Source organism: Cnephaeus nilssonii (genome assembly GCF_951640355.1).
Source record: "Cnephaeus nilssonii genome assembly, chromosome: 13".
NCBI lineage: Eukaryota > Metazoa > Chordata > Mammalia > Chiroptera > Vespertilionidae > Cnephaeus > Cnephaeus nilssonii.
Window position 1 is genome coordinate 12,662,405 of NC_137084.1, and position 72,089 is coordinate 12,734,493.

Sequence of the window (72,089 nt, forward strand, 5' to 3'; positions counted from 1 at the left end):
GCCCCCTCCATCACTAGTCCAAGTTCTCATGTTAAAGCCAGATCCCCAATGCAATAGTATTTAGATATGGGCCCTTTGGGAGGTAATTAGATTTGGATGAGGTCATAGGCGGTGAAGTCCCCATTGATGAATGAGTGCTCTTATCGGGGAATGAAGAGCCCAGGGGTCTCTATTTCTGCTATGTGAGAATACTAGAAGTTGGCCGTCTATAACCCAGAAGAGGGCTCTCATCAGAACCTGAGTACACTGCCACCTGATCTAAATTTTCAGCCTGCAGCAAAGTGTGAAATAAATTTCTGTTGTTTGTACAGTGCCCAGTCTATGGTACTTCAGGTCAGCCCAAACTGACTAAGACACAATGGTTTACAGACACAGAACAACAAACAATGTCGGACGGACAGTGATCTCTGAAAGAAGATAAATAATGAGATGATCCCAAGGACTAACCCAACTGACAACTTGGAGAGAGATTCCAAGCCACAGTACAGGGAGAAGGAATCCAAGCAGAGTCTCCTGTTCTTCCCGAGATGAAGACAGTTTTAAAGCCTGGGGAGGCAAAAAAAAAAAAAAATGTCTAAAAACTGACAGGCAGAATACCAAAGAGGAGAGTAGCCCAGAGAGCGTCAGAGACCCACTGAGGTTTCTGTGCAAGTCATTAGATGTGTACTGCTCAGTACCCGAGTGTCAGGAAACTACCGAGTCTGGAAAAAGAGTCAGCAGAAAGGAACAGCTGGACAAGTCCCTGTTGCTCACACAGGAAGAGGAAACTGTGTTCCCACCATACCGAATGGAAAGACTTCCCTGCAAACGGGTCATTGAATAGGGATGGCAGAGAGTGCTGTACAGTAGTGAGGTCCAATGAGCTGCAGACTAATGGCTGCTCTATAACCACTAACCAAAACTTAAAAGCTTCAAAAGAAGTTAAATATTTCTATGTTTTGTGCACAAAAACAATAATCAACAATATCAGAAGGAACAATAACGAAAAAAATCCCACAACCATTGACATAAAATTTGCAATGTTTGACATACAAAACAAAGAGAGAGAGAGAGAGAGAGAGAGAGAGAGAGAGAGAGAGACAGAGAGAGAGAGAGAGAGAGAGAGAGAGAGAGAGAGAGAGAGAAACCACCAGGCATTCAAAGAAGCAGAAACAAATGACTCACACGGAAAAGAATCATCAGTTAATAGGAACATACCCTAACTTGACACAGATGAAAGAATTGATAGACAAAGATGTCTAAAATGCTATTATAAATATACTCCATATGTTCAAGAAGATAGATTAAAAGCACTGACATGTTAAGAAACATTGAAAATATAAAAATGACCCAAGTTGAACTTATAAAGAGAGAAAAATGTCAGATGACAAATATATTGGATAGGACTAAAAACTGACTAGACACTGCAGATGCAAGTATAACTTGAAAACATAATCATTGAATCTATTGAGAATAAAATCTCAATTTTAACAAACTACAAAAAAAGTATCAGTTAGCTATGAGGCAACTTAAAGAGCCTACTATATATGTACCCATGTCTCAGAATCAAAAACCATGTACAAAAATATGTAGAAATAATTACCAAAAATTTCCAAATTCATTAAGAACTATAAACCCATTAGTTAAAGAAGCTCAACAACCCAGGAGAAATATAAAGAAAATAGCTCAACATCCCATCATAATCACATTATTTAAAACTAGTGGTAAAAAAAAACACCAAAGAAAAACATTACCACAGAGGAATAAATTATTTACAAAATAAAGTAAAAAAGATAGAGACTTTTATTGAAAAATATGTCAGAAGAAAGTAGAGCAAAGCTTTGAAGTACTGATGGAAAAAAAGAAAACAACTGGTAAACTAGAATCCTATATCCAGCAAAAAATATATTTCCAAAAATGAAGGTAAAATAACATCATTTTCAGGAATAAAAAATCAAAGAGTATTCATCACTATCAGACAGGCACACCAATAAATGTTAAGGAAAGTGCTTTAGGCAGAAGGAAAATCATACCAGACTACAGGCCCGACGCACAAAAATCGTGCAAGAGTAGGCCTTCCTTCCCCCAGCTGCCAGCACAGGCTTCCCTCTGGCAGCTGGAACCCGGCCTCCCCTCGCAGCCCCGGCTTCATCCGGAAGGTCATCTGGAAGAATGTTCAGTCTAATTAGCATATTACACTTTTATTATTATGAATGAAAATCTGGTATACACACAGGAAAGAATTATATAGGGAATGGTAAGTACAGAGCATGGCAAAAGTAGGCTTACAGTTGTGAGTACAGGAAACACAAAGCTCATTCTTATTATTCTTTATTAATTATTGCATTATTTTTCATAGGGACAACTATAAACCTACTTTTGCCCCACCTGATATATAAGAAAATTTTAAACTTAATTAGCTGTTTAAAACATTGTGATGTGTCTAATACATAATCCTATTTTTTTTTTCCTGACTTCATTTTCATGAGGAAGTGTTATATTTAAAATCTTGAAATCAGGGGCCTGACTTCTTTTCCCAATTTTACATCCAACTCTGTCATCTTAGAGGAGATGCTTCTTCATTCGGTGTCTCCATTTCTCATGCTAAATTTGGCCTTTACTAAATTCAAAGGCTCTCTTACCCTACAGACATCCACCCTAATGTCTTTTCTTGGCAACTTCTTGTTACATGGATTCTAACAGAAAACTGAAGGCAGGCTTGGGAGTTTCAGTGGGATTTGTTAAAGCAGGGGGATGCATTAATCAAAGAAAGGAGGAGGACACTTTTTTTTTTTTTTTTTTTTTAACAATAGTATGTTAAGAGTAGAAGAAAATGTCACGGGTGGTGACTCAACCTGATGATTGTCAGATATTCATGACACAGAACAAAAATGCCAATCTTGACATGGTGAGAACAATTAACTTCACTGTCACCATGATTTTTTCAAATATTTATTCTATTTAAAGTGCTTGAGTGGGTTTTATGAGCTATAGACTTAACTCCATTTTAATTATTATTTGCAAGCAGATACATACTATTTTTTTAAATGTTTTTATTGATTTCAGAGAGGAAGGGAGGAGAGAGATAGAAACATTAATAATGAGAGGGAATCATTGATCGGCTGTCTCTTGCAAGTCCCACACTGGGGATTGAGCCCGCAACTCGGGCATGTGCCCTGACCTGGAATCGAATCAAACCGTGACCTCCTGGTTCATAAATCGATGCTCAACCACTGAGCTACACAGGACAGGTCAGATACATACTATTGATAACATTTTAAATTCATCCCAATAGGACTACATATTATATATACATGAATGCACACACTATAATGTTAAGTTTATTTCAACAAATATTCATTGAAAATCAAGAAATTCAATATTGTGTATCAGAACATTATGAGACCAAAATTTTAATGTCAGCACAAACAACTACCTTCATTACTTTAGAAAAAGCCTTAGTTGTTTTTTTTAAAAAATTGTCTTCTGTAAAATGTGGAGACTAAATTAGATTATTCTTAAAGTTGTTTCCAGTTACAAAGTCTTATGTGTGTCTATGAAGTCACAACTATACCAGAAACTGTGGAGAAAATAAACCAGTATGATAGGCTTCCTATCTGTGAGAAAATAATGTCTAACTGGGTAATAAACTGTATCCACATTTAACTCATAATTAATTTATTGAATGTTTATTATGTTCAGGTACTAAGGTCTGTGCAACTTGAAACAATTAGAATAGGCCTAAATGTCTAGACAGATGCCCTCAGCCAGGATTGCAGGACTAGCTTTGTAAAGAAGTTGAGATTCAGGATGGAATTGGTAGGATGAATGATAATAAACTTGAGGGTATTCTGAGGATGTCTATCAGGTGAAGCTAAAACAACAGAGAAAAACTTTAAAAGAATAATATTTACCCATTGTATGCATATAAGTGGAAGTTTTGCAATACGTATAGGTTACTTAAATCTAGAGAGAGAGAGAGAGAGAGAGAGAGAGAGAGAGAGAGAGAGAGAGAGAGAGAGAGAATGTGTGTGTATAAATTGTGTACATCCATACACATTTCTGAACTAAGCCATTTTAATGGGGAGTAGAAAGAAAAAGACAGACACAATGGGATAATATCAGACAAAGAGCACCCAGATGTTCTCATTTCAAGTTCAAACACTGCTACTACCCAGGTCTCTCATATTATGCGAGCCTATTTACATTTGTCAGTATTGTTAGTTCTAAAATATGGTGGCGTAGATAGGCTAGATTTTTCATGTCAATGCCAGCTCTATCATGGCATATTGGCAATGTGAATTGAGTTACCCACTCTGATTGCCGCACTAGTTCAGGTTTTCTTTTTTTTATTTTTAAATGTATTTTTTATTGTTAATAGTATTACAGATATCTCCCATTTTCCTCTTCTCTCCCCCTCTTCCCAGCCCGCACCCATCCCCCAGTCTTCACTACCCTATTGCCTGTGTTTGAGCTATGTATGTAAGTTCTTTGGTTTATCTTTTCTCATCCTCCCAACCCCACATGGAGGTATGTCAGTCTGTTCCATGCCTCCCTGCTTCAGGTCAATTCATTTTGTTCAGTAGATTCCACAGATAAGTGAGACCATATGATATCTGTCTTTCTCAGTTTGGGGTAGCCCTAAGTCTTATTCATTCACCCAGTGTTCATTGATTCATTTTCTATTCTATGCCACGTGTTGGACTCTGAAGATGCAAAGATAAATGGAAATAGTGTTTGTTCCTGGGCTCATACTGCTTATTGTTTAATAAGATTAATCATTAGTTTCTTTTTTAACTTCAAGTTTCCCCATACAAATTCTTATAAAAAATATTTAATACCTATAAATTTTTGAATACTTAATATGCACCCAGAAAACAAAGGTGATATTAGCAAAAACACAGGTTCTGGAGAAGCGTAAAGGTTTAAGAATTTTTATCAGATGCTTTCACATTCTTATCATATTTTCCTTTGAAATTCCAGGCAGCCACTTTTAGGAGTTCACTTCATACCCAGTAAGCCTAGCAGAAAGAAAGAAAATCAGAAAGGGGGAAATTTGCTAAATCTCTCCAAGATTTCTCTCCAGCCTGTACAAAATGCTACTGTGTTATTAATCAGGGGGCAATATTTTCCTCTCTAAGTGCCTCATTTATCACCAGGCAGTACATTTTCACATCTTTTGAAATCTATTGATGGGGGAAAATAAAACCTCAAATACTTTGCGATCACTTCTTCAATCTCCTCGAGGAGACTGAGTGAAAGGTCAAAAGTCACAGAACTGGCAAGCAACTATGTGATAACTCTTTAGACTCCTATTATCTTAATTTTTGAAAAATTACAGGAATTATATGTATGGATCCCCTGAGATGCCTAAGACATTTTCTAGTGGAACAGAATTTTCTGGTAATAGAATCAGGTAACAGATTGGTTTCTAGGCCATATAGCTGCCTGAGTTATTAAATATTAAATTTAAGGCTCTGTAGTCATACATCGCAACACAGTTTTTAGTTTATTACCAACATGCCATCTTAGAAGAGGGAAAATAACACTGGCAAACAGATTCCAATATCTCTTCCTCAACAGCAGTCATTATAATAAAGTACTCTCTATAAAAGAAATAGAGGTCGCACATTCCAAATAGGTAAGGTCTCAGGTATTTTGAGGATATAACCAAGGTGGAAAATGAACCTTTTCTTTAACAGCTAGGAAGGAATAATGACTAAGTATAAATCAACAAATCCTCCCTGATACTGCACAATATTGGGATGAAATAACTATAGCCCACCAAATTAGCCTAATACCTTCATTTTTTTCTTGTAAGAAGTACCAGATCTACATTCTTAAAATGTACTAATTTTTTGCCAAGGTATGGCTTTCTGTGGCATACAACTAGTCTAGAGACAGGTGGATATGAAAAGTCAGGGCTTGAAATATGTGACTTCTCATGAAGTTTAAATATTTTATTTTTTGAAATATATTTTTTATTCATTTCAGAGAGGAAGGGAGAAGGAGAGAGATAGAAACATCAATGATGAGAAAGAATCATTACTTGGCTGCCTCTTGCATGGCCCCTACTGGGAATCGAGCCCACAACCCAGGCATATGCCCTTGACCGAAATCAAACCCGGGACCCTTCAGTCTGCAGGCTGATGCTCTGTTCACTGAGCCAAACAGGCTAGGGTGAAGTTTAAGTATTTTAAAACTAAATATTTTATTGTGAACACACTACAACGCTGTAATGTTTCTGGAATGATTTTGATCTCTCACTTGACCATGCATAACAACACAGACAGACAGACCCACATGTACACATAAAGACAGACAGTTCCCGTCCTCACTAAACTGACAAGCTATTGGGAGTAGATAGGCAGAATAGCATTGGGGTTAAATAAACAATCTATAGCTAGGAAGCCTGGTTTCAAATCCCAGTCTTCATTTCCTAGCGATGAACGTTACTCAAGTCACTTAATCTCTAGGTGCCTCAGGTACCTTTAAAATGGGGAGAATAGCTCTAGTTGATTTGACTAAGTGGGTAGAGCCTCTGCCTGCAGACTGCAGGGTCCCAGGTTGGATTCCAGTCAAGGGCACATGCTCTGGTTATAGGCTCATTCCCCAGTAGGGGGCATGCAGTGGGCAGCCAATCAATGATTCTCTCTCTTCATTGACCTTTCTATCTCTTTCTCCCTCTCTCTTTCTCTCAGAGATCAATAAAAATATATATTTAAAAATGGGAGAATACAAATATTTATCTGGGTGCCATTACAGTTGAATGATTTAACTTATTTAATGTTTCTAAGACAGTTGAAAAAGTTTGAAGAGTGTAACTGTTATTATCAACAAATACTCTTATGTGGGAAAGAGAGATATGAAGCAAATAATTATTAGTAACATAATATGTTAATTAAAGGTGTCTTATGTCATTTTTACTTTTGTTTTCACAAATATGCTTTATCTTTGGAATCATGGTTTATAAAATTAAAAAAAACAAGATTAAAATAATACAATATCTAATCATGGGAACCCCTCTTGTCGGTCTTTTTGAGGCTGAAATGGAGCTGTAGTCAACAGCCTTGAACACGGTAACTTTTTAGTTTTCCAGGTCAAGAAACCGAGTACATATCTTATAGATCTGATTCCCTGGTGCCTTTTATACAGAAACACAGAAAGGAATAGAGCAGAAGAGAGAAGAAATCTGTTTGAATTTCTTTGGAGTGTGAGAAAACTTGAGAAACTGGGGAAAAATGTACTTCAGCTTCCAAAAACTATAGGAGTTTATACACATCTGGTTTTGCCGTATTTTTATATGATTGTTAGTCATGGGTTTGAACCAATAAGCTCCCAGAGACATTAAACAGCTTTGTTATCAGATGCTGTAGCTCCTTGCTTGGGATGTAGGGACTAACTTCTAAGTGAGCAGGCGAGTTTGCAAGTGTTCCCTAGCATCCAGACACAAAAACAAGGACAGTGAGAGCATTTCAATCTGTGTGTGTGTGTGTGTGTGTGTGTGTGTGTGTGTGTGTGTGTGTATTTGGGGCAGGAGTGGGGGTACTTAAATGGATCTTTTACCTGCACAGTGGTCTGCATCCTTAGGCTAATCAGCAATACAAGCTTGCAGTTGAGAAGGGCCTGCAGGAGAAAATTATGAGAATCACTGAGGAACAGAACAGATACATGCTTAGAAAAGTCAGTGTTCCCAATCACGTATCACGTTGGCCTGTTCATGATTTTCCCCTCTAAAATACAAGTGCCTATGACCACTGGCTATGCTTCACATTATATTTATTAGCACATCTTATTTCCCAAATAACATTCACAAGCACTCACCATTCATTTAATGTTTCATAAATGAAGTAGTATGAGAGAAGCCAATGAGAATATAAGCCAATGAGAAGACACGAGGAAGGAAGACCAAAGAGGTTGTTCAAATCAGGGCTTTGGGTTAGAGTTGATTGCCTTCAAGGCAAGTAATGTAGCCTGGATTTGGAAATTCTGAGCAGAGTCTAAGGGCACACAATGATTGTTTCTCAGAGGCTCTTACTCTTGTCAGGAGTCTCTCCATGTCACCAACTACACAGTTGAAAGTAGATGTAGCTCATTATCCTTATTACAGAAATCGATTAAAGGCACTTTCTGAGTGGTTAATAAAATTATTCCATCAACAAAATTTCCCCCACCTATCTTTGGGTTACTTGCTTGTTTCTTAATGTTGGTTCACATTTCTCTGTGGGTCATGCATGTAACATTTCTCTTAAACTGTGTCATCAGATTAAATTTTGTTACATTTTTGGGGAGGATGGGGAATAAGGAGGTATACTAAAAGTTTAATTAATTTCATAGTCATAGTTCATATTTTGGTGATTTAAATCTAACTTTCATCATTTTTTTATTTTTTATTTTTTAGTATTGAAGTAGCCTATGAACTGAAATACTATTTTTTTTTTCTTCTGGGAGAAATTTTTACATACACATCCTAATGGTTCGGGGCTGGGGGCAGGGGGTGGGTGGTATAAGTTGCAAAAAGAATCTGGAAGCTTTTTGAGAAAAAAGAAAACAAGAGGACATACCATTCTTTAACATGGTACTTCTCAACCAGAAGGATTTTGTTCCCTCAGGGCAAAATTATCAATGTTTGGAAACATTCTCAGTTGTTACAACTGGAAAAGTGCTACTGGCATCTAGTGGGTAGAGGCTAGTGATGCTACCAAACACAGTACAATGCATAAAACAGATCCCCAAACAAAGGATGATCCTGTAGAGAAGGCCAATACTACTGTGGTTGAGAAACTTGGCTGTCATACAAAGTTAAAACCTGATGGAGTAGTTTAGAGTTCCTATGACCTATAATGAACCCAGTAAATAGTAATAAATGGAGCTTTTGCTAATCTGGGCCTGTTAGGTTTTTGAGCATTCTCCTCTGGATTCGCTTGGCAGGACACCAGACTTTAAATCTAGACAACCAATTGTAAAGCATATCACCTCAGATCGTATACCAGGATCTGGAACATCATAGGGCTGTTGCCTGTTGGGATGATTGAGAAAACACATGTAATGTTATCTGCCACCCTTCCTGTCTCTTTTAATCTGTAAGGTTCACTGCTGAGATTATATCAGAATATATTCAATAATCCTATCTGCTATATATGTCATGGAATATTTATTAGAATCTATGCACTTTATATTGACAAATACCATTAATACAAAATATTATCACTGTGAACAGAAAGCATGCTGAGAATTTAATGCAAATGAAATCTGTGTTCACATACACACATACACATGCACATACTTACACCCACACACATAATTAGCAATGCCCTAGGAGAGAAAAAAATTTATTCTCTTTACCTGCTGCACATTTTACAAACTGATTGACAGCAATTGTGTGTGTGTGTGTGTGTGTGTGTGTGTGTGTGTGTAGCTCAATATTCAGCAGATTGAATATTCATTTTGTTTCCCTGACAACCACTTAAGCATTGTCTAAGTACTAGTATCTCATGGTATGAATGATTGTGCAGTGCACATTTCATCCTATGGTTAAAAGAATGAGCATCCACAAGCCAAAATCAATGGATTAATTTGACTGGGGAGAGAATTAGTCTCTGCTGGGAAAGCATTAACCACTCAGTAATGTGCTGGGATAGTTGAAGCCGATTTTAAAATGGAAAAATAAATTAAGAGAGTAGAAAGAAACAATGGAGCCAATCTAAGGTTCATAAATTGATTTGGAAAATACAACCATAAATTTGTCACTAGCCACTCTGTCTTCCTTTAAATTCTATTTCATAATCCTGTTGTAGAAAAACTGCAGCCCAGGTGAAATTTAGTGCATTGGTATGTTTAACACAAGTATAGAGAGATTTAGCATGTTGAAATCTGCTATCAACTTTTAACATTTCTTATCACTGTCAAATAAATATTGTCTCTGGTTTTAAAAATTGGCTGGGTAATTTCATGTCATAACAAGTATTTCATGAGAGAAGATAAAGAGAGTAAGCAAGTCTCAGTCTTTGGGCATAAACCTGATCTCTAGAACTCATAGAATGATGCTGTGTGTGGGGAAGGCTGCTGTCTGAGCTTGGAAATTCGAGTCTGTTCCCATTTACTGATGACAAAGCCATCTCTGTGCCACTGATGACTCTTTCTTGGTGCTGATGCTACTGTTATATCATTGGCCAAGCATAATACTGAATCTAGTTGCTCTTCAGAAATTCAGCATTCGGGCATTGGGACACTGGATGAAGGTACCACCGGCTTGAAAAACATATAATTAGAAATCATTCATTATGCAAATGACCATCTCTTGATTCTTATGCTACAATTTTAGATAACAAATTCCTGAAAGCTCCAAATAAGCTACCATAGCATTGGACAAAATGGATCTCAGCTATTGTGTGTTCTTAGACTTGTTATGTTAATAACGGAATTTTCTAGGAATATCTCTGCTCTATAGTATGGATGGAAATGTAGAGATGATGGCTATAGAAACAGAAAATCTTAGGATCAAATTAGGTTAAGGGAAGGAGTGTAAATCAAAATATTGAATTCTTCTTGCTTATAAAAATCTATAATAATAAAAGCATAATATGCTAATTAGACTGGACAGCCAAATGAACTTCCAGACATCATTCCGGATGTCCTTCCGGACGAAGTCTCCTTAGAAGGGGACAGGGCAGAGGTGGTTAGGGGAGATCAGGCAGGCAGGTGAGCAGTTAAGGGTGATAAGGCAGGCAGGCAGAGTGGTTAGGGGCAATTAGGCAGGCAGGCAGGTGGTTAGGGGCGATCAGGCAGACAGGCGAGTGGTTAGGGGCAACCAGGCAGGCAGAGTGGTTGGGGCAATCAGGCAGGCAGGCAGAGTGGTTGGGGCGATCAGGCAGGCAGAGTGGTTGGGGCGATCAGGCAGGCAGGCAGAAGCAGTTAAGGGCTATCAGGCAGGCAAGCGAGCAGTTAGGGGCATCAGGCAGGCAGGCAGAGTGATTAGGGATGATTAGGAAGGTAGAGATGGATAGGGGTGATCAGGCAGGCAGACAGGTGAGCAATTAGGATCCAGTGGTCCCAGATTGTGAGAGGGATGCCCGACTTCTGGTTTAGGTCCGATCCACTGCCTAAACCAGCAGTCGGACATCCCCTGAGGGGTCCGGGATTTTGAGAGGGTGCAGGCCGGGTTGAGGGATCCCTCCACCCCATGCATGAATTTCGTGCACCAGGCCTCTAGTATCTACACTAATAAAAGAGAAACATGCAAATTGACCATCACTCCGCTACTCCCACCAGCCAATCAGGAGGGAATATGCAAATCAGAAGGACCAAAACGGCGGCCGCCTAGCTGCTCCAGGCATGGAATGGCAGGGCGGGGCAGGATGCCTGCTATGAGAGAGAGGGCAGGGGGGGAAGGGGGCGAAGGGATCTACAGGAGCAGCACTCTGGCCCAGCGAAGACGAAGACTGCAGACTCCGGAGTCTGCAGCTAAGACGAAGATGGCAGTCTACAGCGAAGATGGCAGACTCCGGCCAGAGCCTGCAGCAAAGATGAAAAAGGAAGACTCTGGCCAGAGTCTACAGCAAAAGTGGCAGACTCCTGCCGGAGCGAATGCCTGGGTCCCAGGTGCCGGAGGAAAACTGGTGCTGGAAGCCAAGGGAAGGAAGGCCTATTGCACGAATCTCTTCATGCAACAGGCCTCTAGTTACATATAATTATAGCTAAAATGTATTGGTAAACACTGGAAATTATACCTGCTTCTATCTATTTGATCTTGTCCTGTGACATAGGTGCTATTATTATCCTTGCTGTATAACTTAAGAAATGAATTTAGACAGATGAGGTAGTATAGCAGAGCCAGATTCAAGCTCATGGCTGGTAGATCCAACACTCAAATTGTTCTCAGTATACCAGTACCATTCTATCAGAAAACCATCTGGCAGGAATACTAAGTGTGTCCTAAAATTAGATATCTCCAACCATTGAGGAAATAGACTTCCTGTGCTTGATCTCTTCTTTCAGCCCTCACATTTTAATCTCTCTAGAGTCAGACCATCTCAATTGGTATAGCCTCAACCTTTCTCATTTTTTAATTTTTTTTTTTTAAATTTTGTCACAAGGGATTGCTTTAATCAAATTAGAAATCCACTCCTGACAGGTTTATTATATTTTTCTATAAATAATATGACCCTGGATAATTCATTACCTACTAGATTTCCATTGGGCATCTTTTAATAAACTCTGGAAATTTCCAGGCAAAAGTAAACAACAAGTGGTAAATCCCCCAAATTAATCGAATCTTAAACACACACACACACACACACACACACACACACACACACACTATTACCACACTCTTTTTGTGTATTTGTGTTTAATTTTGTTCATTAATTAGGTGTGTTTCCAAAAATTGGCAGCATATATAAATAAACATGTTTAATTATACCATCTGTCCAATAATACTTCAGTATAAACACTTTCAGCACTATGCTCGAAGTTATTCTCAGAAGCAGAGGTAGGTTTCCACAGACGTGGGTTTCTAATACATGCTCACATGGCAACAGGTGTGTATTTCTGTCATTTTATGTTGATGCCTGAAAAGTTTTTCTTCTGAATCTGAGATGGAAATCTAAGAGAACAGTGATTGATTATTTTTACTTGGGGGGAAAAAATTGTCATCTCAAGGAGAACGACATTAATAACCAAACACTGATTAAAACAGAGAAAACTTTTTTCATCTGTTTAGGGAGCTTCCATTAGAGTTTTCAAGCCCTATCTATCTAACTCAAGTCATTCTAAACATATGTCAACAGGATTAAGATTCAGGGACATTTAGAAAATTGAAAAACTACAGGAGTGAATTATGTCAAGTGGCAGTAAATAAGGTTATCCAAATAGTCCCTAAGATGTTTTCAGCATTTAGATCTGGCATTTGACAATCTCTTGAAAAATCCAACAAGAGCAAGGAGGATGTAATTGAAGTTCCTTGAGCTCGAGAATCAGACCGACGTGTGTAAATTCCAGCACTTCCACTGAGCAGCATTAGACTTTGATTGATATTGTTAACTCAACATGTGTTTAGATGCTTTGAGTTGGCTCTGACTCCTAGCAACCCGGTGAATGAGTGATGTCCACATGTCCTATCCTCTCCAGTAGATGCATACCTCTGGCTTCTTTTATAGAGTCAATCCATCTCATATTTGGTCTTTCTCATTTCCCGCTGCCTTCTAGTTTCCCAGCAGTGTTGTCTTTTCCGAAGGACCTGCCTTCTCATGATGGGCCCGAGGTTGTTTGAAATAATTCTGCCAGTATCTCATCTACCTATGGCGATTCTTTCTACCCAAACTTTCAGTACAGCTTTCACTTCATTTTCTAGAAATACAGATTTTTTCCTCTTAGGAATCTTCTTTGAAGATATCTGTCCTCGCAGAACTGGCTCTTTATCTATAATGTGGAGGCAAGAATACTCACCTTATAGGAACATTGTAAAAGTTAAATGATATGACTATACAATTACTCATCCATTTTCCTACTAGTACTTCTGGGAGGCTGCAGGTATGATAGGCACTCCAAAGGCAATTTGAATTAGCAATTACTTGCTACTATTATCCCTTCTATCATTTCTTTCTTTCTTTTTTAAATTCTCATTCTCTCCTAGTTTTCCTCACTTTTATTTTTATTACATCAGATGTGGCAAAGTGTCGGCATAACACTTTAGGCTCTTTGAAATAAGAATATTATATAATTGTAATAAACAACTATGTGGTAATAATACCAAAGTGATTTTTTTAGCAGAGGGGACTTATGAGCTACTCTTTAGATTGGAAAGCCCACATATATAATTTTAATGTGGGTGTTTCCTTGGGTTATTCATTCTGGAAAGCCCTTAAGTTCCATCTGGGTTAATTAAACTCTTCTATATTATCATGCCATATATCTCTGTGTCTAGTGACTCACAGATTCAATTTTCAATTAAGAAAAAATGCACTTTATTACCCAGCAATATCTGAGGTATCTTGTAGATCATTATTTGCATACTCTTTGTTTCAAAATATAATCTATATATATAAAACCCTAATATGCAAATAGACCAAACGGCAGAACAATCGAGCAACCAGTTGCTATGACGTGCGCTGACCACCAGGGGGTGCACGTGCAGAACATGGTTGGCATTGGCCCTAGTGGGATGGTGGAGCAGGTGAGTGGGGGCGCCAGACCAAGGCGGGGCACTGGTTGCTGTTATCGGGGCAAGATTCTGGCGGTTACTGAAAATTCTTTGCTCCCGCATGCTGTGGTTCCACCCAGTGCTTGCACCCGCTGCCGGCACCAGAGCCACTACTTGCACCTGCTGCTGCTGACAGCCCCAATCACTCTGCGGGTGTGAGCGGACTGGTGCTGTCAGTGCATGGGAGTGGGAGTGGCAGCGGGGCTGCCGACAGACAGGGGGCATGGAGGATGGGCCGAGACCCACACCTGTGTCCACCGCAGCCTTGTGGCCCACAGTTCCTTTCAAGGTGCACTGGGCCCCTAGTTCTATATAAAATGGAGAGTTAGAAAACAAAAGCATATCAAATTGGCCTTTTTTCATTCTTATTATCTCTTCCAGCTTTCCTGACTTTTATTTTCATATTAGTTTATATAAACTGATGTACAATGCATATACAATAAAACTACCTAATAATACTAAAATGATGGAGGTTTGTTTCTGGCCCGAGTTTGAATGAGTCATTTCTCCTAATAAAATACCCCAAATTTGCCCTAGCCGGTTTGGCTCAGTGGATAGAGCATTGGCCTGCAGACAGAAGGGTCCTGGGTTCAATTCCAGTCAAGGGCATGTACCTTGGTTGCAGGCTTCTCCCTGAGCAGGGCCCTGGTCGGGGCTCATGCAAGAGGCATCCAATCAATGTGTTTCTCTCACATTGGGTTAATTAAACTCTTCTATATTATCATGCCATATATATCTGTGTCTAGTGACTCACAAATTCAATTTTCAATTAAGAAAAAACGCACTTTATTACCCAGCAATATCTGAGGTATCTTGTAGATCATTATTTGCATACTCTTTGTTTCAAAATATAATCTGGATATTTCTCTTTGTATTTCCCTCTCTCTTCCACTCTCTCTAAAAATCAATGGAAAAATATCCTCTGGTGAGGATTAAAAAAATAAAATACCCCAATTTCCATACTTGGCTGGGTAGCTCAGTGGGGTAGAGCATTGTCTGATAAACCAAGGTTACATATACATTCTCTCTCTTTTCAAAGTAACTTTGTAAATGGTAGTTATAATAATTGTAATTGTTGTCCATTTTGGATGCTGTCCTTCAAATCTTCAGTTGGACTGGCTTAGTGTTGGCAACATTTTGTTTTCTCAAGACTTTGGAGGCCATGTTAATTTCCACCAAGATTTCCTTTGGCCTTAAACTCCATCTCATTTTGCCTCCTGTACTTGGTGCTCATTACAGCGTGATTGACTGAAGGATGAAAGATGGTAGCTCGTAAAGGTATTTTTATTCCCTAATAAACTTCCTCAACCTTGATCTGATTTTATATATATAGTAAAGTTCAAATTGAGAAAAGTGGCCTACAAATGATCTGATTCTACCTGAGTGTTGCTGACTTACCTAAACTTCATTTGGATAGAGAGACTGCTTTTCCCAATTAGACACATTTTTCATCTATAAAAATGGGTGAAAAGAGGCTCAGGTAAGATGTATTATCAGCCTATCTGTCGCTTGATCCAGGGGTAGTTCCTTGGGGCCTTTCAAAATGTGACACCTCTCCGAAAGAAGAAATTATGTCAAGTTCAAGTGCCCTGGTTTTATTGAGCTCATGGCACCTATAAGTACACTATAAAAGTGTTATGGGTTGATGGGTCTGCTACAAAAGCTATTACCTGGGCCAAGAAGCTGGACATTCAGGTTATGCTTGGAGGGATGAAAGCTTTGAAGTCCCTTTTCCTGATCGCCCTTCCCAAACCTCCAAGCTTTCATGCAGAATCACAGGAGAGGCTAAACACCGTGTGGAAGAAAGAATTCACTTGGAGCCTGATGCCACTGCTGGCAATTGTATGGCTGATTGATATCCCTGTGAGTGTGAGGGGCTAGTCAAGGAATGCCCAGGTACCAAATCCCAATACTTACATTAACATACAATTTACATAACATTATTAACATACTAAAAACAATCTGCAAACTGGGCCAGATGGGAGGCAACCTGAATCGATCTTAGAGAATTCTGCAGATTGTCCCCATAAATTTAATGTGCGCATTGAATCAGCGTGAGACTGTTACTTGTGCCACCGAGTCTCATTTATTTGTTTGGCTTTGGGTCAGTTGTGTCTGTACTCAGACATATTCTGAAGTCCAAGGATGAGGTACTGATTTGAGCCTCTTCCCATTTCTTGAGGGACCCAGAGTTCTTCAGTATGTTTATTTTGCATTGTTATTTATATGTTCACTTGTTTCACATTCATTCCGGCTTTTCAATTTCTTAGCTTATGATTGAGAGAAGAGGAGAGCTGCAGTTGTATTTTTTCTTTTCCTTGAGCTATACTTTGAGTGCTAACTTCTGGGTGTGAATAAAAGGAGAAAAAAAGAGTGGGCCATTCATTATTTAGTAAGCCGAAGGTATACAGTGGAGAATTCGGAGCTGCAGGAGGATTTTTGAAAAGGGAGATAAATCAGAGATCCCAGCAGGCACATTAAACATGGGAGAAGTTACTGGGACCACCAGAAAGCAAAACGATAGAGACATTTTAGGGCCTAGAGGAAAGCACTCTGTGAAACCCAGAGCAGAGCAATGCGTCATGGATCCCACACGCGCCCCACCTCTGCATCTCTCTAATTTGCTTTGAATCCTGGGGGTGGGTTAGTCATCAAGAACTCCTGAGGGAATAAGTAGGGGACATTTTTTTCTTTTCCCGTGTACCAAAAGTATATAAATTATCTCATGTGTGTCTCAAAAAAGAAAGAAAGAAAAAAAAGCCTTTCATTTTGTATCCCTGTTTTCCCCATTTTAAATACGTAGAAACTAGGTTAATTTACTGTCCAAGCTTTCACCATGTTAGCAACACAGATGGGATTTTAACCCAGGTGGAGTACTATCTTATCCTAGGCCCAAGAATGGCAACAATCAGCACTCTCCCTTCCTTCCTAATACCCAGATCATAGCCTGCCAGGGTGTAGGCTCATCTGAGAAAACCTATAGGTCCAGCCACAGTGCCAGGCTCTGTATTTGACTCATGCCCACTTCTTAGCTCCTCAGCAGAACCTTGTTATATGTGTCTGGGACAGGTACATATTTATGAAGGAGAAGAATTAATCCCCAAACATGTAGGTGAGGGATTGTCTGTTTGTTTGTTGGTTTTGATAGGGGCAGATATAGAATATTGGGGACCCGCTAGAATTGTAAGAAATATTAATCATGCTCTGTTAACCGTGATTGTTTGGTTCTGATTAAAGAAAGCAAATTCTAACCTGGCTGGGAATTGCATGAGGAACCTGGGAGCTCACCTGGAAATTCGGCCCACTCTCTCCATCCAGGAGCTGCCTATTATCATGGAAAGATTAACAACTTTGTTGCAGAAATCAGGGCTGCCAGCCCTTTGAAGACCCCCCAGCCTTTGCATACCTGCAGGCCTTTGCAAATCTCCAGCCTGCATTACCTGTAAACTGCCCATTTGGCATACCCTTTTGCCTACTTCCCATGTCATCTTTGTCCTTCTACCCAATATAAGCAGCTGGTTTATGGTGAGGGTGGGGGTGGGGGGGCCCGGAGCAGATTTTTGTGGATGACCTGCTGCTCTCCCATATTGCTGGCATTATTGGAGTAAATGCTCATATATGATTCAACCCTGTCTCTGCTTAATTGGCTCAAGTAGTGACAGGCAGCATGGACCCATTGATTGTCTGGTTACAATTTTACAATAGGACGAGAGGGAAAAAAAGGATCTTTGCACCAAGAATTACTGGCTTATAGAGTTTTGGAGACAGAGGTCACCCCTAGTGCAATGTTCTAACTCAGGGTCATTATATTTTGCTGGAATCAAAGAATACCAAATGGCAACTTATAATTGCATCAATGAGCATTTATAATTTATGCCTCTATTTATAGGGAGTTATCACAAGGCTAAAATATCCACTCTGATCTTATAGCTGACATATTGAAAAATCAAAACACATCAGCTCTTGCCATGAATAATCTCTGTTTAAACAGTAACGCAAATCACCTTTGATTGGTATGGCTGGTATTAATTTAGGCATCACACTTCTGTCAGTGTTTAGCTGTACAAGACAGTTGGAGAAGCATCCAGCATGTCTCTTTAAATAAAACGAGGGATTCAGCTAAATCTTGAATGTTAAACTAAACTAACTGAGTCTAAAATAGATTTCTGATCTGTTGATCCCCAGCTCACAAGTTGTTTGGAATATCCTAAACTTGTAATTATCTCCTTAAGGCTAGGATCTTTGTGAACAGGAAACAGGAAACATCAGTTGTTTCTCACAACCTAAAATCTATCTAAACTACTTGCTGTATATACACTGATTAATAACAATAGCTAACATTTTAAAACACTTGTTCTGTGCTAATTGATCCATTTATTATGACATTGACCATAGGAGGTATTTGTTAAGGACCTACTATGTACCATGCTCTACTCGGGGATAAAAATAAATTACTGTGTCTTCAACAGGATTCCAGGATGCAAACAATGTGTTGAGTGTTCCCAAAAGGTCTGCAACTGAGTGCCCCAGGCTAGGCTAGAACTGACTTACTCTTGGTCCTGCAGAACACAGCCATCAGAAATGCAAAGGAGATATCAACAAGTAACCCACCACAGCCTGGAGGCACTTGATTAAAATAAAGGCATGTGTAAAGGGTTGTCACAACAGAGAACAAAGCCCTCAGAGAGCAAGGAACCTTGCTAGGGAGATAAAAGGAAGTCAAGAAAAGAAAATAATGCCAAGGGAGAAAGTAATCCAGTGTCAGACTATGGCAGCGCTCATAATTCTCATGCATAATTAGTTTAATAGGGGTGGGAATATTCCAGAGATAAATGAAAACTTAAAATGTATAAATAATAAGGATATTTTACCACCTTCCATACAATATCCTATGTATAATGCTGATCTTGAACCAAAACCTTTCATTACAAATAATTTTAGATTGAGGTAGTTAATTCAACAATACTTTGCTTTAAAATATACAAATTAGAAGAACAGGATGTCTTAAGAGACATTGAAGATTTATGAGAAAACTGAAATGAATGTTGACACATTTATAACACACTTTGCTGTGATTCTACTGTAAATCTTCCAACTCTGATATTATTTTGAATGAACAATTTAACAGGCAAAATTAAAGCGAGGAAGAAAAAAATGTAATAATTCTTTGGAGAAAAACAAGAGAGCAATGGTAAAGAACAGCAGAGTATTTAACTTCAAAATATGTGAGCATTGACTCTGGACCTCCAGCAATAACAAACAAGACCCAAAGAGTAACATCACAACTAAATGAAAAGAGAATTGCGATGCTGATTATTATGACAGGATGCGATGGCCCTTTAATGAATTCTACACTGTACCTGTCACAAAGGATTGGAATTACATGGGCTCAGGGCTAGGCCTTCTGTCCCCAAACCAAAGCTTCCTGAACAAGGGACTTCATAGGATTTGATTAGGGATTCTGTGGGCAAATTACAAGGAAACTAAAGTGGCTTGTTAATTCTGTACAGATACATGACAGTAGCATCCAGATTTGCACTTGAGTCTGAGGAAGGTGTAGATCAGAGACCTAATGTGGATTTGTATTTTAAATTGTCCTGCAAAAGGCAAGACTATGAAGACTAGGTAGGGAGTCAAGGTGGGGTATAATGGAGAAACAGAGGAGATAAAAGTGGAAGTGGAAAAAATATCCTTATGCAGGTAGGGCTGGGAGTATGTATAGAATGTATGGAATGACTGCAATGAGGTGGATCAGTATCCCATTGCTTCAGGCTCCTGAAAGTTTTGTGGACACAAAGACCTGGAAGATAAAAATGTTAGAAAACTAAGTCACCCTTTTCCCAGTCACTCCCCACTCTGCTAGAGGAAGAACCCAGCTCTTGTTTATATACAGATAATGAATCTTCCTGGCAGAATAACCTTTTCTTCCAAAGGGAACAGGGCAGGCCATTGACCTTCAGTTAAGAGTTATCTTCCAGGGCTAGAATAAATGAGTAATGTAGAGAGATTGCTAGGAGCTGAAGAGCTGGTGAAGTAAGAGATAAATCTCCTTCTGAGACTTTGTGTTGGTTTTTCTCCATCATTGATGCTTTCCTAAACAGCTTGTCAGCAGCTGACTTTAGATACCTATTCAGTCTTTCTCTGATACTCTCAGATAAAATGACCTACTGGGGCAATCCACAGGTGACCCTCTTGATCCATTCTGCCACCTCAAACAACCCAAAAGATACTCTGTAGGTCATGGCCCACTCTCTTGACTTTGTGACCAGGCAATACACAGCAAGTGGAGAATAAAAGAGACACAGAGAAAGAAGAGACAGAGGAGGAAGAAGTAGAAAGGCAGAGGGAAGCAACCGTTTATTAGATTTTGGCAATCTTTTATGTTCTCAAAGGGGTTTTACTATTACCCAAAGTTGAAGGAGTATACACTGTATGAAAAAAACTATGATTTTGAAAAATGTGATTTTATATTCTATATCTTTCTTCTCCTTAAAATTCGATTCCAATCTATTTGTTTGAAGTTTTCAATTGCTTAAGAATTCTCCGCTATGCTTACTCAAACACAGCTTCTGGGACCTATGCACAGACATTCTGTCCACTTGATGTCAGACAGGCCCAGGAATGTCTCATGTTCGGATGGAAGCAGCCTTGGTTCACACATTGTCTACGGGGTTGTCCTGAAGCACGTCCAAGTCCATGTAGGAGTTTCTCATCCTACAGCGCAAGGTTTATTCCTTCTTCTGCTCTGATTTTTTTCTTCTTGTTGATTAATACACTTCAAGGACTTTAGTTTTGAATTCTCTGAATGCTTTCATTGAGCATACTCACAGTTATAATTTCCTTCCTCATTCTCTTTAGCATACCCTTTATTTCTAAAGAACTGTAGTACTTCTGCTCCTCTCATACATAATGACCCTTCTACTTTTATGTTTAAAATAAATATTTGTTCATGGCTGTGCAACTGCCATTATCCCTTCAGAAGGATTCTATTAATTACTCAAACTAAAAGAGCTTGTGATACACAAGGGGCAGCGAGGGAGTGGAATTAGAGAAATTTTATAAAGACGAAAGTACAGATTTATGCCACAATATTCGAGAAGGTATAGACTATTTAATGGAGAAACACATTAGCAAAACTATTTTTCATATTACAGCTTGGTGATATTTATCAGGTGCTTATATTTTTCTTTTAAGTGGTAAAATGAAATAAGATAAACTAAAGGAGAAAAAATGTGTCCCATAATCTTACAATCTTTTACTTGCCTTTGGTACATAATTTTAAGAATCTGTATGCAAACACATTCCAGTGACCTCAAGATCATTTATGATTTGTTTAAGATGTAAAAAAAAAAAAAAAGAAAAAAAAGAAATAAAGAAAGAGAAGGTTCCCTATAGGGCCTTCAATTTGAGTTGTAATGCATCTTAATGTTCTGTATAATACAAGTATTAATAAGATGAAGATGTTTTTCTTATATTGATATATGAATCAACACAAATATATTGGGAAAAATTAATCAGAGCTTTACCATACTGTAAATTGAAAAGATATTTCAAATGTGGATGACATCTAAACCTTGCTAGGACTTTATTGGGCTTACTAGTTAGATTAACTCAATCTCATGTACCAGAAGATTCTGATACCCTGTGATTTATAAAACAGATTAAATGATCAGGATGATTTATCATCCCCTAACCATACTCTGGAAACATTTTAAATAGATGTAATTTTAAAAGAGGTTTTATCTTCTAATCTATATGTGACAGAGAATTTTCATAATGTTTTGATGATGAGGTGGAGAAAAGATTTAACTTCAAAAAATGAATTCAGAAAACAGTGTAATTAAGCAAAACATATGCAACAAAATAATATTACTGGCAGTGATCCTAGATATAAATTTTGAAGTTAAGCAAAAGTGAAGAAAGTAAAAAAAAGCTCTGTTATAACATGAAAATAAAACACAAAACTTTTGTAAAGAACTTAGACTAAGGTGACCAGACGCCCCGCTTTTGGCGGGACAGTCCCGATTTTTAACAATTTGTCCCGCGTCCTGCGGCGTTTTAAAAAAGTCCCGATTTTTGGAAAGAATGCATGACAAGCTAGGGAACAGCGGGAGAACGGGAAGGGAATATACGGTTTTCGGAGGCCATGTGGCTATTTAGCCAGGATATGAGTTTTATATTATTTTTGTTAATTTTATAATGTTAAACTTTAATAATAACAAATAATTGTTGAGAACTGATTATCAAGAACTGCTTATCAAAGTTCGCATTGTTGATCAGTTGTTAGAATTCGACCACCATTGTTTGGACTTAATGAACAATGGCATTTTTTGGTATTGGCAACGACGAAAACATCTTGTAACTGTCTCTCGGACGATACACATCGTACTGCGTGCTAGTAAGCTAGTTAAACAAGTGATGTCATTACAAATCAGCTATTCAGATAATTTAGGTAAGTAATTTATTTATTTCATAAATACATAAATTTTCTTGAATTTAGCAGACAGTGCTCTTTTATTTATATTTTATAGTGACGGCAAAAAGTCTAGTGCCGGCCTTGAAAGTGACACTTATGACTTACGTTACGGCAAATTCAAGACCTTTAAACAATGACAGCAATCTACTAAAAAAAATTCACTCAAATGAGAAATATGCCAAAGAATAAAATAATACTATACATAATTTTTTATTTGTTATATTTGTAAATTGTACTTATGTTGAAATTTAAAAAATATATATTACAATACTATTTTTGCGTTCTATGAAAATTTTTGTTGCTCTATATAGACCAAATTTTTAATCAAGAACCACCCCCCCTCCCCCCCGGTCAATGGTGTCCCGCTTTACCAATGTTAAAATCTGGTCACCTTAACTTAGACACTAATGAAATTTATAGCTCTGAGTAATAGAACTCTCTGGATCAATGTCATCATCCCCTTATGATTTTTAAACAAAATTTTAAATAAAACTTCCTTTGCAAACCACTCCCCCCCACTTTTTTTTTTTTTTTTCACAACTGTTGACAAGTTGGAGGGTCAGGAAGTAATGGGTGGGTAGAATTCATGTTTCTGACAGGAAAACTTCATTCATGAGGTCAGAGAGCTGGGGATAATTCCTGACCCTCCCTACATAGAATGAAGTACAATTGTGTGTGGCCAGATCAACAAGAAGCTGAGAATGAGAAGCAAGTGGCCTGGATGATGAATGGATAATAGCCTGAAATGTCAGACGACAAGACAAATAATTTTTAAGAATTAAAATTAAGGATAAAATTTAAATACCAGTATGGGCAGGATATAAGCATTTCTATATTTTCTGGTGGAAAATGATTTAATTTTTCTAGAATACGTTTTTTTAAATTTGTATCAAGAGATCACTTATGACACTAATTTTTCTTTTGGAAAATATAATGCAAATAATTAAGATGCAATAATTAAGATATATGTATAGATTAATTATCAAAAGGCTGCTTATAATATGGAAAAATTGAAATAGCCTGAATTTCAAAATAGGTTACATATTTTTAGTAATTATGGTGCCTTAATGCAATTATAGACCATTGACTGATTATAATGATGCTGTAGAAGCTTATTTTTTTCCTCAGGAAGACATATGTGATATCTTGGTAGGTAGAAATAAAAAGATGGGTTAGCAATATAACAAGTATAGTACAATTGTGTATAAGTAAAACTAATACGATGCATGAGAAATTATTAAGAATATAAGCCAATCTATGAATTCCCATTTTTATTATATTTATAGTACATATCGTAAGCTAAATAATGCCTTTATTTATTTGTATATTATCTATTTTACCAATTAGAATATAGGCTTTATGAGTTCAGAGACTATGCTTGTTTGTGTCACCATTGTACTCAAGTGCCTGATATGGTAAGTACTAAGTAAGTACAATAAAACTTTGTTGTTGTTTTATGTAAATGCTCACTAGACCTTCGTGAGAGAGAAAACATCACAGCCAAGCCAAGGACCAGCTCCAGATGGCCTACCCAAGCCTAAATATGCAGGTCAAGACTCAGGTGAAGGGAGATAGCAAGCACCTGAGTACTTGTTCCCAAACACCACACTAGTAAAATCAAATTTAATGCACAAATAGTATTATAAAAATAAGGGGGATTAAAAATGGTTCACTAGTCATCTCAACAAATCAACAACGACATCATCTTTGTTATCAATGGTTGTAAATATGTCACTGATCTATAAAATATCAATTTCTAAGCAAATTCACTGTATACATCGAAGTAGCTTCTGAACATTTATTCTTACTCATAACCCTCCAATTAATATATTGGTTGAAGAATGTATTTCCCTTATTGACATTGTTTCCTAAGGAATTACAGCCCCAAAAATGGGGTTTCTGAATTAAAACCATACACTAGGTTAGAGGGCATTCTAAGAACAGTAGCCAGGAAGTCAGAGGGATTAACAGAAACAACCAACAATTTACATTAGAAGTTACAATGGTAATACTGTATGCTACTAGCTATCTCTGTCAATCAATTTTCCACTATTAATGGAATTGAAATGAAACCATCACAAACCTTAGTCTATGAGACTACGAGGAAACACATGGAAGGGTATCACATCACTTCAAGTACACAGCACACCGGACTCACTGGAGAGAACCCTGAATGGAGACTGAAAGTGGAGACCACTGAGAGGAGGGGCCCAGGCACGAAAGGGCTGGCCAGGCTCTGACAGACAGACAGGAACTGAAGTTCCAGAAAGATCTCTCAGCTGTGAGGGGTTTCTACTGAGAACTCAAGAGTCCAACCCTCAAGCTGGGCCTCCCCAACAGAGATCACCAGAACTGAGAAGGGAACCCGCATAACATCTGGCTGTGAAAAGCAGCAGAGTTGCTGTCGGCCAGGGAGAGAAAGCTGGGAATTCAGGCACCCTCTTACAGGGTGAATCACAAAATACCCTGTGGAGCCACCCACCTTGTGCTTTGGCAGAGGGAGGGCAGAGTGGACAGAGCTGAGTGAACAGGAGCCAGGATCAGGAGCTCTGGGGTTAGAACTCAGAAGGTAGACACCCCGGTTTCCTGTGCTGAGACGTTCCCTCACGCTGCAGAGGCCATCTTCCTCATGCAGGCATTAGCTAAAAAGGCAGCTTTGCCTGGGGGGAAGACAGCTGAGCCACTCTATTGGAAAACACCTTGCCCCACAGGTGTGGAGTTGCTCAAGCTCATTAAGAGACTGAGAATAACAATTAGCAGAAGCAATAGCCCCACCCTGTTGAAAAGAACTCTTGCCACACCTGTGGACGATTGCCTGAGGGAAATTCAAGACAAAATTCTATCACCTCCAGAGGTGGTCTCTGGAGGCTTTGAATCTTTGCCTGATCTAACTAGTCAGAAACAGCATTTGACATTGTCCTGGACTAGAGATTGAGAGGTGTAGCAGATCTACCGAATACTTAGTCACAAACCCAAACAGGCAGCCAAAATGAGAAGGCAAAGAAACAACCCCCAAATGAAAGAACAAAAGAATTCTCCAGAAGAAGAAATGAATGAAATGGAGATAAATTTATCTGACACAGAGTTCAGAATAATGCTGGTAAAGATGCTCAACAACATGACAAAAGATATAGTAACTATGAAAACAGAAATAAAGAATGACAGCATAAATAGAGAACACATTGGAAGGAATAAATAGCAAGTTAGGGAAGCTGAAGATCAAATCAGTGAATTAGAAGACAGAGTTGAAAATATCACTCAATCAGAGAACCAAAAAGAAAAACAAACAAACAAACAAAAACACAGGAGGACAGCCTTAGGGCCGTGGTCGGCAAACTGAGGCTTGCAAGCCACATGCGGCTCTTTGGCCCCTTGAGTGTGGCTTTTCCACAAAATACCTCGGCCTGGGTGAGTCTATTTAGAAGAAGTGGTGTTAGAAGAAGTTTAAGTTCAAAAAATTTGGCTCTCAAAAGAAATTTCAGTCATTGTACTGTTGATATTTGGCTCTGTTGACTAATGAGTTTGCCGACCACTGCCTTAGGGAGCTGTGGGACAACATGAAACATAATAATATTAGAATAGAAGGCAGGCCAGAAGAGGCAGAAAGGGAGAAAAGGATAGAGAAAGTGTTTGAAGACATAATGGCAGAAAAAAAGGAAAAAGTCACACAAGTCCAGGAGACACAGAGAACCCCAAGCAAGAAGAACCCAAACAGGCCCACGCACAGAAACATCACAATTAAAATGCCAAAAATTAAAGACAAAGAGAGAATCTTAAAGGCAGCAAGAGAAAAGCAAACTGTTACCTACAAAGGAACTCTCATAAGGCTGACACCAGATTTCTCATCAGAAACTCTACAGGCCAGAAGGAAATGGCATGAAATACTCAAGGTAATGGAAAGCCAGGATCTAAGACCAAGATTACTATATCCAGCAAGGCTATCATTCAAATAAAGGCTAAAAGAGTACATCACCACCAAGCCAGCATTACAAGAAATGTTAAAGGGACTGCTGTAAAGAGAAGGAGAAATAGAGAGAGAAACCTAGCCATACAGAATTAAAATGGCAATAAATAAGTACCTGTCAATAATAACCTTAAATGTAAATGGATTAAATGCTCCAATCAGAAGGCATAGAGTAGCTGAATGGATATGAAAACATGACCCAACTATATGTTGTCTACAAGAGACCTACCTCAGACCAAAAGACACACACAGGATGAGAGTGAAGGGATGAAAAAAAAAAATTTTCCATGCAAATGGAAAAGAAAAAAAACCTGGAGTAGCAATACTCATATCCAACAAAATAGACTTCAAAATGAAGGCCATCACAAGAGACAACAAAGGTCACCAGACAATACTAAAGGGATCAATACAACACGAGGATATAACCATTGTAATTATATAGGCACCCGATATGAGAGCACCTAAATAAAAAAAAATAAAACAAAAAACTTCTAGAGGATTTTAAGAGAGAGATAGACAACAATACAGTCATAGTAGGGGACTTTAACAAATACACAGCACATTGACATATGGAAGATATTTCAGACTTCCAAAAAAACATGGCTACAATGGATAGAAGGAAGACCAGTGCTGGGAATCCCCCCAAAAACTACTTAAGTGAATTCCAAGGAAAATTTTTATAGTTGGAGGAAATCTACAGCTGCACTGTATCCGATTTTCCTGCATTTTTACAGAGAAAAGAAAAAGTACTGGTATATCTTCCTCAACAGGTTAAGAAGAAGCACCTCGATGGGGGAAAGTGTGATTTTCTGATGACCTGTCAATGTCCTTGGACGGAGAAGAGTACCTGACAGATAAACCCACACAAAGAACCCCAGGTGTGAGCAGAGGTTTCCCATCACGGGATTGCCTGCGACTGAAGTGTAGTTTGCAACAGGATCTCGTGCCAAGACTTCAAGACTCAAGTTAGAATAAAAGTTTCATTTTCTATAATTATTTGACAGATTGTCTAAATACTTGTTTTCTTCCACCTTTGTGTTCCAAGAATTATTTTAAAATTGTATTTAAAGTCCTGTGTGTGTGTGTGTGTGTGTGTGTGTGTGTGTAGCTAGTTACTCAGAGCAATTTTGAGATTTATAGTATAATGTACCTAACCATGCCATTTCACAGGTAAAATCCTTCAATATCTCTTCATTTTTCTCTGGATAAAAAGCAATACCACTTCCACTTGTGATGTGTTGCCTGCCTAATTCTGCAGTTCCATCTATGTCATTATTCCTCAATTCCAACACTAAAGAACCTGCATAAATTCTGAATCTTTGTATCTTGTTAAAACGTTTCATGCCTTCTTGGCATTACACTTTCACTGATGTAGCTTTAACTGCTAAGGGTAATCAGAGCTTTCCCAGTTGCTCTGGCTAACTCCCAGGTCTTGGTTTGGGTTCACTTTCTTCTGAAATCTTTACTGATATCAAAATCTGGATTAGGAGCTCTGATAGAGTCCCATATGTCTGCCCTACACTATAGTGGCTCAGATTTCTTAATTTCCTTTTTCCCTAACCAATCTACAAATTCCAGGAGGTGAAGTATGATGTCTATTTTTTTTATTGAATAAATATGACTTGTTACATTGTATAAATGTAAGGTGTACAGCACATTGAATTGATACATTTATATCCTATACTGGAAGCCCAATGCATGAAAAATTCATGCAAGAGTAGGCCTTCCTCCCCCCCCCCCCCCCCCCCCCCCGCTGCCGGCATTGGCTTCCCTCTGGCACCAGGACCCCGGCTTCCCTCGCAGCCCTGGGTTCATCCAGAAAGTGGTCCAGAAGGATTATCTATACTAATAAAAGGGTAATATGCAAATTGGTCACAAGTCCCTCACAGTAACAACCAAACAGCAGGCTGCGAGGGGCAACCAGGCCGGCAGAGGGGGGCAGTGAGGAGCGACCAGGCCAGCGGGGGTGGGGGGGGCAGTTAGGGGTGATCAGACTGGCAGGCAGAGGCGGTTAGGTGATCAGGCTGGCGGGGGGGGGGGGCACTTAGGGGCGATCAGGCAGGCAGGCAGGTGAGCAGTTAGGAGCCAGTGGTCCTGGATTATGAGAGGGATGTCCGATGGCCCCACTAGCACATGCTGCTGGTGCTGACCCCAATAGCTCCAGCTGTCAGAGGGTGTGAGAGGGTCCAGCACTATCAGTGCATGGAAGCGGTGGCAGGAGCAGGGCTGCCAACAGACAGGGGGCCAGGGCCGTGGTGGGAGGGGCCAGGGGGGGGCATGGAGGATGGGCCAAGACCTGCCCCTGTGCCCACCGCAGCCTTGAGGCCCACAGTTCCTTTCAAGGTGTACGAATTCGTGTATTGGGCCCCTAGTAGATAATAAAAGGCTAATATGCAAATCAACCGAACAGCAGGATGATGGGTCACTATGATGTGCACTGGCCACCAGGGGGCAGGTGCTCAATGCAGGAGCTTCCCCCTGGTGGTCAGTGCACTCCCGCAGGGGGAGCGCTACTCAGCCAGAAGCCGGGTTCATGGTTGGTGAGCGCAGCAGCAGTGGCAGAATCCTCTCCCGCCTTCGCAGCAGCACTAAGGATGTCTGTGGCTTAGGCTCGCTCCTCCCAGGGAGCAGGCCTAAGCCGTTAGTCAGACATCCCTGAGGGCTCCTGGACTGCAAGAGGGCACATGCTGGGCTTAGGGACCCCTCCCCCTGAGTGCACGAATTTCTTACACCAGGCCTCTAGTATTTATATGATTGTCAATATAGTGACATTTATTACATTACATAATTATAGTATAATTTTATTGTCTATATTTATTATACTGTGCATTATCTCTAGTGTTTATTTACTACTCGTTACAAGTTTGTATCCTTAAACACCATCAATCCTATCACCCACCCGCCCTTCCACCCCCCAAACTCCCACCCTGCCATCCCCTGGTAGCCACCATTTTACTCTGTTTTTTATAGGTTTAACTTTTTTATATTCCACATATATTGATATCATTTAGTCCCTATATATCTCTGACTATCTCTTAGTATAATGTGCTCAGGGCCATCCATGGTGTTGCAAAGGGGAGGATTAATTTTAAATTTTATGTCTCCGTACTTAGTATAAAGTGCCTACACATAACAAGTGCTCAATAAATACTTGTTGAATGAATGACTGATCATTGCCTCTTTGCAAGGTAAGAATCAATGAACTCCCAGAAGTCTGAGTTCATATTTTCTCTTCCAGGCTGATATTCTAGCACAGAAAACAATCCACATGGTGAGAAGGATTAGATTTATCTACTTTTCAAAAATTGTTTTTCCTGAACCATTTCTTGTTTCCTGGCTTCAATATGCAGTCAATCTTTCTCTGTGCCTCCTCTCCCTCACTCTCCCTCTCTCTCACACACACTCACACACAGAATAAGCTCTTATCTTATTGCAAACATCTGTGTTTGCTTGGAGAACACAGTACAGACAGAGCACTTACCTGAAATGTTATATTGGCAAAGCAGTCTGTCATCCTGTGTCTACTCTGAATTCACTAATAGGCATGCAGGATGTGGTCCACGGAACCATGTGGCGTATTTTGGCTATTACTTACCCTTTGAGTAGCTTTGGTAATTGGCTGTGTTGACAGAAGCAGCCAACATTTTGTATTAGAGGTTCCAGTGGGTGAATCATGTGCTGATTGCCTTCTCTGTCAATTCATTCTGGTTGCCCAGTAATGAAATAAAAATGAAACTATCACAAATCGGTAGCTCATCAAATCTAAAGCAAGACAGAATGCCATCGCTTCTCACTGGGGAATATTCCACGCGTTGTGTTTTATTCTCTATAGCCGGATGCACATGCACATTTTCTGGCAGGAAGGGAAAACATAATGTAACGAAGAGGGTGTAAAATATCTTTAGTCTATGAGGACTGCATGTGTAAAGTCAAAATCTGATAAATCATAAGGAGCTACAGCCATTGTGTGTGAGGAGGTGTTTCTTGTTGGATTTGGTATCTGCATCCATCTGTGTGTGTGTGTGTGTATGTGTGTGTGTGTATCTTTCATATATATATATATATATATATATATATATATATATATAAATAAAATATCCATTTCTTTTGAAATAAATAGTTATATCTCGATGGGCTTCCAAGAGAAGACGGTCTGAAGAAAACATGGAAATATGAAGAAGGCAATTGAGCGTGAAGGAAACTCAGTTAACTAAACAATAGATGATGGAGTTTCAGTGCCCACAGAACTTAGTCGTTTGATGAAACAGTTGGATAACCATTTCAGAAGAAAATACTGAACAGTAATAGGGCTTGCTGTTCTCTTTTCACATTTGTACTGAACGGGTTCCTTCCCAGGACCCCACTGGCAACCTGGATTTCACTGTGTGTTTATTATACTAAGTCCCTTTTGTCTCTATTTGCCAGTGTAATAAAAGTTGGTATTACAGAATGCTCTAAGTTTGAAAAAAGATTTATTCTAGATGTTTTAATAACAAGTTCATATTTTCGTAGAGCGTTTGGTATTTGTTGTTTTAAAAATGATTTATTTGACCCTTAGAACTACCCTCTAAATTGGGCCAGGTGTATATATTTCATTCCCATTTTAGAGGAGAAAACTGAGACTCAGGACTCTAGAGTTTACTAATGAAAAATTTGAACTAGAAGCTATATTTCCTGACCAGTTCAATAGTCTAGGTTTAATTTTCCCAGAAGGTACATATAGCATCTGGAAATGTTATATGGGTTCACTCAGAAAATTATCAAATTAGGAACGTAAAGTCTTTTGAATTCAAATTCTAGTGGCCCGGTGCATGACATTTGTGCACTGGTGGGGGGGGGGGGTTCTCTCAGCCTGGCCTGTGCCCTCTCGCAGTCTGGGACCCCTCAGGGGGCCTAAGCCAGCAGGTGGACATCCCCCGAGGGGTCCTTAGTGCTGCCTCGGAGGCAGGATAAGCTCCCGCCACCACCACTGCACTTGCCAACTTTCAGCCCGGCTTCTGGCTGAGCGGCGCTCCCCCTATGGGAGCACACTGACCACCAGGGGAGAGCTCCTGCATTGAGCATTTGTCACCTGGTGGTCAGTACATGTCATAGCAACCAGTCATCCTGATATCCTGTCTATTTGCATATTAGGGTTTTATTATATAAGATATAACAAAATTGTATTAATTTATATGTATCCTCTACAAAACAATAATCAACCCAAGACCATTCCAAAGGAGTCAGAAAGCTGATGTGCACACAAGAGGAATGGAAAGAATGAATACGTTTTGGAGAAACTATCTTGGCCTAACTTCAATATCAGGCATGTCAAAGAGAGTAAGAAACTTATCCTAATAGTTGGTAGCAGGCAGATCTGTAATAACAAGGCCACTTCTACCACATCAAAGTACCTGCAGTCTATTTACAATAGCCTTGGCAGAAAGTATTTACATAACATCTTACCTACTATAGATAATTAATCTATTATTCATTTGGACACAATAAGACCCTAGTCCAGGCTGATTTTTGTAATGAAGTTAAACTTGGGTGGGAATTATAATTTGTATTGTCTTCTCACCATATAATGTGACCAAGATGCCTACATTTTCTGAGGGTTATGGTTCTCCTATAAAATGAGTGATTGACATTATTTATTCTAGTTCCACATTCACATAATAAGATTTTAAATAGTTCTTTGACCTGTGGTACATAGTGTAAGTTGAGTAGTGACACCATATGTGTATCCAGAGTAGCTGATATCATAATTAGGAAGGGATAAAAATGCTAACTTTAGACAAACCAAGATATCTAGTTAAATATTTATAGTTCAACTTATTAAACAGGTCATAAATATAACCTAGAAAACATTCATTTTTGATATATTTCCCCAGGTTGTGATCAACAGTAAGGAACATTTCAAAACTGTTTTTAATATAGTGGTTTTTAAAACTAAAATATAGAATAAGATCATTTATATTCTGACTAATGCTGACACACTAATTTCTATAAACAAATAAACATTAACATAAGACAATGCAGCATATCACAATTGGACAATCGATGCCCAACTGTGGAATCACAGATCAATATAAAAGAAAAAAACAAACAGAATAAAGACATGAGCTACTCCAATTGTTCTCATTTCCTCCTCTGTTTGAAGGAAAGCAGATCTGACAGTCCACGTTTCGAAATGGCCTTCTGTTTACACTACCAGAAACAAAATGCTAGCCAGTTAATTTCATATATCTTAGCGAGGAAAAGGACATTGGGGTTAATGAAGGCCGGTCTCTCGGGATGCAGAAAATTAAGTCCCAGGAAGAGAAGTGATGCTCAAAATTACATAGAATTGATTCCCAGGAAGAAACTTCACACTCCCTATCTACAACATTCAAGTTCAGTGAATTTTTTCCACTACACTGTGCACATAGTTTCCTATATCAGGTCAACTGATTCTTGAAATAATAGTTCTCGAGATTTTCATGGCTCCTTCACACACTGTCTGGGTGTGACCAAGTGCCTTGCATTGCTGAATGAGTCGAATGCATACAGGACACAGAGAACTCAAAAGTACTTGTGCAAAGAGGCATTTTCATTTTGTATACTTGGAGTTCAAGCTAATCTGCTGGCTGGTGAAAAAAGTGAGGCCAATATGCCCTTGTTAGAGTCACCCCTGGAATCCTAGCTGAACCAAAAATAGCATAAAATGCCTGAATCCAGCTGAGATGTGCAGAATATGGCTTAGCTGAGCCCTGCCCAATTGACCCACACAATCATGAGTTAATAACAGAAGAGCTGTTATTTTAAGCCAATAGATGTTGTGGTGATCTCTGAAATAGTGTAAATTCTACAAATATAATCCATGAATGGCACCATTCAACCAGTTGCCAAGCCAGACATCTTGACCCCTCACTCTCCTACATCATTACCTTGTCCATTAATCTATGCATCCAGCCCTGTAATTCTACCTCATACATGACTCATTCTGACTCATAAATGTCTTGCTCCATTCCGCATAATTCCTCTGCTTCTATCCTAGCCCATGACACTCTTACCCCTTGCCTCAATTTTTTTGTCACACAACCTCTCATCTGAAAGCCTGTCTCCATCCCTGTTAGTGTCCAATTCATCTTCTACTCCAGGTATTTTCAACCTTTTTCATCTCATGGCACACATAAACTAATCACTAAAATTCTGAGCCAATCCTAAAAATATATATCTTATCAGCCAAAAAAAAAAAAAAAAGGTATAATTTTGACTTATTCACACTGGATGGCTATTGTTGTGTTGGTTGCTGTCATTTTTAAAAATTTGACAATCTAAGGGTAAAGTGGTCATTGCCCCTGACTAAATAGTCAGGTATTGCATGTTTTAAAAATTCTTGCAGCAAACGGGTTGACAATCGCTATTCTACTCTATGCCAAGGGTGTGTTCTACAATTCCTATCCTATATAATAAAAGGGTAATATGCAAATTGACTGAATGGCAGAATCACCAGTCACTATGATGCGCACTGACCACCAGGGGGCAGACGTTCAACACAGGAGCTACCCCTGGAGGTCAGTGAGCTCCCACAGTGAGAGCACCACTCAGCCACAAGCCGGGCTGAAGGCTGGCGAGCACAGTGGCGGTGGTGGGAGCCTCTCCCACCTCCGTATCAGTCGGTCACCCTCCGAGGGCTTCTGGACTGCTAAACGGCACAGGCCAGGCTGAGGGGATTCCACCCCCTCACCCCCCAGTGCACAAATATTGTGCACCAGGCTTCTAGTCTGAAAATAATATCCTCTTGTATAAAAATTTTAATTTCCTTCCATTATTTTTAAAATACAACTGAGACTTTATATAATAGTGAGGGAAATATGTTACTGTTTTTCTTTTTGTACAGAATCTGCTATCCAAAATTTAAATTTGCCAGCATTTGGCCCTCCCAACTGGAGATAACATTTTCCAAGGAGCTCACATGGCCAAGTTCTCAACAATGGAATGTACACAATTCCATGCCAGTTTCTTGAAAGGAACTTGTGTGTTGTCTTGATGTGTAGGGAAGCTAGATATGTGGCACAGGTGAGCTAACTTTCCTATAGGATCATGTAGACAATACCTTAGAGAATAAGAAGGAAGGAACTTGGGTCTCCACATGATCTGGTAGAATAGAGCTGCCTACCCACAATAGAACACTCACCTTTCTTGGTATGGTTACATGAGAGAGATAAAAAGCTTCCATCTTATCTGAGGTCTCTTTTTTAGGGTTTCTTAATTTGTAGCCTAATTCATATATATCACGTCCACGGATTGCTGGAGTATGGCTCTGCCACCATCCTGGTTCCACTGATTTCAAATCTCCTCTTCACCCTCTGAAGCTGTAGCCATCTGCTCTTCATTTCCTAGAACATCCACCAGCTTTTTACCTGAACCCTTTCTTGTGGTCAATTCTTTTCCACTGTCTTCCTCCCTCCTTATCCGGCTGAATGCTATCCAGTCTTAGGCCTCAGCTTAGACTGTAGTTTTCCTATAAAGCCTTCTCTTTGTTTCTGGTTGGGCTGCTTTTCCTCTCATGTGTGACTATTCTAGTCTGACTCATTCTATTACAGCACAAAGCACATTTTTGCATTAGGTTGTCTCTGACTAAATGATACATTCTGCAAATGCAAAAGCACTATCTCTTTCATTCACCATCATATCTCCAAATGACAGTGTAATGCCTAGTATGTATTGGGTATTATATACATTAACAACATAATGCAAAGTATGGAAAAAAGATTGGAAGAAAATATAGTTAAAAATGAATAGTAGTTATTTCTGGGTAGTGGGGCTGTAAGGGATATTTCTACTTTATTTCAATATTTTTCAAATTCTCTAGAGTATGCATATGTTATATTTGTAACCACAAAATACAATATAAAAAAGTATTTTTTCCCTAAAATATAATGCATTGGAAGCAAATGCTTACTTCTAATTTTGATTTACATACAATCAGGAATAGAAACATTCATGAGATAAAACATACTTCTGCCTACTATTTAGGACAACTATTGTATGCACAGGAACAAGGAAATACAGAATACTGTAATTGACCTGTGTGGAGTTCCCCAGACAGATGAAGAAAATCAATATGAGCTGTCCCTCTCTCCCACTCAGACTAATTTGTGTGTAACAAGAGATACACTGAGAATGACAGATGTGGGCTCCATATATTCCCCTGGTGCTTGTTTGCAAAGGTTTATTTGTCCTGCTTTCCAGCTAAGTTTTCATAAAAGCTTTAAGGATTAGGGTTGTTTTGCAACTGAAACTTTACTTTCTGGAGAAACTTTGAGAGGATCTTAAGGTCTGGTCTTAAGGGCATTCGCATGGGATTGTTTTTTTTTTCTAATTTAAAAAGTCTGAACCACCCTATTTCTTCTAGCCTCTAAAACAGTGGTTCTCAACCTTTCTCATGCTGCGACCCTTTAATACAGTTCCTCATGTTGTGGTGACCCCCAACCATAAAATTATTTCCGTTGCTACTTCATAACTGTAATTTTGCTACTGTTATGAATTGTAATGTAAATATCTGTGTTTTCCGATTGTTTTAGGCTCTACAGTGGTTCTCACGACCCACAGGTTGAGAACCGCTAGCATGGTAGCCTAAGACCATCAGAAAACACAGATATTTACATTACAATTCATAACAGTAGCAAAATTACAGTTACGAAGTAGCAACGAAAATAATTTTATGTTTGGGGGTCACCACAACATGAGGAACTGTATTAAAGGGTCGCAGCATGAGAAAGGTTGAGAACCACTGGTCTAAAACAAAGTCTTTCATGTGAATTTGAGAATGCAGAGCACCTAATGGAATTAGGTGCTCCTCACACAGGGGTTCAGACCTGCCACTCAGGCACGTTGATTCTTTGTCAGAAGCTGGAAGATACTCTATTTTCCTCCTCATTGCCCTTGAAATAGGAGGAATTGATTGATTTGGTTGGTGAACATTCAGTTATGGATTTCTTACTGATAAACTCATTGTTCCGGAAGGTAATGTTTCACGGCATGGAATCAAAGGAAATCTCCCTGAGAAACATCAGTTTAATGAGGACTGGTCATTCATTCTGATAAGTTTTCCTCGTTTTCTCTTGGAATGAGGACAAATGTCACAGACACATTACACACAGAGAAAAGATGAGGTAAGGCAAAGGCAGAGATTAATTTAATCTTCTGCTCTAGCTTCAACTACCTACATCATTCAAATCAAAATAGCAACACAAAATTAATAGCTGGACATACTTTTGTATCTGAAAGATGGTCCTGATTTAAACCAATTCAACAGGCAAATTCAGTCAGTGATTGAGAACAATTTAGTAACCAAAGAAATGTAAACTCAGTTTAATTGTTTCACTCCTTCTACTGTTATAACTCAGCTGAAGAACATTAGAGAAATTGGCAAAGAAGATAAAACATTGAGTATGTACACCTTAAAATATATTATCATCAGCTTATTTCCAATCACTGGTTATGTGTTCAGATAAATTACAGATCATGTGCTAATACTACATTAATAGATAAAAGGAAGAATTATACCAATCTCCTTTCTTGTGTTAAAGATTTACCATATTTTGTTACCAGAATGCAAAGAAATGCAATCAATCATATTTCAGGTTCTTATTAAAAGCCCTATGATAAATTGATGGTTTTTAATGTAATAAATTATTTATATGATAGAAGTCAGAACCTGAACTCCGAGACTTTTTGTTTAATTTTCTCCTAAAACATTTCTAGTAAAATTGAGTTAACATATAATAAAACAAATACATATATCTGGGATTTGAAAGGAATTATTACACATTTAATTAAATTATACATCTAGTGTTTAATTTTTCTCTACGAAACCTTTTCCTAGAAGTTTTCCTATAGTTAAATACATTCAATATTAAGAAATTTATTATTTTTAAAAGCATTCCATTTTGGTGTTGGCCAATTAATAGCTTTCACATTTTTAAATTGCTAGAAAAGAATATATCATGGCACTTAAATATATATTCATAAATCAGTTTGTATTGGACCACAACCACATTCATTTCTTTACATATTGCCTATGGTTATTATCACACTACTATAATAGAGTTGAGCAGTTTAAAATATTTAATATTAGCTCTTTACAGAAAAACTAGCAGGACTCTAGTCTAGAATAATGTCACCCAGAAGAAACATAATGTAAGGTACATATGTGTTTTAGAAATTTTAGTAGCCACTTTAGAAAACTCTAGAAAGAAACGGGTAAAATTAATTTTAAAGATATATATTTAGATCAAAATGCCTGAAATATTATCTCAACATGTAACCAATACAAAAATTATAAATGTGATATTTTATCTTCTTTTTTTTCCACATTGAATTTTCAAATTTAGTGTGTATTTTATATTTACAGATCCTCTCTAGCCATATTTCAAGTACTTAATAACCACCTCTGGCTAGCCTCTACCATACGAAGCCCTGTAGGTCTAGATGAGAGGTCTTTCATGTTCAGTCAGATCTTTAGCTACTAAACAGCATGTTTACATTTTATTGAGTTCATATTTTTTGCCCTATTCTTTTGATTGCCTCCCCCCCCCTTTTCCCTCCAGATAAAGGTCTGGGTCAAGGGTGGCTGACTAGTGCTGGGGGTCTTGGCCGTCAGGATGTAGAAATGAGGCACTTCTCATTGTGGTTGTTGCTCGTGGTATTGAAGGCAAAATCCTGAAAGTGCATTTGTTTATTTCTACCCAAGTTCAAGTTCTAAATTCTGAACTGAGTCCAGCCATCTAGGTGTCACCTCTCCATTGCAGAGAAGAAATGTCACCTCTTATACTCTAGAGATAATTTTGCTGTTCATGTAATCTAGGTCCAATTAGCTGTCTTGGCAGCTACATCTCACTGTTGATTCTTATTATGCCCATGGGGACATATCACCTCTCTCTCTATTTTTTTAAGTGTTGCAATTAAAGCCACATAAACCTGTCTTACACTTAAGTAGGGCTTCTCCTTGCCTTTCTGACTTGTGTGTGTATTCAGAAGCTCTGCTTACATGGAACACTGAGGCTTGACAAAACGGAACTGTGTTCTCCAGCTACAAAAACAACAACAAAAAACAATGTTCCTAGTCCCATTTGGGAGAGAAAAAGATAATGATTAATGATATTGACTTGTTTGTATCATTTTGCCATATATATTTTCTGAAGAAAATTTTTTAAAAATATATTTTCTTCATTTCAGAGAGGAGGGGAGAGGGACAGAGAGATCAGAACATCAATGATGAGAGAGAATCATTGATCGGCTGCCTCCTGCAGCCCCCCCCCGCCCCCCCCCCCACACACACACACTGGGGATTGAGCCTGCAACCAGGCCATGTGCCCTTGACTGGAATTGAACCCAGAACCCTTCATTCCTCAGGCTGATGCTCTATATACTGAGCCAAACCAGCCAGGGCTTTTCTGAAATTTTTATTGTTAAACACCAAAATCAAAAAAGACGATAAAATTTGTAGCCATGACTGTTACTAGAGGAACTCAGAAAATGCCACTCAGGCCTTCTGAGCTCAAGCACTTCTTTTCTTGAACTTGTTTTTTCTGAGCTGTGATGTTGTAGTATATTTAATTTGCACAGTGATATTTCAATGTAGTAAATTTGTTCCCACGTTTTAAGATGGAATTAACCACAACAAAATGCATGTCATTAAAAATGCCATTTGGTTGTTTCAGATAACATCCCATTTCCATATGTGACAGCACCTAAGGATGCTAAAGAACCACCGTTTTAGAATATATTTGATCATTTTTCTATGTTATATTATTCTCTGTTCCCTTACTGTTTTCACAATCAAAACCAGAATACTGAAAGGATAGTGTGGAATTTGCATCCTGAATGCAAAAATCATACAAATCAGTTCCTATTTTCACCACCCCAAACCATAAGATAAAGCCAATGTAAAGTTGCTGCAGAGTCTAAGAAGTAATAGTTTGATTATTATAATTATGGTTCTAAAAACAATGGTTATGTGTTACTTAGCAACAAACATTAAGTACTTTCATATTTCTCCAGTGTGGCACAGACTTGTCAGGGAATTCAGTGCAAATAAAAAATGAAGGTAATAATACAACAATAGTAGTGAATATTTTTGTGCGTTTACTATATGAAAAGATAGTAATTGTATGGGTGATCTGCCTGATCACCCCAATCACTCTGCCACACTATGCAAAGTTTTCATGTATAATCTTCTAATACTCACAACAACCATATAATATTACTCCCAATACATACTGGAGTAGAGTAACTTTCCCAAGATTAAAATACATAAGAATACTGATTTTTTTTTTCAGATAAAATGCTGTGTTTGGGTTATCCATTGAGGAACCAATGATAAGAATTCTTAGTGTTGCTAAGATGATCTATCCACTTTTAAAGCATATTTTTGTAAAAATTCTAGCTTTTTTTCTAAACCTCTAACAGAAACAACTTTTACATATGCTGCCTATTTTCCAAAATAAGTCATAATTTCATCTTGAAAAAATATATCTGCACATAATAAACTGTATTGTAAACAGCGCATTTGCTCTAAGGAATAGAAATCACAAAAGGATGTCATACTCAGACTTGAATAATTTATACACAATAAGGAAATTGTATTATTGATCACAGATTTATAATTCCCACTGTTAAACGTGTTTTTCTCCCTGGTTTTCTGTTTTTTGTGTGTAAATGAGATTGCCCTCCTACCATTTACATGTAATGTAAATATTTCACAATATTTCACTTATTTTCTCCCCACATGGAATAATTTATCAAATCTTTTAATAATCACATACATTCCCGCTTTTTTTATTTTTTACCTCCACCAGCACAATACAGGCCCTTGTTTTGTCTTTTCTGTTGCAATTGCCTCCAAGTTGAGGTCTTTGACATGGGCCTCTTTTTTCTGATTCACCTTGGATAGTTCTGCAAAATTACTTTTTCATTTTTTGTCTGTTAATCCTCACATGAGGATATTTTTTCCATTGCTTCTCAGAGAGAGTGCAATAAAGGGAGAGAGGGAAGGAGGGAGGGAGAGAGACGGAGAAGGAAAGAGAGAGAGATAGACACACAGAGAGAAAAACATTGATGTAAGAGAGAAACATTGATTGGCTGCCTCCTGCATGTGCCCTGACTGGGGGTGGGGAGCAAACCTGAAAACCAGGTACATGCTCTTGACTAGGAAATCAAACCCGAGACCCTTCAGTGTGCTGGGCGATGCTCTAACCACTGAGTATACAGTCCAGGGCAAAATTACTTTTTTGAAGCACAGTTCTGCATAGTCATTAAAAGTATTTTTCTGGAATCAAGTTACCAGGGCTCAAGTTACGGCTCCACCATCAATTCCCTCTGATTCTGTGCCCGTCCCTGGGACACTAGGCCTCAGTTTCTTTGCTCTAACAAGGGAATAACAGTATTGCCTATGTCATTAGGTTGTTCTGAAGACCATATAAAACACATTATGCACAGCACTTAAAGCAATGCCCAGAACAAAATATATTAGCTATTATTACTATATTCAAGAAGAAAAGGTGTAGAAGTTTTAAGTTTCTAAACGTGGCCTTTAATACCCTCCGTATCTGTTTCTAATCCATTTTTGCAGTCCCATTTTCTTATGATTCCAACTCAATTCAATTCAATATCCACTTAGCCAGAACACCTCTATACCATGGAAAGAATTAAAAAGCCAGCCATTGCACTCACCTCTAAGGAAGTTGAAATTTGGTAAGACTAACAGAATCATGAGTAAACTAGAGGCCCAGTGCATGAAATTCATGTACGGGGGTGGGGGAGTCCCTCAGCCCAGCCTGCACCCTCTCCAATCCTAGATCCCTTGGGGGATGTCCGACTGCCAGTTTAGGCCCGATCTTGCAGGGATTCCTCTCGATATCCGGGATCACTGGCTCCTAACTGCTCACCTATCTGCCTGCCTGATCACCCCTAATCACTCTGCCAGCCTGCCTGATCACCCCTAACCACCTTTGCCTGCCTGCCTGATTGCCCCTAACCCCTCTGCCTGCTGGCTTGATCGCCCCTAACCACCTCTGCCTGCCGGCCTGATCGCCTCTAACTGCCTTCGCCTGCCGGCCTGATCTTCCCTAACTTACCTTCTCTGCTGGCCCGATTGCCCCTAACTGCCCTCCCCTGCCAGCCTGATCACCCCTAACTGCCTCTGCCTCGGCCCCCGCCCCCATGGCTTTGTCCTGAAAGAGGACTGGACTTCAGGTTGGCCTGGTCTAATTAGCATATCACCCTTTTATTAGTATAGATAACCATATCAGAGCCCCTTGAGAAGGTATATTGGGTAGAAGCAGAGAAGACTGCAATGAGAAGGCAGTAATTGGACTAGGCCTCCTTACAAATAAGGATTTCACCAGACCAGAGCATTAAAGGAAAGGAGAGCAGGACATGCAAAGCAATTCAGTATTCTATACCCAGTCACATACGGCCATATGACACACTTGCCTGAGTTTTTCCTTCCTCAAGTCTTCTTCTATCCACTCTGCTTAGAATTCTCATTTTTCCTCACATTCAACACATACAAATCTTGTACATCTCCCAAGCCCCACTTCATGTTATTTGCTCATGGAAACCTTGATTTAACTGGCTGCAGACCCTGTCCACTCCTCATTTCCATGGCATAGTAGCTAAATCGTCCTGCCTTGTTTCATATATGCTTCATTCATTGTTATTTATGTGTAGAATATAAGCACCTTGAAATCAAGAGCTAGGTAAGATTTATCTCTGTACCTCTTATGACCCTTGGACAAACTCTGCTAAATATTCAGAAGAAATGTGTATAATTAAAGGAATGTTATTTTAAAGCCAGAAGCCTCAGGATGGAAAAGTGACTATTCAAGTCACTGATCTTGACTATAAGTTCTCTGAGGAAAGAGATTATGTTCACCTTATTCATCACTAGTATATTCTTGATATAATGGGTTCCAGATATGTTTGAATCCATAACAGATGATACCAGTGGCAGATGTATTGACCAAAATCCAGTCTTTACATCCCCAAGGTCATTATTTGCACCTTTAAATGATAAATGTTTGTATTATTTGAAATCGAAGAATCATACATAGTTCCCAGCATTTTCTGTGAAATTTCTATACTATAAGAATATGAAATCTAAATTTATTCATTCATTGGACTTTATACAGATGATTATATACTAACATTTTTATAGAGTTTGTATCTATTCTTTTTCACTATAAACCTCAAAGTGCATTGGGTTTGAATCTCTGAATGCTATTGACCCATTAGAAGACTGTTTTGATGGTCACAAATTGTAGTGCCTGGAAACATTCTTAAGTTGGTTGTCTTAAAAAATAAAAAAGAAAGTAAGAAAGTTGTCCAAAGACAAAAGAGGAACGAATAATTATGTTCAAAATGTCCGTGGTTCCTTGAAATGTGCTTTTTGTATTTTCCATCATTGTGGTACAGTGTGGCTTATTGGGACGATGCTCTAAGCAACTGAGCTACTCAGCCAGGGCCATTGTAGTGCAGTTTAAACAAAAGGGTATAGTTCAGAGGTTTTGTGTTTGCATCTTAAAGTTAGATAATGACCTGATCTTTCAAGCTTGAATTAAGCCTTTATTTTAATTTTATTTTATACAATGTATATACAGTTCCCTGTTTTTTGCATTTAGAAGTATAAACAATACTTCTATTAATTCTATAATTTTCATAATTATGGCTACTCTAATCTACCCTTAAAAATTTAAAATAAACCCTCTATGTGCAAAAAATAATGAAAGTATATTTGTGCTTAAACATATTCTCTATTTAAACTTTATGAAAATTCTAGAGTTAGATGATTACATTTTTTTTAATCATGTAAAAGAAAAGAAGCACAAACACTAGGGACCAGATGATTGAGATTTACATGAGCAAGTTCTGCGGAAAAGGCCAGAAAGTAAAATTAAAGATTTTGCAGAACATTTTAGTTGATAAAAAAAAAAAAATCTCAGCAGTTTTGTTTATTTGAATAGTGTGTCCAAATCCACTTTCATTAGCTAAAGTGCTGCAGGACCCAGCAGTTCAGGGAGAGAATCCATTTCCAGAAGCTTATAGAGATAATGATAAGCCATCTTAAAGTCTGGATTTATTAGAAATGACTGAAACGCATTATTGGACAGCAGTAGCTATAATGGTTGGTTTACCAATCAGGGTGGTGAAATTAAAAAATGCATTAAAATTTATACAAAAGAAAGCTAATAGCAGTGAGTCATTATTGGTTTTGACATAGTTAAATGAATTGTTATTTCACTTTGTTGGGCTAGCAAAATAAATCGTGTAAAAATAGACAAAACATCCTCTTTTGGATCTTGAGCAATGTGAAAATCTATTATTAACAAATGGGCAGCTTCTTTATTTATGCGTGGGAGTGGTATATTCGTTAAAACGTGTGTAGGCATGCAGACACAGGAAAAGAAAGGAATCTCCTCTTACTATGGATAGCAATAGCATAGGTTCTTTTCATGACTAAGGTTTGATCAAGCACAGCATACAGAATTAGAAAGTGAAACATAACCCCAAGGAGGAGAGGAATACACAGCTATGGATTGTATCTATGAATTCTAATTCTGTACATTAATATTAACTACTGTTATTAATTTCAAGTCATTCTTTGAAACTTGGTCATGAAGACCTCAGACTCCTGGTTTTCCCATTAATGTATTTCATCTATCAATCTGTTCACATACTTAAAAATATTTACTGAATGAAATCACTGCCCTCATGTAGTTTGTGTCTTGGCATATGTTAAATAATTTTATGAATATAATATTAAAGATGTCTTAAGGAATTCAATGTAAAAGCACAGGATGCTGTCAGCAGGTCAGGCTTCTCGGGCACAGGATCTGAGCAGTCTTATGAGAGTTCATGCCCAGAAAGGCCTCAGACTCGGTTATATGCTCTCCCATTACTGTCTTGAAATTATTGATAACTTTATGTTTTAAAATGTTTGTTAAAATTAAGTACGATATAATGGACCATGCCCACGAGCAGAAGAGATAGCTCAATATAAGTGTCCCCATTCCTTGCTGCTCCATTTGTAGCCCAAAATGATGGTGGGCGTATGTTATGTGGAGTTCAGTGATACTTAAGGGAGTATAAGTGTGTTATATCTCAGACTGCGTAAGCAGGCACACTGAAAGCCCCTAGAGGCAACACTTCCTATTCTACCCAGAACTTACTTTGCATATGGAATGAGGCTAATGATATTGAACACACAGGAATGACCAAGAAAGCCTACATATTCTTTCTTACTCATGTTACTTGTAGAGAGTGCCTGGGAAAGGCCCCTGAGCTGATTGTTGTCTGAATCCAGCAGTGCCTGCAGAACCATGCCCTGGAAACATACCTTGCCAGAGGCAAGTGTGTTGTCAGCCTGACCTTCAGCTCAGGCGCCAGCGGGTGGGTTTCATTATCTAAATCCAGCCAAGCATCAGGAACAAACACGATTATCCAATAAGAATGCACATAATCTGCTTTGTCTTGGGCTTTAGTAAAACTTCCTGGTATTTTGCTGTATAAAATAAACACGCTGTATCAGCTCTGGGTCACTGTATTTCCATTAGAGGACAGCTATCCCATCTGGCTCCAGCTTTTTTCTTCTATATCTGTGATTGTCTCTTTCTTTCATTTTCTCAATCCCCAGCCGCCCCTACTCAGGAACCAGACCGCTCTTTAGCCACACTGGATGAGGAAAAGAGGTAAATATTTATAGTTACTTCTCTGTATTATCTAACCACCTGTTTGAATTATGATGACATAGAAGCTGAAGATAGGATACCTCCAAGTTCCTTTCTTATTGGTGCTTCTTTATCCATTAGTAAGCTCAAAGTACAGAGTGTTGGTAGAATGTGTACATATCAAGAAGTAAAATAAAAACATCTAAATTCATCTTTTTGTAACATCTCCACTGTTCTGGCAAGAAGGAAATACACATGCATGCATAAGCCACAAACAAGAATTGCATAATTTCTATTTTTGTCTACATGTTAAACTCATGTTTACAATTTAAATGGTTATTGTGGTCCTAGCCAGTTTGGCTAGATGGATGGAGTGTCAGCCTGTGGACTGAAGAGTCCTGAGTTCGATTCCGGTCAAGGTCACATTTCTTAGTTGCAGGCTTGATTCCCCAACCCTGGTCAGGGTGAGGGCTAGAGACATCCAATCCATGTGGTTCTCTCACACCAATGTTTCTCTCTCTCTTTGTCTCTCTCCCTCCCTTGTACTCTCTCTAAAAATCAATGAAAAAAATATCCTCAGGTGAAGATTAAAAAAAACAACAACAAAACCCCAAACTGGTTATTATGCACTATAAAGATAATTATCAAAATATAATAAATCCATATGCTATCTTATACAATTAATGATAATAATTAAATTTTACATTTTTTCTTTACTTAGAACCATATTAAATAATAAATAAAAACATGCCGGCAAGTCAAGAGAGGCAGAAAAAGAGGGTAAAACTTTTATAATCTAATATCTACAACAATGCTTTTGTTTTGTCTTTTGAATAAGGGGTTCCACATTTTCATTCTGTGGTGGACTCTGCAAATCATGTAAATGGACCTGTTGTAAGAGTGTCTAATGAAGATCTAACTTAGCTGGGAAGTTAGGAAAGGACTTCTTACTAAGTGATAATTAAAGTGACAGAGAAGATGAGTAAGAGTGAGGCAGATAAAAAAAGGCAGTAGGAGGCCTAGGTGAGGGTTGGGTTGCCTGGATATTCTATCCAGAGGGTCAGATGCAAAGACACTAAAGAAAGGAGCTAGGGGTGTTTGTGGAACAGAAATAAAGTGTGGTTGGAATTTAGTAAGTAGCGAGGAATTGCATGGGGCAGAGCTTACATTTTGCACCATGATGCATCTCTTAGAAGAGAAAAAAATGATAGGGCTGAAATAGGGCAACCGGAATACCCTGAATTGATTATAACAAAAGCCATTCTATGTCATGTGATTACTATGTGTCTGCTACTCTGCCAAATGACTTACTGACATTACATTTTGGCCCTCCAACAACAAAGCAAAGTGGGATATACTGGCTTTGTTATTCTGACAAGGAAATATGAGGCTCAAAATTAAGGAATTTGTCCCAGGTCATAAACCCAGTGACTGACAGAGACATAGATGAAATACTATTTCTGAATGTAATCTAGAATGCAAGCCCTGGGAGGGAAGGGACAGGGCCTGTCTTTGTGTGTCTATATATTCTTAGCACAGAGACCAATGCCTATCACATAATGAGCTCTCAATATTTGTTAAATGGATGAATGATCCCTTGGGGGAGTCTCATTTGGCAAATTCCCATGTCTTCATGCCTTCAAATGGATTTTGGAGTATCTAGATGAAGTTTTTGTATACTTTGAGAGCCAGTCATTTTTCTTTTCAAATGAACTATAAAATTATTTTAAAAAGGATAGCAGCATGGTTTAGTTAAAAGATAGGAAAGCAGGGCATAGACTTTGCCTTTATTAGTTGTACTGCCTTGGGCTACTTCTCAGATTTTTCAATGCAATAGAACAGGGAATGTGTGAGGTTCTTTCCAGGTCTCACATATTATGGTTTTATTATTCTGTAAATTATTTTTTAATAATAGAACTCAATGCATATCTTTTCTCTTTTACAAGAAAGAGGAAACACAAATATATGATATATACAATTATGATGCACCAGATTCCTCCAATAAGATCACTTTATTATCCACTGGCTCATTCATTCATTCATTCATTCATTTTTTCATCAAGCCTTAATGAAGGATATACCATATGCCTGTAAGAAGGCTGCTACTAGAATGATGAAATGGAGAATGCTCTCTATTTCCAGAAGAAGGAAAACCTTGAGACAGTAAACCATGGGTTAGAGTCTGTCTGCTACTCAAAGACAGTAAATGCTAAATTTATTTGCACCTTCAATCATGACTCGGGTACCAGAGCCAATGCTGCCGCAATGCGGAGTAATAATGCCAGCACCCTTCAGAATAAATGCTGATGGGTGACTCATTTGACTACTTTCCTCACTTTGACTTTCCCTTGGCAGAAGAGCAAAGACAGACAGATGTAAAACCTCCTACACAAAATAAGGTCTGTCTTTTCCACTAATAAAAAGCAGTCCCATTGACACAGCTGTAAGCATGTGATCAAGAGGAAAAGGGCAGAGGAAGTTTTACTAGAATGCTTAGGAAGAGTAGTAAACATCAGGAGGATGCAAACAACTAAACAGTCAACACCAGCCAACAGCTGGAGCAGTCCAGCAAATACTATAAATACACATTTTTAAATTGAAGGATTGAATGAACTCATTACAGTTAAAATACAATCACAGTTTTTAAAGGTAAGGAGATTGAGGAGTACATGAGAATGTACCTCACAGACCTCCTTAACTTCAGAGAGCTTAACTGAAGGAACCCAGATGCTGTGATCTGAAATCAATTGCCACATTTGTACCAAGGCTATGCTACCATTAAAGCTGCCTCCAGCCAATGAGAGGGCATAGTAGACATCAGTAATGTTTGACAGCTGCCTGGTGGTCTTTGTGACAGGACCTTTGGCTGGTCATTTGTGGGCAACCTTCCATGCTGCATTTGGTGCCTGCTGCCATTTGTAATGATAGGCACATCAGAAAGGTTGGCAGTTCAAATAGCCAAGGAGACCATTGGTATCCATTATTTAAGACCAGCACTTAAACCTTAATTCAATAACAGCCCCCAAACCAGTAGCAATTTTTTTCCCCAAAAGAAGGGCTTTCTCTGGCTCATCTGCCCCACTCATCACCCCACAACGTTCTCTTTTCCAAAAGTGAGATAAAAATTTACCTTTGAATTAAACACAAGGTCAGATAAAATAAGTCACTGTGAGCAGTCATTGCATTTTCTGTCACTGGACCAATTAAGATTTCCAGCTGTCAGTTTCTGATGTTGCAGCTCCATAAAAAACGACACTGAGAGGAACTGATCTGTGTCAAAGCGGCTTCAGAGGGAAAATTGGAACAAAAAATAATGATCATTTTCATAGGATGTCACACCATTAAATGAAAACATAAAAAGCAAAATGGTGCGGAGAATCTGCAATGTCATCCTCCTTGTCGAGGTGAGACCACATTACACGGAAGCCAGCCCCCGCTTCATGGTTGTCCTAGATCTGTAGTGGGCATCCTCTCTAGTCTCTCAGATAAATTCTGGGCAGTTAATGCTAATCTTATTTCAATTGGATATTTAATCTACACACACACACACACACACACACACACACACACACACACACACACAGACACACACAACCATATAATTTGCTCAGTGAGTTCAAGTTGAAGAAAAGTACAGCATTTACAAGTGAAATGGGAAGTAAGTAGTAAAGGAAGTTAGAGTACATATAATGATCACCCCAAACAAGAAACAAAGTGTTTCAAGGACACAGATGGGAAAGGGTGCTCCTTGTCCCCCAGATAATTGGAGTAATAAGGAGCAGCATTAAATGAACAAAAGTATATTGGTGAGATGTGATGGAACTTATCATAGAATGAAAGAATGGGAAGGGACACTATAATGATCTCATTATTTGAATATTTATTTTTTGGAAGATGGAATTCATTATTTTAGATTTTCCTAAGCCTAGAACAAAACAATGTAACATTTTGAAGTAACTTTAAACTCAAAGAATTGTTTTCAGTCTGAACACATTGCCAGGTTTAAGGTTGGTTTCTTGTTAGAAGATATGTTTTTTTTTCCCATAGGCTATTGTCCTCTTTTACTACTGGTTTCAGTTTGATTATTCTAAATTAATCAGTTCAGTCTTGCTAGAATCTCAAGATTTATGCAAAGTAGGTCATCTTTTCTTGTACTTTTAAACATTCAGTCCTTTGGGTTCATTTTACCAAAAATGCTAACTCCATCCAATCTTTGTATGACTGGAGCCTAAATCTCTTCTTGCCCATTAACCTTGAGAGTCTTTGAGAGACAGTTCTGAATGTAGTCAATTTTATCCTTGGGGAAGTGATGAGATATTAATTAGTAGAGAGCTGGAGCGGCTTGCATAGGTACCAAACTTTTAAGAATTTTGTGAGTCAGTTATTAAACAGCCATTATTAAAAATTAAAAGAAATACATTTACAATAAAAAGCAAAGGAAAAACAAATTCATATTTAATCACTTCCCAATTATTTTACTGTTTTTTTACTTTTATCTATGGCTATTGTTATGTATGGCAGAAATACTGCATAATGGCATGCTACCGCATATCTCTTTCTAAGTCTGTGCTCAGTTACATCAGCCTGATAACTTTGTTTCATTGGTTTACTTTTGCCTTACTTATTATCATAGCTATAATATTAACCAACATTCATGCTGGAACTACATTCACATGCACTGCAAAGAGATTGACTATGAATACAAGAGTTTGGCTAAAATCAATGAGAGCATTATATGAGAATCAATTAGCTATTTGAAAGAAAGTGTACTTCCATTAATAATTATTTTGCATATGCACATCATCAGTAAAATTTATAACTAACTTATATATGTGTATGTTCATATTATATATATTTTAAGGTGGTAGGAAAGCCAGTAGGTAAACATTTATCAGCAAATCACTGGATAAAGTTGACTAGCAATGAAACACCAGATAAGGAGGGCCTTACAATCCATGCAAAATACATCTTTGCCATTCAGAGGAATGGAAGTCACCCTAATTAATCTTTTCATGGATCTGTGAAAGTAAGTGGCCTTCATAAAATGTGGCACAACTGCTCTGAGAAACCCGGAGTTTCTTTTAAGACTGGTACTTGAGTGAAGCAGGAGCTAACAAAGACCTTCTGATGATGGCAGGGTTCTAAGTGAAACTTCAAATTGAAGAGGAGTCATATTTTCTTTCATGTTTTATTTTCGAAGAACCTTAAATACTTTTAACTTATTATAATTTGTTTCTACTCCAAGAAGAAGAAAAATAATTAAGCATGATTCACCTTCTATAAGTTAGGGTTTATATTTTGGAGATACATGGAATAAGAAGTGTTTTGCAGCTCCTTTCCTATAGATTTCTTCTATACAGTTCTTTTTAAAAATAACATGAAGTACTTTTAAAAGCACTTTCAATAGGTTTCAGTCATCATTGAATTGATTTCCATGCACAAATACATATGTATAGGAATGTCTTGCATCATTTACAATAATGATAAAGTGAAAGTAACATAAAAAATGGACCAGCTAGCCTGGCCAGCATGACTCAATGGTTGAGTGTCAACCTATGAATCAGGAGGTCATGATTTGATGATGCCTGGTCAGTACACATGCCCAGGCCTCCCCTACCCCCCAGTACATGCCCTCACCTGCCCCCCCCCCCAGTGTCTTGTATCCATTGGTTATGCTTATATGCATGCGTACATATTTTAAAATATATTTAAAATAAACCTAATTCATTATCATGTTAAGATGCCTACAGATATTTAGCCATCCTGGGTAGCAGGTATCACTTCACCCCACCTGCTCCTTCTACTTCAAGGGTAGGGAATGTTATCATATTCTAGCCATACTCTTACTTGTTTATTCAGTAATTTTTTTAGCATGCACTGAGCACTAACTCTGCTAGATACAGTGCTTAATGCTGGTGGTAACAAGCCTAACTCAGATGTATTCTCTGCAGTCACAGCCACAGTTATTTCCGTGATCTCGTCTCCTCCCAGACTCCCCTCCTTCCCTTTAATTCAGTCACTTTTCCTCTTCATTATGCCATCTGTTTTCACACCTTGAGAAATTTGTAATGTGTGGTTGCTCTACTTGGGAAGCCCTTTCCCTAGACATCCACATGGCTATCTCCTCACTCCCAATCAGGTCCTTGCTCAAATGCCATCTTCTTAAGGAGGCCTACCTTAAGTCCAAATCTATTTCTGCAGCAATTAATTCCTTAGCATGATTCCCCTTAGCATGTATCAACCATATACTTTACTTATTTAAGTTTGTAATTTAGTGTCTATCTCCCTGCTCTACAATGGAAGCTTCTTAGAAGAAAGGATCTTAGTGATTTTGTTCATTGAGTCTCCTGAGCGCTAAGAATAGTGTCTGGTACATAGCAGTTGTCCAAAAATGCATTTGTTGAGAAGATGAGTAAGCAGATGAATATGAGACACACAAGAAATGCTTTGAATTTCCTGCTCTTACCTTTTAGTTTTGAAAGGCCTTCCTTCTGTTTCTGAGCCGTACTAACTTAAATCTCCTCCATTTCCAATTCCAGGTTACGCTTCTGTGGGTCAAGTTTTTTTCTTCCTTCTGATACTTGGGTGCTGTTGTTTTTGGCTATGGTATCAATTGCTTTCTATTAGAGTTCCCAAAACCTACTAAGAATTTACTTATACAATCACCTTCCACAATATTTAAGTGACAAAATGGTATATTTCACAAAGTGGTCATGTATGAGAGAAAGAATATGTGGGTAACATATATTACTTATAATAATATAGAGGGAAGACTAGGGGCTGGGAAAAGATACAGAACACCTGTAATGGGGGAAAATACAGAGGAATGTTTCACCAATATTTTCAGGAAAGCTGGATAGAAAATTCTTACACTACGTGACTTGTCTTTAACCTACATACTAAATTCTCTATTCTGCTGTCAAAGATTATCTGATTCAAAAATCTAATAAAAATGTTTTGATAAGCCAAATATCACTAAAAATATATTCTAAATCTCTGTGGGTTATAAAGACTTTATTCCCAAGAATTGCTTCCTTCTAAAAAATAAAATTCAAATCAATAAAAGTGTCTTATGAATACCATATCTGCCCTGCCTCCAGGAAGAATATGAACGTCTCTTGAAAATTTGTTGTTTCTGAACTGCTGTTATAGTCCAACCCAAAGGATGTTAATTTTTAGGCCTGAATTAGTCAATTCTAATTCCCTGAGATGATACATAGGACTTTTCTGATTATGGGAGAGTGGTAGAATTAATGAGTTGGCTTGGGATGCTGAAAGAGTTGTCATAATTCTGCTATAGACTTGTTATGTGGCTTCGGCAAATAAAGTGTCCTCAGTGAATTGTAGTTTCCTCATCTGTAAAATGAGTTAATTTGAAATAGCTAATCTCTCAGGTCACTGTAATGTCTGATATAATATGATTTTACAAAGTAATTTATGAGCTGTTGTAAGATTTCTCACCCAGCTGGAGGTAAATTGCCTTATAGAAAGTAGTGGCCTTTATATAAATGTTTTCTGGGAGGTGGCTTCATATTTCTCACTTGGAGAATTGAGAAACCTATCTCCTATTTCTGTAGCCCTAGCAACATGAGCAGAAAATCCCCTTTCTCTCAGTTACTTTTGCTTAAGTAACTAACAAGTTACATACATAAAGTCATTCAGCTGAATAAATGGCAGGATCAGCACTCCTAGCCTTGAGCCCAGTCATGTATTGTTCATCATTATATACAGAAAGTGTTTTTCAGGAGTCTTGGTGCAGTCAACAGTGGTCAAGAAGTAACAAGAAAAAAAAAATCATCTGAGAATGGGAGAAAAGGTACTCAACTGAAATCAGTGTTAAGAGCTTTCATTTGTATGTATTATGAAGGACTTGAAGTAAGGAGTAAATGTTCTATGAGTAAGCTACTTACCCATTAATCTTTTAAGTGTTTAAATCTCTAATGACTAGAAAGAGCTGCCTCAACTGTAAAGGCTCTGGCAGCCTCCAGAGCAAGAGTACTGCAGGCAAAGCAGTGCAGTTGTGAAGACAGTCACATACCCTTGCAGGAGGTTTCCTCTTGGAAATGAGGATGAAAGTTCTCAGTGTGATTCTGAATGGACCTCCTCTGGCTTCCTAGTTGTCAAGACCAAAGACATCTAAAGTTGAGAAGGAAGCTAGTTCTGTTTTGTATATAACCTTTTCTCTCAAAGCAGGAGACCTTGAGAGGAAGTCTAACTTTATAGCCAAGTGACTTTGGACAAGTAAATTTAACTCTCTTAGATGCCATGAAATAAGAATGGTTAGAATGCAGTTTGGATGAAGTAATGTTTAAGAGCACCTTCCTGCTCTCCCATTCCATGGTTCTGGGCAACTTCACTCCTCTTACCATCATCTTCTCCTTGTTTATAGTAGGTGATGTTCTTCAGTTGGTAGAATGTTCTGAAAGCCATTGCTAACCCCGTCACCACCTCATCCTAGGTTTGGCTGTCCTGCCTCATGAACAGTTAGATCAAGATCAAGTAGTCATCATCCCTCCCCTACTGTCAATCTCTGTCTTTAGTGCCCCAAAATAAGTCCAACATCCAGGGCATGGTGATGTAGAAGGCTTAAATTGGAAGTGCCATGATAGGAAGAACATGCCATTGTAAGAAAGATATTGGAGACAATAAGATAGTTCAACCTAATGTAATTGATTCATCAAGAATGACAACCAGAAAAAGAGTTCTTGTAAGTGAAAATTTCATAAAAGACTCCAGAATGTGTGTTACATGATAGAAGATGAAATTGTGAAGAGTGGTGTCATTGAAAAAGAAAGGAGTGTGGGCAGAACCTAGTGGGTTCCAGTGCAAGACAGTAAATGATGCTGGAGACCCTAAACCAGTGGTCGGCAAACCGTGGCTCGCGAGCCACATGCGGCTCTTTGGCCCCTTGAGTGTGGCTCTTCCACAAAATACCATGGCCTGGGTGAATCTATTTTGAAGAAGTGGCATTAGAAGAAGTTTAAGTTTAAAAAATGTGGCTCTCAAAAGAAATTTCAATCGTTGTACTATTGATATTTGGCTCTGTTGACCAATGAGTTTGTCGACCACTGGCCTAAACCTTTCTCACTTTACTTATGCCAGAGAGCTCATCTACACAATTGCCAGCAGAACTGTGAGGTCATTACTAGAGAAAAGAAGGAGGGAATGGAGAGTGCTGCAGTAGGTCCTGGCTCTAGAAGTACTTAATGAGTTATGATCAAGTTTTGTTTTTTTCCAACTCTCAGACAGGCAGGAATTATGTATGGTGCTGACAATCAGGTTGTAGAAGCACAAAGTCGACCATTGAGCCAACATATGTCTTGCGTTATAGATCCAGATAAGCTTGGTCTTACCAGAACTCATAAATTATTTTGTGAAATCAGAGGGATGGATGGTAGTGAGGTAGATAAGGAATCCAGGAGATGAAAGCCAACATCATCTCAGCAAGATATACAAAATCCCTGAACCACAAGGTGGCATAGAATAAAAAACACGAAATGTCCACCAGGTGAAGAGATGTCCACTTTTGAGACTGAGCAGAGTGCAACTTTATTAACCCTACGACTACCTGGGATGGGCATTTTTTAAGAATATGAAATTCCAGAAATAGAAACTGGAAAAAAGATTTGAGCTAATAATCTCTAAAGCTTGTTCACCTTTCCCCACGCTGACTGAATAACTGCAACTATCTTTATTAACTGTAACCTGTCTATATTATCCAAACAGCATAGTATTAGATTGTTTTTGTTTGTTCATATTGAAGATAATTTTTCAATAATGACAAGCATGCTATGAAAAAGCTTTCTGTTTTTTTCTTCACAACAGCCTTTAAAAGATGTAAATTTGATTGACATCTGGTAAGTTAATATTTTAAAGTGTATTTTAAAAAACATTTGGAATATAATTTTACAAATGGATTTTTTCTAAGTAAAGTAAAACCTGTAAGTACCCATTTAATATGTCACAAACAATTGTAGAAAATAAAAATTCCGTCTTCCCAATTCTTGAAAACAATATTCAAAAAGTGAAAACAACAATAATAATAACAAAACAGTTGCTACTAATAATTATTGAGTTGTGGTGAATTCTTAAGTCACTTTTACTTATTGAATATTTTCATTGACCCTGAGTGTTAGGTATGCTTATTTTCATTCACATTTTGCTTGCTTTTGAAAAGTAACTCTTTGTCTAGCATTCATTGAGTTAAGAATTTACCATGGTGTGTGTGTGTGTGCGCGTGTGTGCGTGTGTGTAAGGGTATGTAAAATTCTTAAAGACTATTATATGGTTTTCTCCATATTCTCAAATTGCTGTGACCGTTTCCCTTGAAAAGAGTTTAAAAATCTTTTGTAAACTGATATTTGAAAAAAAGTAATTTGGCCTAAATTTTTAAAAAGGATGGAAAAGGTGTGCAGAAGAAATGGAATGAGTTGTAGGAGGTTTCAGCTAGCATGCATTGCATTTTTTGAAGAACATTAAAATGTGTCCTTTAATTAGTGATGTGTATAGATTGCTGAAGAGTATGCCAACTTTCCCCCTTTGCTCTTTTTCCAGTGTTAAATATAATACATCAAATATGACCTAAGCTATTAGTCTAAACATTATTCTCATTAGTTTCAAAGCACAGTTATTGCTCCAAATGGCAGCCTGCTTCACCTTGGCTCTGCATTCACATTCAGGAGCAAATAAAGCTTGCTATCCCCCCTCCTCGTCAATGCTGAGCCAAAAAGCAGAGCTCGGTATCTCCAATTCCAGCTGTGCTTTTATTGTGCTTTACATCAATCATAGCTTCAAAAAGATTTCCCTCAGTTTTCACATCAGAAGGGTTTGCACAAAAATTACTGTGCGGTAGGGGGGCACTGATAAGAAATCTCAGAAGGAAGGAAAATGCAGGAATAGGGAGGCTTATGGAGAAGGTTGATGAAGGATTATCAATGTCCTAAAAAAAATGTTTTCTGGTGGAAAAGCAGTACAATCTGAAGCACAGTAAAAGAGTCATTTGCAATAATCTGCAGTTGTTCAACACTAGATGCTACTATAATAGACACAATGGGTCAAAAGAAGGCCAAAATGTATGTGGTTAGTTGAACCTTATTTCAACTTCTCTTGTATGGGTGTCATTGCCTTCCCAAAAGACTAGGGAGCCTTGTAGTTTCTGGAAGGGGTGAAAGAGAGTTTCTCACTATAACTGGCTGGTCAGAACAGAAATTCCTTCCTACTTTTCTTCAGGAAGTATTTTTAAATTGGAGCTCAGATCACTGCCATTCTTGTCTTCCACTGCTAAAAATCCTGCCTTCTATTGCTCTCTCTCTCTCTCTCTCTCTCTCTCTCTCTCTCTCTCTGATCAATACATAATATTACCTTAAATATATAACAACCAAGAAATCTTAACCATAAAGTATTTTGAAATTTTTCAGTGCTGTCTTGCTAGGCAAACAGGCCCAGTTATGCCTGGTGTAGTACTCTTCCTTCTGTTCTCGTCTCCTTTTCCATCTCTACCTCCTCCTATTTTTCCTCTCCATTTCTCCAAACTCCATGTCTCCTTTTTCTTAACTTTGGCATTTAAAGCCCCCACATGTATTAAATACCTGGTAAAACATTTTGTCATCTACCATATATGGAATCTCTACCATGTCCCAAGAACTGTATTAAATACCTGTTATGCATTTCCCCTTCTCATAGCAATATCACAATTAAACCTATTACCCCCATTTTACAGATTGGGAAAGTGAATTTGGGCATGTGATGCCCATTTTTCAATAATTACAGAGTTTAGACTACAACTTAGGACCTTATATTGCAGAGGGCCAAGGCTATTTTCAATGTGCTAAGATAACTCAAAGTATGGCAAAATGGACACAACTAATGCCATAGACCAGGTAGAATAGCCACAACTGATGTATGCAGACCAGGTAAAAGGAAGTTTGGCCAAATATTTAAAGGGAAAAGTCACCTCAATTTCTTGTCACCCCACCCCCAATTAGATGAGAACACTGATTCTACCAGCAACTCAAATCTTACTGGGTAGGCATCTCAGCTGGCACAATTGTTAACTCTACCACATAACACTGATACTTTGTCAGGTATATCCCCTATTAATTCATCCACCCACATATGTCATTCAATTTCAGCCTCCTTGGCATTCCCATTGTTGTTCATCCTGCTCAGAACACTCTTTTAACATTGATGCATCTGTCTTTTAACATGCAAGTGAATTTCCAACATCTTAAAATCTCTCCTCTGACTATTCCTGCACACACTTATCTCTCCCCCTGTACTGACCACTCACAATGCACACTAACTAAGCACTCCACTCAATAAAAGTTCTTCCTTGGCAGAATGTCTTGAAGAAAGCAGCCATCAATTATGCATTAGTTTTTTTTTCCTTTGGTTCTTAGCATTGTGCTAAAACACCATACTGCCTAGACTGGAGTATTCCATCTAAAATCTCCATTTCCAGGTAAGAATTGCAGAAAAGTGGCAGGACCTGTCCAAGTGCTGAAACTGTTTTCATTAGAGTTGCAGTGTATTCCTCTGCAACTGTAATAAAAAATATGAATTGGCTATCTCCATGTTTTCTTAGAATCCACTCTCTAATTTCTGTCTGAACACCTTAATCTTACTTTTATCCCTTGATTGGCTATACACTGGTTGACATCTATTCACATGATAAATCCAAAAGAATTCTCCAGGTTCATTTTGTCAAAAGATTCCTTGACTGATGATCCCAAACAATGAGCAACCATAAACAAGAATACATTTCAAAGGGTTATTATTTTCCCAAGAGATATACTTCTCTTAGACCAATAAATGGGCCCACATTAGCACTGAAAATAGAATTAATAGACTTATTTATTATCTTAAATGAATAAGAATCACTTTTGTTTTATGTAATAAACTAGAGGCCCAGTGCATGAAATCCATGCACTGTGGGGTGTGGGGGGGGGGGTTGTCCCTCAGCCCAGACTGCACCCTTTCCAATCTGGGACTCCTCTCACAATCCGGGACTGCTGTCTCCAAACTGCTCACCTGCCCACCAGCCTGATCACCCCTAACCACTTCCCTGCCAGCCTGATCGATGCCTAACTGCTCCCCTGCTGGCCCAATCGCCCCCAACTTCCCACCCCTACAGGCCTGGCCGCCCCCAACTGCCCTCCCCTGACAGCCTGGTCACCCCCAACTGCCCTCCCCTACAGGCCTGCCTCTCCCAATTGCCCTCCTCCCTAGCAGGCCTGGTCTCCCCCAACTGCACTCCCCTGCTGGCCTGGTCACCCTCAACAGCCCTCTCCTGCTAGCCTGATTGCCCACAACTACCCTCCCCTGCCAGCCATCTTGTGGTGGCCATCTTTGACCACATGGGGGCAGCCGTCTTTGACCACATGAGGGCGGCCATCTTCTGTGAAGGCATGAGGGTTAATTTGCATATTATCTCTTTATTATATAGGAAGGAGGAGGATAATAAATGCTCCTTGTAAAAAAATTAAGATAGCATAATAGATAAAATAAAATATAGTGATTTAATTATTTAAATCACTTTACTACATATGTTTTCCAATGCACATACTCATACCTATCTGACACCAAAATGGGATTATACTGTATATATTTGTTTGTGTCTTCCTTTTGCACGTACTATGTAAATAACACACATGATAAAGTTAGCTTTGGTTTCAAGATTGTTTTTAAGGGTTGCATTGTGGATATAATCTATTTTGACAATATGCTGTTTCTAAATATTTTACATTATACTCTATAAATACTATATATTACACATAGATATTATTATGTATTATAAGTAACATAGCAATGACAACCTTGCTTGATGTCACACTTCTGAAGATGCAAACACAGAAGTAGTTGAAGCCATGAATTGGTGATATCAAATATGGCATGGTGATATCAAATATGGCATGATATCAAATATGGATGGTTGTTTGGAAGGAGAAAAACTAATAAAACAATAACCAAAAAGAGCCAGGGAAACTATTTCTGAGACTATAGAAAATTCAGGTGGGAGTGTAAGGGCTTATAAATCTTAAATCCCTGACTTTCCACCAAATTGGGTGGGTTGGGGAGGGAGAGTTAGAGGAAGTTCAAAGATGGAAATAATCAGATAGTCACTAGCTTTGGTGCTGAATTTATAGTAACAACTTTCCTGGCCCACAAATAGGAGAGGTCTGGAGTGATGAGACAGGTGTGGCAACACACACACACACACATACACACACACACAACACATACAGTATATGTACAATTTCTGGATATATAAATTCATGAGATTTATATAATTGCCACCAGAGAATGCATAGAGAGAAGTGGTTCAAATACTGAAATAAAGGTTGGGAAGATGAGAAGACAGATAAGGAGTAATTAGTAAGGCAGGAAAAAACACTGGGAAAGCGAGGAGTGCTGAAAATCAGGAAAATAAAATATTCAAAATGAAAAAAGGACTGGCTTTGGCTCAGGAAATTTGAAGATGAGAGTCTTTTAAAAACTTGAATGAATAATGCTCAATGAAATGAATCCAAAGTTTAAGAAAAAATACCCAAAAAGGCAGAGAAATAGTGTTCAGGCTATATGAAAAGAGTGGTCTTTCCTCATTTTCTCTATCTGACAGTTTAGGTGGAAATTCAGCAAACATATCAACTGGGATATTAGGATTATATGTTTACTTCAGACCATCAGTCCTCAGATTGCCCAGTTCTCTCATGGTCGGTCCCCAACCTCTAAGATGCTGATAATAATGCTTGCTACTTAGGATTAGTGGGTAGGACGTTAGCAACGCACATAGAAATCTTGGAATGAAATACTCCAAGAAGACACAACATGTCATTATCCTCAGCACTGTCCTCTTTCCTATAGGAGATTGCTTAAATAATCTCTCACCTACCCTCGAGCTTGGGCAGGGGCTTCCGGGAGATCAAGCTCGATTCTCTTGCTCTCTGGAAGAGTGTGAAAACTGCTAACCTTGCCAATGAGGCAGAAATAGCTGAAGCCAGGGCATCTTCATCTCCCTGGATGGCTCCAAACGTTGCAAGTTACACAAGCGTTCAATGTGCAGTGAGTGGAGGGGTCTGAAAACAGTCTTTTGTGAAGACTAAGAGTCAGAAACAAAAACTCCAAAGGGATCTTAGAAGCAGTGGTAACCCATGATTATCAACACAAATCTAAGGACCCAGTTGGCTGGGGTAAGGACGCCAAACCTGCACTTATCGTTTCTGCTTGTACCCGCAAAATAGAATGTTGTTCACACATAGATTGTTCTTCAAAATTATCGCCGAACATAATAGAACTGAATGGCCAGCACTGTGTAACCAAAAAGAAAAATAAGCAGGCCATCTCGACAATTCGGGCTAAACTATTATATTTGTGTTCATGAAAAGACATGCGTTGGAGGCCTGTTTTATTCTGCTTGAGTTTTAAAAATTTGCAAGGAATACTGTGAAGGAAAAAGAGAATGATAAATTGATAAAGATTTATTGGTTTGTGTAAAACAAAAGCAACAATATTTTTAAAAGGTACCTTAGAAGCCTTATTAATTGATCACTAGCCTATTTTTTACAAGGTGCTGAAAAAAAGAACAGCACAACATGCTTCTCCCCAAATCCACAAGGACATTCTCCACCACCTTGCCTGCCAGATAAAGCGGAGTGTCAGGAGAGCTAAACATCTGGGTAGCAGTAGGATAAAAATATCTGGGACGCCACCACCATATGTTGCAACAAAATGGCCAACTCCATTCACCCAGGCTTTGTTTATGGTTTATATTAATGGACTCAGTCAGGGTAACTAGGCAGCCAACTAGGAGCATATGTTGCTCAGGGTGCAGCTGCCTTAACTCCATTCTCAGAGGCAGTGCATGGGCAGACATCTCCCTCTGCATCCAACCACCTAAGTGGTGACAGCACCAGGCACTTGGTAAAACTCCTGGATGTTCACACATTCACTTTACCTGCTTAACAAATGCAGGCCTTTTGAATTGATGATGATGCTTTTCTTGATAGAGTTCAGCAGAAAAGAGGGGGAAGGTGATGAGAAGATTAGGCATATATTTCTATTTGCATTTATTTAGTAGACATTCCTACAGATAACAGGTATCAACAATTACATATATGTGTGTGTGTGTATATATATATATATATATATATATATATATATATATACACACACACACACACACACACACACACATGCACATATATATGTGCAATGGTTAACTGACCATTATCTCCATTCACACAATTTAGTGTGGGGCCACTGTGTGGATGGGAGAGCAGGCAAGAACACATCCAAAGATTCGGATATATTTTGTTCTTACTCTGAGCTTTTCTTGTTGCTCTCTTTCTAGTTCTTTAAGTTGTAGGATTAGATGCCTTATTAGCAGTTTTTCTTGTTTCTTAAGATAGGCCTGCAGTGCTATGAACTTCCCTCTCAGGACTGCTTTCATTGTGTCTCATAGATTTTGGATTGTTGTGTTTTCATTTTCATTTGTTTCCAGGATGTTTTTTTTTTTAATTTCTTCTTTGATCTCTTTGGTGACCCCTTCATTAATTGTTCAATAGTATGCTATTTAGCCTCTATGTGTTTGATAGTTTTTGATTGTTTTTGTTGTAGTTGATTTCTAATTTTACGCTATTGAGATCTGAGGTGATGCTTGTTATAAGTTCAATCTTCCTGAATTTGTAGACTTAGCCTGTGCCCTAATATGTGTTCTATCTTTGAAAATGTCCCATGTGCACTTGAGGATTCGTATATATTTTGGCTTCACCTTGCTCATTCACCATTATTTCTCTCTACTACCAGCATTAGTTATAATTAGCTAAGTGTCCTCACTGCTCTCATTACCCTACTTATGCCAAGATCATGCCCCACATCCAGAATTTGTTCTTCTTTTTCTTCCCATATGAAAATCTTTTTTTCTGACCAATTAAACTCTATCCATCTTTCGTTGTCTAGCTCAAGCCTTGCTACCTAAAGAAAAGGTTATCTCTTCACTCCATCCTTAGAATATCTGCAGATCATAATTATATTCAAACCTACATATTGCTCCTCATTCATTCATGCAACTTGTAATAAGAATGCATGCAAGGGCTATAGGGACTTAAAGGCACATGAAAAATGGGTCCTATCCAAAAGGATTGTTATTCTAAGGGAGTAGGAGTAAGGTCTGAGGATCAAAGACGAACTTCTTGGCTAGAGAGGGAGCAAGACCTACAGAAAAATGCCCAATCTAGGCTTTCAGGGATGGCAAAAGTCCGATGAACAGAATTGGTCAAACTGGCATCTCTCACATCCTGCATTTAAAGCCTGGTTTACGTGCCCAGGAGCAAAAGCTCTAACCCAAATGCCCTATGGCTCCATAGAGCTGTACAGACAGAACGTGTATCTGAAATGCGCCTTCAGTAGTACTTGAATGGGAAGAGGCTGCCAGAGGCAACCCAATCTGTAACATACCAGCTGAGTGGGAGACAGCGGCAGCAGAAATGTCAGCATGCTAGACCCCAGCGCAGGGAAGGATGCTCTGTCAGCAACTGCTCTGCTGAGGCCCCAGCTGCAGCTGAACTTCCCAGGTGAGGCTGCAGAGTTCTGGCTGCCCAGCTCCAGAGGAGGTGCTCACTGATAGGAAGCTAAGTGAAGCACTACTGAATGAGCTTGCTGCAGGACTCCCCAGTTTACTGGTTTCTGGATCTATAACATGAGGGAATTAGGTGCAGAATCACATGATATTTATTAAGTTCCCACCAGGAGGATACAGCCTGTGATATGCATTATTCCATTTATCCTTGCAACAGCTATGCAAAATCACTACTGTTCTAACATTTAAGACTGCAATGACAAATTTGCAAAAATCGCCCTAACTGGTTTGGCTCAGTGGATAGAGTGTTGGCCTGCAGACTGAAGCGTCCCAGGTTCGATTGCGGTCAAAGGCATGTACCTTGGTTATGGGCACATCCCCAGTACGGGGTGTGCAGGAGGCAGCTGATCGATGTTTCTCTCTCATCCATGTTTCTGACTTTCTATCCCTCTCCCTTCCTCTATGTAAAAAAATCAATAAAATATATTTTTCAAAAGTTTGCAAAATCAATAACAGCTAGTTATATGATACAGCCTCAATCAGCAGCCCACTAGAACAGGGATTAGGAAACGGTGGCCAGAGGCCAAATATGTTTTGCTACCTGTTATTTTAAATAGTTTTATTTTTCTTAACACAGGCACACCCATTTGCTATGTCTAAGTGATGGCTGCTTCAGCACTGCAATGACAGAACTGAATCGATGGAACAGAGACTATCAGCCCTGCAAAGTCAAAATCATGCATTTACATCTTCATGGAAAAAGGTTTCTGCACTAGCTGGTTTTGCTCAGTGGATAGAGCTTCGGCCTGTGGACTGAAGGGTCCTGGATTCGATTCTGGTCAAGGGCACATGCTCGGGTTGCGGGAATCAATCCCCAGTGTGTGTGTGTAGGGGGGGGAGGGCGTGAAGGAGACATCATCGTTGATGTTTCTCTCTCTCTCTCTCCCTTTCCCTTTCTCTCTGAATCAATAAAAATATATTTAAAAAAAAGAAAAAGGTTTCTAAACCCTGTACTAGACTGTAAGCTGCATGAGGGTAGGATGTTGTCTGTTATGTTCTCTGCTGCTTTCTCAGCATCTAGAACATTGCCTGGCATAGAATAAGTGCTGAGTAAATTTGTTTTAATGGATGAATCAATGACCCCATATCTGTGTGATTCCAAATCACAAAATCTTTACTTTTTAGTCTTTTCTTCTTATACATTGTCTTTCTACTAAGTTACAAACTGTGTTTTTTTTAAATAAAGATCTGATTAAACAAAAATCCCATCATAGTTAGAAGGAACTTGTCACCAAAATATAACTAAAATAGAATATTGATATGGGTGCTTCGTTTTCAACTAAATCCTGGTCATCATTAACAAAAGGCCAGGATAATATTCCAACTTCGGTGAATTCCTTGCACCTTTAAAATTGTATTGTGCACTTGAAAAGTAACTTGAAAGACATGGAGAGATTTCCATATTCATTTTCTATTGATGATATTCTAATACACCTGCTTCACTTTTCAAGTGATAAAAGCATTTTCCTATTGAGGGGTATTATTTATTCATACTGAGTAATAAAGACAGTAATAAATGGTGATTATATTATAGCTCTTGCCGTGATCTGAAAATCCAGCTGTAGTAGCTTCACCTTCTTTAGAGTTAAAAATAATAGATGCTGTACCACTCAGCCAACAGTTCTGCTGATGAAACACCAGGCTGATGGGAGCCTGTTCCTTTTGTGCACAGCTGCAATCTCTTCGCCTGTGGGTATTTTATTTTTATTTTTATTATTGCAGCAAATAGATAAGTTTGCTCAGATTTTGTTGGGACCAGGTGATTGAGTGACTTCATATTCAAGTTACTAAACCCACTATTTCTTAACCTTTATTAAAGTGGTCTGCCCACCAACACATGATGTCAAAGAAAGTCAGCAGGCTTACATTTGATGATGTTGGAAGGTTTCAAAGATATTCTAGAGCAGTGGTTCTCAACCTTCCTAATGCCACGACCCTATAATACAGTTCCTCATGTTGTGGTGACCCCAAACCATAAAATTATTGTCGTTGCTACTTCATAACTGTAATTTTGCTACTGTTAATGAATCATAATGTAAATATCTATGTTTTCCGATGTTCTTAGGCTCTACAGCAGTGGTTCTCAACCTGTGTCTCACGACCCACAGGTTGAGAACCGCTAGCAGGGTCGCCTGGGGTAATTTCAGGTACCCTTAGTTCTATCAACTCAGATTATAGTTGGGGGTCACCACAACATGAGGAACTTATTTTTGTGACACAATAAGTTCTTTCTTTTGCTCAAGGCAGGCTGAACTGAGTTTCCATCATTTGCAACCCAAAGAACCTTGACTGATTTAGAAAACTTACTCATGTGAAAATTTATCTTTCTGAAGAGTTCAAATGTTTAACAAGGGTATCAGATTTGAATTGAATGAAAACTAATTTTGGAGTCAAAAAGCTTCAATTCAGTTGCATCCTTTTAATTATCAGAGTCTTATTGAACTCATCTGTGACAAGGCTATAATAATATCTTACCCGACTCTATTACAGGTTGTTGTGAAGATCAAATGACACAATTAATGTGCAAATTTTCCAGACACTGAAAGTGTAGTGTAAAAGTAATGGTAGATCAATTTTCTTTATAAAATACAGTAGCCCATTGTGTTTCACAAAAGATGAATTATCTAAACCCCTTTGTGTTAGAGTCATTACAAAAGTACAAAGCGTCTCATTATGAACATATTGAGTTTATGAACTTGACTCCTGTCATGTACTAGTATTCTTATAGAAGTTTTATGGCAATGACAAGGAAAGCTGGGAATATACCCAGTGTAAGTTCCAGGTGAGGACATTCATTCTTTCATTCATTCAGAAAACATGTTTTGAGCACCAACTACCAAATAAGGTATTGGGGAAAAAAAAAAAAAACCCTAGAGATTTAGACAGCAAAACATTCCAGGTGCAGCTGGAGATAGACCAATATATAAATAATTGAAATGTGATAAGAGAAATGCTATGTTAGAGATAAGAATCAAATACTAAAGAAGCAAAGAGAAGAAATCCACTATCTATGCTTAAAGATACTGGGAAATGTTTCAGTTAAAACCTTGACCTTTAAACTGTCTCCAGGGATAAAGTATAGTGCTCCAGGGGAACAGAATTGAAGGATAGTCTGCAAATTGTAGACCTAAAGGTGACTGTGGAGATCAAAACAGCTGTGAGCAACAGATATGACACTACATTTTTATTGAGAACATTTGTATTTCAGTATCAGTTCTGCTGGTAACTCACCGTGTGACCTTGCTAAGGCTTCCTTGTTTCTCTGCCCTTCAGTCTCAATTTAGAAAAGAGGGGGTCCAGTGACCATTAGCATATATTCCAGCTCAAAGAGCCCATAATGTACACCTGAAACGTCATTTAGTAGATGCTAAATTCTGAGATCTAAAACACTAAATTGCTCAAAGAATGGATATGAATGTAGAAGACTAGAATGGCTCTGGCCATCAATTCCAATATAAAACTGCTCTACATGTTCAACATTATTCCATTTGAAAAAGTTCCTTGCTACATGTTTAATTTCTTCATACACATTTTTTTGATTGTCAGCCTGAGACACACAAGAAGGGCTGGTTCAGCCTGATGAGCCATCAGACACCTGGCTGCAGTCTGTTCTCTGTGTGCCTTTACAGATGAGGGAAAGAACAGTAATGGCCTACTGTACCTGGAAATTATACCTTTGTGTTTGGCACCATGGGAACTTTCCCAGCCGTTGGGAAAGATCACACAGCTGTGACAAGAAACAAGACACTCCCCTGAAGCTGTCCCTGCAGTGGGGGACTACTGTGAGTATTGGGAACATAGATCTCAAGTAAATGACTACTTCTGGTAAGAAGTGTTAGAGTTTTCAATAGGTATATTCCTATGCCAACTTTTTTGTGTTACAGAGTGATATCACAGATGAGACTCAAATTCTAGTTATGCACATGTCACTTGGGGAAGTGTTCTCAAAGTGGGCATCAGCATTTTCACGGTCAGATTCCACAATAAGTCTAAAACTCTCCAAATGTGCATCTCCCCCAGTGGCCATTTGGCCATTCTCAGTAGAGTACCCTGAGGAGAGAGACACCTTTTTACTTAGCAGATCTGCCTCACGCAGTGGCAACTCACTAAATGTTAATTACATCGAAGTGGTACCATTTCATGCTGAATGAACACTTACGAGATAGATGTCCAGGGCTAAGGCAACAACAACGAGTAGAAAAATAAAAACTGTGTTCTAGCACAATGTTTTGTAAAATCATCTTTTCAGTGGCAGTCACATTTTGAGAGTAAGTATACTCTTTGCATAGTAATCCCTCTCCACCATTAACCCTTTGCACTCGCTTGCTTTTTTCTCGATTTCTTTATTCTAATGCTAACCGTGTCGAGTCACACTCGACATCTGAGTGCAAAAGGTTAAATGTTACATTGGTATTGTTCATTTTTAAAATATAATAGACAAAAATCTGAAATTTCAATTGCTATAAAATTCATATTACAAAAGGATTAGTCTCCTAACAAAGATTTTCAGCGAATTCCATTCAGCACAATAAATTCTGCATAAAGCCTTATTGTGGGAAAATCATTCAGGGAGGACTTACAGGAGATAAAAGGTTAAATAATTTACCTAATATTTAGTGAGTGTTCCAGGCACTGTAGAAACACTTTACATTAATTAATCTAGTCTTCCCATCAAGGCTACAAGGTAGGTAGTATCAAAACCTATTTTTGCAGGCGAGAAAACTAAAGATCAAAGGGGTTACATAGCTTTCTCAAAGTACACAAGTAGTAATTGGTAGACCCTGGAATGAACCCAGGCAGAGCCTGCTCCCCAACTCCTGTCTTAACATTTTCAATTATTAATGTTATAGTGATTTTAGAATTGTAAGTGTCAGGAATGTCTTACATAATGATTCCTCAATAAGTACTTTTTAATCGATAAGTTATGTTGTATTTAACTAGAGTGAAGTAATTCTATCCAATATCAGTTATATAGATAATATTTTTTAAAACAGAAAAGACTGACTCCATACTATCTAATTTTCTGTCGTTTTATTTGTTTGCATGTGTTTGTTTTATTTTTAAATGGATTTATTTATCTGGATTTAATTACCTGAGTTCAAAGGACCATTGCTAAAAGTTAAAGAAATTTTCCAGAGTCCTTGTTTAGTTAGTAGTAGAATCAAGTTTTGACAACTAACTTCCTAGCCAGTGTGTATGACTTGCAATTATATCTCTCTTTTCATGAGCACATACTCCACTCTAGGCATGGATGGGGAATAAGACCTTTGGCTAGTATATCTTTGATGCCTTTATTATTCTTATAATGGTATCCTTAGTGCAAAGGGAGCAGGATTGTTATGAAATTACACATTTAAGCAAAAACATAGTAAGTGCTCTTGAGAAGAGAAAGCTAAACAGCAATGAAGTTCAAGGAAGCTAATTATCTGGAGAAATATATTTTAATCTAAAGGCCAAACTCTGACAATTCAACCTGAGAGATAAGAGGAAAATGAAATTCAAGTTTAATCTCCACTTTGGCAGTTAGCTTAGGTCTTCAATAAACTCTGATTTATTATCCTTAGGAGAATAGTCTTTATAGATTGGGTAGTATTTTTTAATGCTTCATTAATTGTATTCATAATCAGGAATAAATTAGTACCAACAATATATTGTTATTATAGCAAGCCTTCATTATTATATGTGCCCTGAGTAGGACAAGGTCATGGAGAAGACCCATTCCTAAAACATGCACTTTTCTATTCTTCCTGTCTATATCTATACTTGCTTAGTTAATATATATGATCCTCATGCTTGGTAGTGATAACAGACACATTATGATTTAAATAAGCTTCTGAGCCATAGACTCGCGTATATTTGTTAAATAGTTTGGTTGTTAATTATAATTAACTAGAAGCCCAGTGTGCAAAATCGCATGGCTCCGCCCACCCACACACGCCTCACCATGCTCGCAGCCCTGCCCACCCGCGCGTACCTTGCTGCGCATGCAGCCTCCTGGTGACCAGTCTTTGGTCGTTATGGTGTTATGACCCTGGGTTTTTATTATATAGATTTGGTATTACCCTAACACCAAAACCTGAAAAAAAGATATTCCAAGAAAGGAATACGATAGATCAATGAATAAAGATGAATAAAGATATCAATAAAATACTAGCAAACCAAATCCAGGAAGAAATAAAAAGGTTTATACCTGCACATTATATGAAATGTCCAGAATAGGGAAGTTTATAGAGAAAGAATATAGAATGGTGGTTACCCTAGATCAGTGGTTGGCAAACTCATTAGTCAACAGAGCCAAATATCAACAGTACAACAATTGAAATTTCTTTTGAGAGCCAAATTTTTTAAACTTAAACTTCTTCTAATGCCACTTCTTCAAAACAGACTTGCCCAGGCCGTGGTATTTTGTGGAAGAGCCACACTCAAGGGGCCAAAGAGCTGCATGTGGCTTGCGAGCCGTGGTTTGCTGACCACTGCCCTAGGTTGAGGGTTTGGTGGGGAAGGACTCCAAATTGATACAAAAATTTGTTTTGGGGTGATGAAAATGTTATAAATTTAGGTAGTGGGGATGTTTTCAGTACTTTGTAAATATATTAAAAACATTGAATTGTACATTTTAAATGAATGAGTTTTATGACATGTGAACTATATCTCAATGTTAAAATATTATAGCAGTAAAGAGCAAAGACTTCATGCTTATTCTTCAGTGAACAGAGTTAGAAAGGAGGGTCTATGAGATATATTGTATTTTGTATCTTTAACATTTTCTTTCCTTCTGACTTAAATGTTTTCTTTGGAGAATATTTTCCTAGCATTTTACCAATATGATTATTAAATGACTACTTGAAAAGTTGTGTTTACTTAACCAGTTAGTGATTTGTCATTAACAGCCTTAAAAGTAGGTATAATAATCCTGTGTAACTCATCATAGGTAAAATACTGTTTTAGATAATACTTAGTGACATCCTTATAATCTTGTCATCCTCACTCATTAGTTTTCTACTATCTTTTCTAATGTGATAGAGTTATACATTGAGTTACAGGTATTTAATATGGGAAAATATTTTTCTTTTAGCACTTCTACACTTCTATTTAGAATAAGAACATCCATCATCTTGGAATTGCTGGGAAGAGATTATTTGCTTTATCTTACCCAACAATGTTATCTGAAAGGTAACAATGGGAGAAAAAACTTGTGCAATTCAACCTCTTTTTGGTTCTCCCTTTGGACTTGCCTGCCCTGACAGTGTGTGCATTTTCTTTTGCTCTTGATTGAATGTGTTAAATACACTTAGGTCAAGCCTTATGTTTGTCTTCTATATGCATATGTAAATACTCATTCCTCACTAACCCTGCTGTTGGACTCAATGTGACGAAGAAATATTTATCTTTTAACTTTCCGATTACATGTCTCTTTAGCAGATTCATCCCTGTGTGAGCTGGTCCAAGGACTAGGCTTGAGCATTGCTGTGCAATGATGATAATGGAAAATTCCATGTGTTTATTCCCTAATTACTTTTATCAGTAGTATAGCTGGTATTTAATCACTCTTTCAATGTGCAAATGATTCCCAAATTGGAGGGGTAAAGTGTCATGTTATTCACTACTCTCTTCAATGGGAACAACATGGCAGAAATGGAACAAAGCCTTGGGGGTGTGGTTAATGGGGATGTCATCTACCATGTGCATCACAGCAATGAAAATAGTGCACAACTGGCTTTAACCTGGTCCTCTCACTTGTAGAAAAGTAAGTTACCTCCAAATGACACCACATGACAAGTTCATGCCCTAAAATACAGCACTCCTGGACCATATGGAAAATATAATGTTTCTGAAGCTCACTTCCTAATGGAACCTCACTGAGTATCATTTGAACAGCATGGTTACTGCCTTTGTACACACCAAGGTATTCTCTAGTTCCAGATGGAAACAGACTGACACCGTACTTCTGAATCCATGCTCACTCGTAACTGTCCCAGCTCTCCATGGACAGGCATCCATCTGTCCAGAATTATTTAACTAGAATTCTGCCTGGAGGCAGGAAGCTGGGCAAGGTGGCCAGCTTACGTAATACTCCCAAAGTGTACTTCCACCCTATTTATTTCAAGGATAGGTTTGAGATTCTCTAAGAGGAAGGGAAGGTAAAATGGGGAGAGACTGGATTCCTATTTCCTATGTACTTAATATTCCATGCTTGAATTGCTCATCTGTCCTTATTCTCTTTTCCCCGAGTCCTAATTTCATTTTACACTCCCATGACAGAGAGAAAAAGTCCATTCTATTACCTTTCCCCAGGCACATTCTCCTTTTACAGACACTGTTGCCTCCAGAATTCATCAAAACTTTGTATGAGGCTCTCCTTTAAATGTCCCTTTGCAACCCTTTGTGTTGGTGACATTGCTACTCTTACCTCAGACCTGTAATTGAAATAAATAGTGCAGAACTGTATTCTGGGCATATTTTTTTCCACTCTCTGTGCTGGCCAATTCATTTTATCTGCGATTTTTAAACTGCATGGAGATGAATATTAATGGCCATATTAGTATATAAAGGTGGCATTGAGATTGATGCATAGTGAATAGTCCAAATATGAAGTGTGGAACTGCCTATCTGCTAATTCCATGTTCTTAATACCTAAGGAGACACTTTGAGACCTATATCTTTTTTTTTTTTCTATTGGCCTATGCCCTCCTCTCATTTGAGAGATTACCTGGAGAAAAAATACCTATCCTATCCAAATGCAGAATAAAAACAATGTCTTGCCCACCACTTAAATTAATCAGCATAGACCTTTCTTTAATGGCATGTAAATAATCAACTAAGGATTGCCAGAAATTTGAGAGAAAAATATTAATGCTAAAGAAAACTCTTCAAATGAAAAGAATAGTATTAACCCAGAAGGAAATTTCATTTAATTGAATATTATGTATATACTAGAGGCCCAGTGCATGACATTCATGCACAGGGTGGGTGGGGTCCCTTAGCCCGGCCTGCACCCTCTGGGGGAGCGGGCCTAAGCCAGCAGTCAGACATCTTCCAAGGGATCCTTAGCACTGCTGTGGAAGTGGGAGAGGCTCCCACCATCGCCACTGCCACCGCTGCTGCACTCTCCAGCCTTGAGCTATGGGAGTGCCACT